General features: G+C 43.8%; 5 protein-coding genes across 10 annotated transcripts; 3 read left to right on the forward strand and 2 right to left on the reverse strand.

Annotated features, from left to right (window-relative positions):
• Nucleotides 1-2,494: 2,494 nt before the first annotated feature.
• On the reverse strand, nucleotides 2,495-23,718 carry LOC307026595 (uncharacterized protein). Of its 5 annotated transcripts, XM_079662124.1 has the most exons (6): nucleotides 22,440-23,718; nucleotides 19,431-19,528; nucleotides 19,090-19,131; nucleotides 17,143-17,210; nucleotides 4,255-4,381; nucleotides 2,495-4,063 (listed from the first exon to the last, which is right to left on the reverse strand). In XM_079662124.1, the coding sequence occupies exons 2-6, from the start codon at nucleotides 19,515-19,517 to the stop codon at nucleotides 3,773-3,775; spliced, it is 615 nt and encodes a 204-aa protein (XP_079518250.1). In that variant the 5' UTR covers nucleotides 19,518-19,528; nucleotides 22,440-23,718; the 3' UTR covers nucleotides 2,495-3,772. The 5 variants fall into 5 exon arrangements, 2 of the variants coding, with proteins under 2 accessions (XP_079518250.1, XP_079518251.1); XR_013804409.1 differs by lacking the exon at nucleotides 22,440-23,718 and having other exon boundaries at nucleotides 17,114-17,210; nucleotides 19,431-19,700; XR_013804410.1 differs by lacking the exon at nucleotides 22,440-23,718 and having other exon boundaries at nucleotides 17,114-17,210; nucleotides 19,026-19,131; nucleotides 19,431-19,700.
• On the forward strand, nucleotides 7,019-18,538 carry tmeff1b (transmembrane protein with EGF-like and two follistatin-like domains 1b). The gene is given in 11 exon segments (XM_079662119.1): nucleotides 7,019-7,646; nucleotides 12,143-12,252; nucleotides 12,916-12,975; nucleotides 12,978-13,047; nucleotides 14,007-14,033; nucleotides 14,145-14,235; nucleotides 14,509-14,657; nucleotides 15,337-15,384; nucleotides 15,482-15,602; nucleotides 16,394-16,555; nucleotides 17,440-18,538. Coding segments are annotated over 11 exon segments (1,041 nt in total). The 5' UTR covers nucleotides 7,019-7,528; the 3' UTR covers nucleotides 17,525-18,538.
• On the forward strand, nucleotides 20,013-32,319 carry cavin4b (caveolae associated protein 4b). Its single transcript, XM_079662120.1, has 2 exons — nucleotides 20,013-20,524; nucleotides 29,551-32,319. Exons 1-2 carry the CDS (start codon nucleotides 20,168-20,170, stop codon nucleotides 30,094-30,096), a joined length of 903 nt encoding a protein of 300 aa, XP_079518246.1. The 5' UTR covers nucleotides 20,013-20,167; the 3' UTR covers nucleotides 30,097-32,319.
• hus1 (HUS1 checkpoint clamp component) lies at nucleotides 30,565-46,082 on the reverse strand. The gene is made up of 8 exons (XM_079662123.1): nucleotides 45,893-46,082; nucleotides 44,595-44,722; nucleotides 42,538-42,714; nucleotides 39,310-39,417; nucleotides 39,141-39,215; nucleotides 37,550-37,649; nucleotides 35,435-35,569; nucleotides 30,565-32,993 (listed from the first exon to the last, which is right to left on the reverse strand). Exons 1-8 carry the CDS (start codon nucleotides 45,942-45,944, stop codon nucleotides 32,911-32,913), a joined length of 858 nt encoding a protein of 285 aa, XP_079518249.1. The 5' UTR covers nucleotides 45,945-46,082; the 3' UTR covers nucleotides 30,565-32,910.
• Nucleotides 46,083-46,381: 299 nt separating this feature from the next.
• Nucleotides 46,382-56,058, forward strand: LOC307026588 (tubulin beta-5 chain). Of its 2 annotated transcripts, none has more exons than XM_079662108.1 (9): nucleotides 46,382-46,829; nucleotides 48,171-48,304; nucleotides 48,739-48,847; nucleotides 49,156-49,266; nucleotides 49,904-50,019; nucleotides 50,108-50,236; nucleotides 52,595-53,122; nucleotides 53,807-54,108; nucleotides 55,831-56,058. In XM_079662108.1, the coding sequence occupies exons 2-9, from the start codon at nucleotides 48,248-48,250 to the stop codon at nucleotides 55,901-55,903; spliced, it is 1,425 nt and encodes a 474-aa protein (XP_079518234.1). In that variant the 5' UTR covers nucleotides 46,382-46,829; nucleotides 48,171-48,247; the 3' UTR covers nucleotides 55,904-56,058. The 2 variants fall into 2 exon arrangements, with proteins under 2 accessions (XP_079518234.1, XP_079518235.1); XM_079662109.1 differs by having other exon boundaries at nucleotides 55,834-56,058.
• Nucleotides 56,059-67,500: the final 11,442 nt, after the last annotated feature.

The raw sequence follows: 67,500 nt of genomic DNA on the forward strand, positions 1-67,500 counted from the left end.
GCCCGGCCTCCGGAGCTGTCTGGTCTTCGCCCTCGAGCCCGGCCCCCTGAGAGCTGTGGTCTTCGCCCTCATGCTCAGCCCCCTGAGTTCACCCGCTGTGGCCCTCACCCCACCATGGACTCTGCCTTGCCCCCGGGCCGTCCGCCCGAGATCCCTTCCGGGTCCTCCGCTGTGCTCCTGGGCTGTCAGCCCAAAACCCTTCCTCCAGACCCCCTCCACCCACCCTGGTGGCCCTAGTGTTTTGCCTCTCTCTGTCTCTGTCAGTCTCTGCCTCTGTCTCTGTCTCTGTCTCTCTCTCTCTCTCTGTCTCTGCCTCTGTCTCTGTCTCTGTCTCTGTCTCTCTCTCTCTCTCCAGTGTGCGAAAAAGTACACGTCCCACCGTCCGGGACGTGTTATTTACAATATCGGACAAGTAGATCTTTCAATTGACTTGTCCGGCGGACAAGTGACGTTTTTCGCCCGGATTTATTGTTATATTATTGATAGATTCAGTTTACAAAAGGCAGAACTCATTCGCAAATTGGACGTGTCCGCCATTGTTCGTTTAGAAATGTTAGTTTCGGTTCTGTTTGTCGATTCCTAATGAAATGCATCTCGCCGCTTTCTGTACAGGGGCGGGGCGGGAAGTGTAGCACAGTGGCAGGGTTGGGAAGCAAAACTCGGTTCCGAGTAGGAACAAATAACAATTGTCCGTTCCCGGGATTGATAAGAGTTGTGAGGACAGGAGGCGAAGCCGAGCCCCGCGGACCGCAGCTCCCTCTCTCTGCTCCGGATCAGCTGATCGCTGCATGGTGCAGCTCAGCGTCTCTCTCTCTCTCTCTCTCTCTCTCTCTCTCTCTCTCTCTCTCTCTCTCTCTCTCTCTCTCTCTCTCTCTCTCTCTCTCTCTCTCTCTCTCTCTCTCTTTCTACACACAGCGGATTCACTGCCCGTTTAACAGCCTCATCTTTGTCAAACTTTCTTATGTTCTTTCTCTAACACGTAATGAAGGTTATTAGGACTTTTAGCTCCTGTGTTGTTAATATTGACCGCCATTTCCTTTATGAAGTGAAGCAGCCTCCCTGTGTCCTCGCGCTGTAATCATATCCCCGGACCCCCATACTCGGAGGAGCACAGGGATGTCAGTATTGTTTATAAGGCAGGGTATAGAAATTATTGAAATTAAAATACTATCTATTTACTTTTACAAACAGTGAACAGCTGGGCAGCTGCAGCATGTGTGTTGCAGGACATGTGTAAGCGTCTTTGAGTTTTAGAAAAGCGCTAGGCCTATAGGCTATAAATATAATGTATTATTATTATTATTATTATTAGGCCTATGTGTTGGACATGTGTGGTTGGACTCTGTCTCACAGGAAGGTTACAGCATGTGTGTTGCAGGACATGTGTTGGACACACAGACTGTGTGGTTGGACTCTGTCTCACAGGAAGGTTACAGCATGTGTGTTGCAGGACATGTGTTGGACACACAGACTGTGTGGTTGGACTCTGTCTCACAGGCAGGTTGCAGTGTAACATCAGAGGAGACTGGGCCAATTGTAAATTCTTAAACTGCACCACTTAGAACTAACAAAACAATGCAGAGATTATGTTTATATAATTGTATTTAATAACTGTAATAAATTTAACAGTATGAACTGATTTGTAAATAGGAATACAGATTTGACTTAATGTTTTCATAAATATATTTTTCTCCCAGTTTGTCATGGGACTTATTTTTACCCTCTCAAAGAACCGGAATCGAGAACCGAAAATAACTGGAATCGAAAAGCAGAACCGGAATCGTTAAAATCTAAACGATACCCAGCCCTATGTGTGATGCAGTAAAATCTTAGCGGTGTCGTAAAAACCGTGGGAAAATGTGAAATACGATGGCGAAGAAGAAGATTCCAGTGGCCCCAATTTGTGTCCATTCTGGACAAGTGAAAATGTATTCGGACAAGTAAATTGCCAAACTCACTTGTCCATGGACAAGTACTCTCTAAAAACTTTTTCTCACACTGCTCTCTCTCTGTCTCTGCCTCTGCCTCTGTCTCTGTCTCTGTCTCTGTCTCTCTCTCTCTCTCTCTCTCTGTCTCTGTCTCTGTCTCTGTCTCTCTCTCTCTCTCTCTCTCTGTCTCTGTCTGTCTCTCTCTGTCTCTGCCTCTGCCTCTGTCTCTCTCTCTCTCTGTGTCTGTCTCTGTCTGTCTGTCTCTGCGTGTTGTGTTTGCAGAGACCAGGTTAATGGACTGAGAGCTTTCAGAGGAGGTGGAGGATGATGATGAAGAGGAAGAGGAGGCTGATCATTAAACACTTGATTTGAAGGAAATAAATATAAAAAACGAGTTATTCAAAATGGCAGACGTCAAAATCCTGTTTTCTTTCAGGATTTTCTGTCAGAAAAACATATTTAATATTTGTATACTTTTCTATTTATTGATTGTTAATGAACGTCCTTACAAACTTTATAAATAAGAAATAAAGAGATAAATATTCCTCAGTGTCCTAACCCCTAAAGCGCCTCTCTAATAATATTAATACATACATACTAATAATAATAAACTAATATTCTACAGTTAGATTAAAGCTGACTGCAAGGCCAGAAATAGTAGAAATAAATCAAACAAAATGTTTCATTTGACTGCATTTATGTTATTATGCACCTGAATGACCTCAGTACAAAATACACGACGTACAAACTGGACGAACAAACACATTCAAAATCACAATATCTAAATGTACAAATATATAATAAATAGGTAACTAAAAGCAGGTTTGCTGAACGTGCAAAAATAACAATGCACAATTCATCACATGCGGAGAATTATGAATATTTAATTTAGACGGAGCTCGAAACCCCTTATTTACTGGGACTTGTTTAGTGTGTGTGTGTGTGTGTGTGTGTGTGTGTGTGTGTGTGTGTGTGTGTGTGTGTGTGTGTGTGTGTGTGTGTGTGTGTGAGCCTGCCCTCGGGCTACACACTGACCTCACACTCAGACTTTAAGCTGCACTTTCTCATGTAAATTATAAATAAATCAATATTTCCTCCTTTATTCTGCGGCTGTTAAATACAGGCAGGTTCTGGTCCAGGCTCTCGTCATCTCACGCCTAGACTACTGCAACTCCCTCCTGGCTGGTCTACCTGCATGTGCCATCCGACCTCTGCAGCTCATCCAGAATGCAGCGGCTCGTCTGGTCTTCAACCTTCCTAAATGTTCCCACACCACTCCGCTCCTCCGCTCCCTTCACTGGCTTCCAGTAACTGCTAGAATCCACTTCAAGACACTGGTACTTGCGTACCATGCTGTGAATGGATCTGGCCCTTCCTACATCCAGGACATGGTTAAACCGTACACCCCAGCACGTGCACTCCGCTCTGCATCAGCCAAACAGCTCGCTGCACCCGCACTGCGAGGGGGACCCAAGTTCCCATCAGCAGAAACACGTGGGTTTGCTATCCTGGCTCCAAAATGGTGGAATGAGCTCCCCATTGAAATCAGGACAGCAGAAAGCTTACACATCTTCTTCAGACTGAAAACTCATCTCTCTGGACTCCACTTCCAGAGATAGAATTACTAACAAAGCACTTATATAAGGCATGAATTATGAAAGCCTCAGTCAGGACCAAGTGTTATTATTGCTCCTGGGAAATGAAAAACAAGATTTGAACTTTGCATGCATTACAATGTTCAACGTGAAGGTCTCTGGAGCGCGGGATCAGTCCAGTATCCGTCTCAGTCAACACAGACTGAAATGCGTGAATTGGCTGTTATTGCTCACGCAGTAGTCGTGCTCTTAGTTCTTTGACTCGTGGCCTTCCCTTTGCATTACCAACATCGATGTTGTACACCTTTGTTTGGATGAAGGTGTAGAACCTGGAGAGAGCTTCATCATAAGAAAGGCTGAAGACATAGAGAGCTTTGAAAAGGGCCTCAGAAGCAGCCACTGATGTCTGAGCGTTGCACGGTTTGGGTTCGTGCTCCACAACGATGACCAACCTCTGGATCTTCTTCCTTCGCTCACCAATGCAGAGGAGGAAGGGCTGTCTTCAACTTTCTCCAGGAATGTGGTGAGGCTGGCCCCCTGCTGTAGTTTGAATGACAAATACATTTACATAAATATATATATATTTATATATAAAAAGTTACTACTTAGCGTGACTTACTTAACAAGGAGAAAGATTTATTCTTGCAGTCTTATATCAAACTGCAACACTTCTTACACACAACCACAGCACACACAAAGAAATGTTAGCACAACAATCTAATGGTAAATACCTTAACAAATCTTACAAGATGGTTTGCCGCCTGTGCTGAGCTTATCTTGGCAGTTTTGTATGGCCTCTGGGCGTTGGGGGCAGGAGATGCAATAGCAACAGGAGAGCTGAGATGTCGCCGTCCCAGCCTTGAAATTAAACAGAGGAGAAAGTATTAGAACAAATAAATTGAAGCTGCAGTCAATAATCAAGGGACCATGGAGGTGAATCATTTAAAAAAGGTATAATGTTTCTAGGGTTCCTACTTGAGTTGTAGCTGAGGCTACTGTTACATACTGAACTTATTAAACAGGCAACTTCTTTATCTTAAAAACACAACTGTTCTTATTGTCTGACCAACCAGAAAGACGAGAGAAGCAACCCGCGTTACAAGGCAGATGCACCAGTAACATTCACCTATGATGTAGTCTTGAAAGTCTCTATGATTCATTAGCAAATAAACGCAAGCCTTCAAAACAAGGATCTCATTAAATACTACCGAGATAACGCTCCCACTCGGTGCCTGCTTTCACATGAAGGTTAGGTTATCTGGTTATAAATACCTTTTTTTTGGCTTGGCTAGCTAGTGCTAGCGCTAACTGTTACAGATATGGGCATCTGTTAATGCCTGTTATAGCGACCCCTGTTGGCGCTTCAGTAAACTGCATGCTGACACAGGCTTACACTGGGATGTGCTATATCCGCAAGCGCGGGAATATACATGTGATGGAGCTGTGAGTTACGGAAATAAAGCTGCAGACTGAAACACTAACTCTAGCTTAATGCTAAAAGCCCAAGCCAAACACATCTTATCTTTTTATAGCACAGCTCAACAGGAAAATCACACGTTTGTCATGAAAATTGAAGTTTAGTGAACTAAATGTTGGAATAAGCCAATGTAACCAGAATGATCACTGGTTATTGACGGGTGGCAAGGAACAGAACCAGTGACGGCGCTAGGGGATGGCTACTTGGGCTCAAGCCCCGGAGATTTTCTGAAAAGCCCCGGATGTTTCACTTAAAAAAAAAAATATATATATTATTATTTTATTTTTTAAAAACGTCTCGGGAGTAATGTGCAGTACCGGAGTCCACCAGAGAGACAGCCGCTGCGGGACAGTAGCCTGCGTACTGCGTAGCCTTCCCTGCCCTGGAGAAGATCCATATTGCCCAGCGCCATAGAGTGGCGAAGTCCCTCCCCTTCCGGTGGACCTCCATGGGACCTTATATCGGGAAAATAATGTATTGAAGTCAACGGAGAGAGAAAGATTATCTTTCGATCCCGTTTGAATTGTGCCACGAATTACACATATGATGTTTGTCAATTTAAAAAGATAATTTTGCAACTCAACATTTTTTTAAATGTGTCGTAAAACTGTGAAGTTACACATTTCTTTGTGTGAAACGCTCAATGAACTACAACTCTGGTCTTGCACACGTCACCAACACCAAGACGGCGTCACGTTGGTACATTTCACCTCTTTCTTTCAGAATGAGGCGAAAAGTATTAAAAGAGGTGAAAATCACTACAAGTCTGGGCATGTTGAGAGCTGTACATACGAAAAAGGGGAGTTAGTTGGTTCCCTAAGAGCCAGCATGCGGGACCAGCTTTACAAGGTTTCGGTGAGTAACACGAGTGTAATGTGTAACGTTAATGTCAGCTAGCTAACATTAGCTAACAAGGTACACTCTCGTGTTTTGTTTTAGTTGCTCTTCGAGAACGAGCAAGAGGTACTATTACTGGTATGATAACAACCTGGTACAAAGCACACAGGCATCTTGTTAAAGTAAGTAAATGTATTTTTATCTATCTGGAGGGAATACATCAGTTATGACAGCACTTACGCGAATCTGGGATTTGTAGTCTTTCTAGTTGCGTATTTTTCATAGTCTTATATTTCAACAGTTTTAAGACAAACTTTGAATTTTTTGACATGGAAATGATTTTTTAAGATTGACAAACATCATATGTGTAATTCATGGCACAATTCAAACGGGATCAAAAGATAAGTTTTCTCTCTCCATTGACTTCAATGTATTATTTTTTCGGAATAAGGTCCCATGATGCGGAAGTAAGTGGGCGTGACTTCGCCTCTCTATATGGCTCTGCTAGTGCCTGAGGAGTTTTAAGCTAATAGCCTATAAAGTTATGGATATGAGAAAGTTATTTTCATTGAAGCAGGTGCCACAAGCTGCAGCAGCAGCAGTATCAGCAGCTGACGGAAGAAATGGCAGTATATGCTATATATACAATTAAAATAATAAGATATTTTTTTACGAAAATCACAAAAACATGTAGACATTTTCTTTTTTAAATGTCCATAAAATGAGAGAACTAATTTCAAGAAAATCAGTGAAAAACGTCCAAAAATAAAATCCATAAAATAATTACATTAGATTGTGTGTGCAGGCGGATGGCGCCCTCTGGTGGCTGCAGAGCGTCATTACAACCACTGAATATGCGATATCTTTCAACATTTGTCTATATTTACTCCTATCTTAAATCCTCTTACTGTGTTTAAGCATGCACTAACACACCAAATATATTTTCTTATATGTGAATAAACTCTGGAAAAATATAGATTCAAAATTAATTGAAATGTTTTTAATTTAATATGATATTCATATTTGTTTTGAGGTTTCTCTAAATTGCAGTATTATTGTTTTAATTGTCTAAATGAATTTCTTTATATCCCCCCCCCCCCCCCCACCCAGTGTGTGTGGGAGTGGTCTCGTGCAGGTCACGTGCTCTGAGCCTTTGTTGATTTGATTCAGTGAGAGAACAGGAGGACAAAAAAAAAAAAAGTCCCGGTCCGACCCACCGACAGACCGTGAATCCTCCCCGGAGAACAGTCGCTCCTCTCCGGCTTGAATACCGCAGAATCCCCGCTGTCTGGAACCTTTCCCTGGATATTTTTCCTTGGACCTTTTTTCCCTTTCCCGGCGGTTATAGCTCGGTTTTGCGGGGCTTTCAGGGTGATGCAGCCCGGCCTGTGAGAGCCTGTTTTGGGGGGTTTGATCCGGAGGTGTGGGGGTCGCTTTGCAGCCCCAGGCCCTGCTTCTGCTTTGTTATCCTGGGCTTCAGTTAGCATCTCCTCATCGTGTTTTCCAGGCTTTTCTTCCAGCATGAAGCCCCTCTCCTGGAGACCCCCTCACATGGGGACAATCAGGATTTAAAGCCCCCTTAATTGATATTTTTCTGAATCAACTCAATCCAGAGAACATCCTATTTTTTTGTGCATCTTATAGACCTCTATCTCCCCCTTTTTATTCCTGCCTCCCCCTCTTCCCCCATCATGGCCCTAGCCTGGTTCTCGGGATGCCTTTTGCTGCTTCTCCTCCCCGCCTCACGGAGCTCTTTTCCCCGCAGCGGAGGTGCAGAATGCGGCCCCGGGAAGGCCTCCGACTGCCCAGGTGAGACACAAAAACAACCACTTCCGATTTGCACCTGAACGCAGCACAGGTCACTTCAGGTGTGACAGATGTTCTTGGACTTAAATCTTCATTATTTACCTATTCTGTCATCTATTGTGGGATGTTAGGGTACATTAGTGTCATGAGATGTGATGGAGGCTCCTACCTGCTTTACCTGACGATGACACAATATTTAATATGCACCTTTATTTTGAAAATCCCATTGCAAATCATCTTTAGGTTCGAATTATTTGTTTGAAAAATGTATTCTGGGTTTCATTTAATCAATAACAAACAGGCCCTTGAACACATGTTGCCTAAAGATGACACCAGCAAACATTACATATTTACTATGCACCTTTTATTTTGAAAATCCAATTGCAAATCATCGTTAGGTTTGATTCTTGTATTTGTTTGTATGAAATAATATCTTCAGTTCTATTAAATCGATTACAGACACCTACCTGAAGATAACACTGGAAACAATCACTAGCATACAAAGGAACCAGCCTGTTTGGAAAATGAGAGAAGTAGAAAGTACAGGTATTTGAGTTCAACATGTAAGAAGTAGAAAGTACAGGTATTTGAGTTCAACATGTGAGAAGTAGAAAGTACAGGTATTTGAGTTCAACATGTAAGAAGTAGAAAGTACAGGTATTTGAGTTCAACATGTAAGAAGTAGAAAGTACAGGTATTTGAGTTCAACATGTAAGAAGTAGAAAGTACAGGTATTTGAGTTCAACATGTAAGAAGTAGAAAGTACAGGTATTTGAGTTCAACATGTAAGAAGTAGAAAGTACAGGTATTTGTGTTCAACATGTAAGAAGTAGAAAGTACAGGTATTTGAGTTCAACATGTAAGAAGTAGAAAGTACAGGTATTTGTGTTCAACATGTGAGAAGTAGAAAGTACAGGTATTTGAGTTCAACATGTAAGAAGTAGAAAGTACAGGTATTTGAGTTCAACATGTAAGAAGTAGAAAGTACAGGTATTTGAGTTCAACATGTAAGAAGTAGAAAGTACAGGTATTTGTGTTCAACATGTAAGAAGTAGAAAGTACAGGTATTTGAGTTCAACATGTAAGAAGTAGAAAGTACAGGTATTTGAGTTCAACATGTAAGAAGTAGAAAGTACAGGTATTTGTGTTCAACATGTAAGAAGTAGAAAGTACAGGTATTTGAGTTCAACATGTAAGAAGTAGAAAGTACAGGTATTTGTGTTCAACATGAGAGAAGTAGAAAGTACAGGTATTTGTGTTCAACATGTAAGAAGTAGAAAGTACAGGTATTTGAGTTCAACATGTAAGAAGTAGAAAGTACAGGTATTTGTGTTCAACATGTAAGAAGTAGAAAGTACAGGTATTTGAGTTCAACATGTAAGAAGTAGAAAGTACAGGTATTTGTGTTCAACATGTAAGAAGTAGAAAGTACAGGTATTTGAGTTCAACATGTAAGAAGTAGAAAGTACAGGTATTTGTGTTCAACATGTGAGAAGTAGAAAGTACAGGTATTTGGGTTCAACATGTAAGAAGTAGAAAGTACAGGTATTTGGGTTCAACATGTGAGAAGTAGAAAGTACAGGTATTTGGGTTCAACATGTAAGAAGTAGAAAGTACAGGTATTTGAGTTCAACATGTGAGAAGTAGAAAGTACAGGTATTTGAGTTCAACATGTGAGAAGTAGAAAGTACAGGTATTTGAGTTCAACATGTAAGAAGTAGAAAGTACAGGTATTTGAGTTCAACATGTAAGAAGTAGAAAGTCAAAAGTCGTCAGGAAAATAAGTAGTGGAGTAAAGTACTGAGACCAGAAACATGTACTTCAAGGTGGGGTAGGTCATTTTGGAGTGCGCTAGAATTTGAAAATACGCAGCTGAAAAAAATCTGCCTCTTCCTCACAGAGCCCCTCCTCCAACACACACTAACGCGCACATGACCAATGAGAGCAGAGATATGTTTGTGCACAGATGGAAGGCTGACAGGCAGGTAGGCCATCCAGTTATGGCGCATTTCCACTACACGGCCTCGCTCGGCCTCGCTCGGTTTGGTTAGGCCTCGTTAGGCCTGGCTCACTTTATGCTGCGTCTCCATTACAGTTTAGGAACTGGGGCAGTAACTATAGTAACGCAGTGTAGGCGGAGCCGTGACGTCATCTTCAATGAGAACCACAGAAAAACAACATCAGCTGTTAGCTGTTAGCCCTCAGAGCTCACAGCTCCTCATATCTGTTCAGAAACCAGACACAAGTGAAACAAGTCCAAACCACAGACTGTCTGTGTCATGGAGAATACAGTCTCTGCTTTGTTTCTGTCTGTAGGCCGTTGTTGTGAGTGTGGACGGTCGGAGCATATACTGCGTTAGCTTAGCCGATCTCCATTCAGAGAACACGCATTTTAAAAGGTTGTATCAGTATGTTGTTACTTCGGCATCATTTAGAAACGTGTCTTATAATTACATCACGGTCAAATATGTTCATGTTGTTGTAGTTGTAGCCCACGAGCCAGAGATTCTCTCTCTAGTTTAGCAGACTCAGCCCGACTCAGCCCGGTTGCTCCTGGCCCGAGAACAACGATTTTATGGGGCCAGAAAAACTGTGAATTAGGACCCGCTAGCCGGAACTAGGCCGAGTGGAAACGCAACCAAAGACGGCCCTGCACGGCTCGGCACGCTTACAGCGAGCTCTGTGCTGCAGTGGAAACGCACCATTACTTTAGCCGGGCCGGCTCAGATGATTGGTCGTGCTTTCTGCAGCACCACGCCTTCCACTGATGATATTCTTTATGGATTTTTTGTCAAAGCTCTTCAGATATTCATTGCTATCTGGATGTTGAGAGCATTCCATGGAATATAACACAAAGTGTAACTCGAGCCGGTTTCTGAAACTCACCTACCCCACCTTTCACTACAGTTACAAAGTATTTGTACTCCTCTACTTCCCCCCCTCTCTCAGGACCACCGTCTTCACACACTGGCCCCAGCTGAGAAAACACGAAAGACTCCTTTATGTCAGTTTAAACTTTCTGAAATAAGCCTGAATATAAGAGTCAACTTTGTGCAGATTACAGAAACAATGCAATGCATGTAGCATCCAATCAGAAGTGCATGATACATTACAGTGAGTACTACGCCACAGATCATGCTATATTATTTAAACATCTCTCACATAGAGAATCAGTCTGAGTTCACTGACTCATGAGAAACCCTCTCCTGTAATCTATTCACCTCACTGTCTTCATTCGAGACGTCACCATGACAGACATATAATGCCTTCAACAATCCCACATTCAAAACGACCCAATGAACCGCATGTGAGTTACTTCTTCATTCTTTAGCTCCACATTTAGCTTCTAACTCTAGCTCGTACTCTTCTATTTGTGATATCAGCCCCTAAATGAGCTGCTAACTCTAGTTTGTGCCTTTTCTTTCTATAATTAGCTCCTATTAGCTCTTACCCTTATGTTGAGACTGGAGCACCCTATTTAGCTGCTAACGTTAGCACATGTTGCCTTTCCACCCCAGTCCCTGGTGTAGTGTTTATCAGCTCCACATGAGGCTCAGTTTCACACAGGGCTGTTTGCATGTTGTGTTCAGTGTGTGTAGACGGAGCTTTCCCACTATGACTCCCCAGAGAGTTCAAACGCTGCTGACGCAACAGCAGGCTGTCCGATGGGAGGTTAGCCATAGCAACACGGAGACGCTCTCTGTCAGCCTCAGGCGTTCAAATCTACTTTATGAGCGGCTACCAATCATCACAATGTGTTCAATGTGTTCAATGTGTTCAATGTGTTCAATGTGTTTAATGTGTTTAAATCAAAACACTTTAGTGCTCAAATGTGGCAGGAAGTGTGACTTTAACCAAACTAAAACACTACATGCTGACTATTAGGTTAGACTGGCCCTGGGAACAGTGTGTGTGTGTGTGTGTGTGTGTGTGTGTGTGTGTGTGTGTGTGTGTGTGTGTGTGTGTGTGTGTGTGTGTGTGTGTGTGTGTGTGTGTGTGTGTGTGTGTGTGTGTGTGTGTGTGTGTGTGTGTGTGTGTGTGTGTGTGTGTGTGTGTGTGTGTGTGTGTGTGTGTGTGTGTGTGTGCTGCCTCAGCACACCGACGTATTGGTATTCTCTAATGACAGGGGAAACGGGGGTCACGACCCCTGTAATTACCCGCTCTAATTGGCTAGCCTGAGGCAACGGCGACCAATCAGCTGCCAGCAGATCAGGGAATTACTACCCTGGATATTAGTGTGTGTGTGTGTGTGTGTGTGTGTGTGTGTGTGTGTGTGTGTGTGTGTGTGTTTCCCACACTGCGTCTGTGTGTGTGTGTGTTATCTGTGTGTGTTATCTGGTATGGTGTTCCCATACACTGCATTTTGAAATAAAAAACAGAACAACGACCCATTTTTAAGTCTTTTCTGCTTCTTTTAAAACAACAAAACAAAACAACAATATTTCCCTCCTCTGACGATGTGTGTGTGTTTTTAATATATATGTTTTATTTATTTCCAGATCTGTCGGAGAAGAAGAGCGACCTGAGAGTGTGTGACGCCGGGACTTGTCGCTTCGGAGGAAGCTGCCGCGAGAACGGAGCCGACATCAAGTGTGTGTGCCAGTTCCACGTGAGTCTCTCACACACACACACACACACACACACACACACACACACACACACACACACACACACACACACACACACACACACACACACACACACACACTAGGTAGATATGTAGGTATTATAGCAGTGATAAATGTGCAATAAAAAAGAAAGATACGGAAAGAACTGATGAAATCTACGAGAACATACGTTGAAATTCTCCCAACATGGAGGTGTGAAATAGGAGAAACAACTTTAAAATGTATGAGAAATAAATGTATATAATATAATAATATAATAATATAATAATTTATATTTCTGTTAGAATATTATATTAAATAATACAAAGAAAATGTGGGTATTTTCTGGATTGAGATTTGTAAATTAATAAGAAAGAAAATCAGGTAATCTCTGAATGCATTTAAAAGTTACCTATTATATATATATATATATATATATATATATATATATATATATATATATATATATATATATATATATATATATATATATATATATATATATATATATAATATAGATATATATATTTTAGCAATAGCTCACTTCAGGCCGTGGTATATGCTCATTATACCACAGCTAAGGGGCGGGACATCTCTAAGCAGTTGACCAATCACAACTCTTTAAACCTGGCGTGTTAATGAATGTATTTGGTGGTGTGTTTCAGTGTAATAAGAAGTACATCCCTGTGTGCGGCTCTAACGGAGACACGTATCAGAACGAGTGCTCTTCCTCCGGAGAGCGTCCTGTAAGAAGCAGAGGAGCATCAGCATCCTGTCGGAGGGGCAATGCTACCACGGTATGCATCCCATAATAAGGAACACCCTACCTTCATATCGTGTAATCCAGATAGTTCACAGATCCCTCTCTCTAGTTAGTCCTGTTTCATCTTCTACTTTGAGAGGTTTCATTGACAAACAACATCAACAACATGTCCCACTTTAGGGTTGATAGATATATCTTATCTCGTTTGACTCGACATGAGTCAGTATATTTATGTTGATTCAAGGCTTTTAAAATGAGTCGTTACAAAAATGAAATCAAGTTTTTCTCCTGGAGATTTTATCCGTCATGTTTGAAATATAATTCTATTTATTACATATTTTTAAGGGTTTTTTTAAAAGTTGGGAGTGTTGGTGTTTTTAATTGACACACACTCTCTAAAACTAAAGCACGCACAAAGACGGTTCTTTACGTATGTTCAACTCTTTGGAGCGGCACAAATACGGGATCTGAAATGTTCTGTTCATAAATGATAAAATGTGTAGCTTGAGTTGTTTCATAAAAATAACTTGAATGATTTAGCCTCTTTCATTAACTCAAGGTCGCTTCACAAGAAACATAGAAGGACAAGACATTAGACAGGGGGCAGAAGTGGAAGTGCCACATTGCAGGGGGGGGGGGGGGGGTCATGTTGAACAGAAGAGTTTTCAGGGTTGAAGATGTTCAGAGAAGGGGCGGCAGCAGGGAGGGAGGTCCAGGGGGGGGGGGGGCAGCGACGCAGCGACACTGCCTCCGGGGCCTGCTCTCCATTCCCCATTCACGCCCCCGCACCTTCGGGGACCGTGAAGGATGGAAGGGTGCGGGACGGGGGGTGGAGGAGATCTGTGAGGGACTGAGGGGAGAGGGCATGGGGGTCACGAGGGGGAGGGGTTTGGAGGCGAGGCGGGACTCGAGCCAGTGTTGTTGTTTATACTGACCTCAATGTGGGCCGCGTACAAACACCTTTGATTCATTGTGTTTAAATCTCTCTGCCAGACGGAGCGTCAGGATCTGGAGATGGAGGTAAAGCACCCCCTCACTCGACCCATTCTCTCATAACTCAAGATGTTAAAGGTTTAGATCGTTATCATCAAATGTACGGTCGGTGTTAAAGTCAGGTTTTGGTTTCTGCAGATGACGAGGGATCCGGTCACGGGAAAAAAGTCTCAAAATGTGGAAACTGCAAATTTGGAGCCGAGTGCGACGAAGACTCTGAGGATATGCTGTGAGTGAAGATAATATCTAAATATGGAAGAAGGGAAATAAGGTGTCCGTGAGGGGCGGAGAAAGGGACACATCCAAACATGTGGAATACAAAAACAACTTCAAAATACAAATGAATTCCATATTAAAGTATTCCCCTAAAATTGTACAACGATAGCATTTAGTGATTACACAAATGAAACTGTGTGTGTGTGTGTGTGTGTGTGTGTGTGTGTGTGTGTGTGTGTGTGTGTGTGTGTGTGTGTGTGTGTGTGTGTGTGTGTGTGTGTTCCAGGTGCATGTGTAACATCGTGTGTAACGGACACAATGATAACCCGGTGTGCGGCGGCGATGGCGTGACGTACGAAACGCCGTGTCACGTCCGAGAAGCTTCCTGTCTGAAGCAGCTGAAGATAGACATCAAACACGTGGGGAGGTGCCAAGGTAACACACACACACACACACACACACACACACACACACACACACACACACACACACACACACACACACACACACACACACACACACACACACACACACACACACACACACACACACACACACACACACACACACACACGTGACCTGGATGATGATATCAGGTCAGATAACGTCAAGTCAATCAGAAACCCCCCGAGGACAGAGAGGATAAATGAGGAAGAGTAGGAAGGGAATAGAGGAAGGAAAAGACTAAAGGAAACAAGGAAATGAAGGAAGGAAGGACAAGGACGAGAAAGAAGGAATAAAGGAAACGAAAGAGGCAAAGAAGAGAGGAGAAGGAATAAGAAATTGAAGGAAAGAAGAGATAAGAGAAAGGAGAGGAAGATAAAAAGGAGACAGTGAAGGAAAGGGAGTGAAGATGAGGACACAAGGGGTGAAGGAGAGGAGGTCAGAGAAGATCAGAAAAAAAGAGACTGATGAGTTCACCTCATTTATATTGGATGATGACCTGACCCCAATACACACACACACACACACACACACACACACACACACACACACACACACACACACACACACACACACACACACACACACACACACACACACACACACACACACACACACACACAGAGAGAGATGAGATGTTGTTGTTGACACACCTCCCCTCTTCTTCCAGATAAAAACAGGAAGGACGACAGCATGAAGACCAAACCAGACATCTACAGTAAGCCCCGCCCTTTCCTCTGATTATACAGTGTATTTCTATATCAGCCAATCAGAATCCAGAGCTTTTTCTCATGTCCTCCTCTCTTTCTCCCCAGGTGTGTCCAAGCCAGGTGAGGACGAGGGTTTTGAGGATCCCCCCAGCCCCTGCCCCGAAGACTACAGCCAGTTCTGTGAGAACGGGGAGTGTGAGATGAGACACAACCTGCCCACCTGCAGGTACACACACACACACAAGAGTGTACAGGCCCTTTGAGAGTGTACCGGCCCTTTAAGAGTGTACCGGCCCTTTGAGAGTGTACCGGCCCTTTAAGAGTGTACCGGCCCTTTGAGAGTGTACCGGCCCTTTAAGAGTGTACCGGCCCTTTAAGAGTCTTTGAGAGTGTACCGGCCCTTTAAGAGTGTACTGGCCCTTTAAGAGTCTTTGAGAGTGTACCGGCCCTTTGAGAGTGTACCGGCCCTTTGAGAGTGTACCGGCCCTTTAAGAGTCTTTGAGAGTGTACCGGCCCTTTAAGAGTGTACCGGCCCTTTGAGAGTGTACCGGCCCTTTAAGAGTGTACCGGCCCTTTAAGAGTCTTTGAGAGTGTACCGGCCCTTTAAGAGTGTACTGGCCCTTTAAGAGTCTTTGAGAGTGTACCGGCCCTTTGAGAGTGTACCGGCCCTTTGAGAGTGTACCGGCCCTTTAAGAGTCTTTGAGAGTGTACCGGCCCTTTGAGAGTGTACCGGCCCTTTGAGAGTGTACCGGCCCTTTAAGAGTCTTTGAGAGTGTACCGGCCCTTTAAGAGTGTACCGGCCCTTTGAGAGTGTACCGGCCCTTTAAGAGTCTACCAGCTCTTTAAGAGTGTACTGGCCCTTCAAGTGTTATTCTTTTTAAATAATACAGTGTTATAAATTTAGATTATAACTGTTTTATGCATTATCTATTACAACCTCTCCAAAAAACAACCTTTGATCATGAAATACCTGTGTTGAGAGACATATAACATCTGAATAATGTGCGTGTGTGTCAGGTGTGAGGCAGCGTATGGTGGTCCTCAGTGTGATCAGCTGTTAGACTTCAACATCCTGTACGTGGTCCCCAGTGGTCAGAAGCTGCATTACGTCCTGATCGCTGCCATCATCGGAGCCGTGCAGATCGCCGTCATCGTGGCCATCGTCATGTGCTTCACCAGGTAACAAATACTACTACAAGTGCTACAGATACTGCAAATACTACATATACTACAAATACTACAGATACTACAAATACTACAGATACTACAAGTACTAACCCCAATACAGGAGCAGTGTGAGGTTCAGAAGCTTGATTGTACCGGCCCTTTAAGAGTCTTTAAGATTGTACTGGCCCTTTAAGAGTGTACTGGCCCTTTAAGAGTGTACCGGCACAAGTACTACATATACTACAAGTACTACATATACTACAAGTACTACAGATACTACAACTACTACAAATAATACAAGTACTGCAAATACTAAAAGTACTACATACAGTATTCTACAGATACTACAACAAATACAAATAATACAAGTACTAACCCCAACACAGGAGCAGTATGAGGTTCAGAAGCTTGATTACCGTACCCTTTAAGAGTGTACCGGCACAAATACTACAAGTAGTACAGATACAAGTACTACAAGGTGTTGTGAAGAGAGGAAACTGTGTTTGGAGTCAACAACTAACGTGTATTGCCACGTAAACAACAACATGTTAAAAATATGTAAAAACGTACCTAGAAATCTTTTCAAATGTAGAAATCACTTTTTTATTCCAGTGCTTCCAGTCCGTACTGCCGTGACACCCCTCTGCCAGCGGGGGGCGCTCAAACTCTATCAGAAAAAACACAAACTAGTGTTATTTAAAAAAAATAATACGGTGTTATATATTTAAACTATAACTGTTTAAGGCATGATCTATTACAACCTCTCAATAAAACAACCAGTAATCATGAAATACATCGCAATGTTTTAGCAGTTTATTCCATGTTTTTGGTGTAAAAAGTGTTATTTGTGAAGCGTGTTCTTGACGTGTTCTTGACGTGTTGTTCCCGTGTTTCAGGCGGTGTAATAAATCGAAGCGTGGCCGAAGACAGAAGCAACATCTCAGCCATTTTCAGTCGGGAACGTCCTCCCGGATGATGTAGCCCCTCCTCCAATATCATGTTTTTACAAAATACCAGGATTTTTCGTACCACAGACTGACTGCTTTTTTGATACCTCGACTTTTTGGTGCCTCTTATTTTTTCCCTTTTTTTAAAGTATTTTTTGAATTCCTTAAGGGGCCTTATTTTGAAATGTTTCTCCATGTGTTTTTATTTGTTGTTCTCGCTGCCTGCAGAGGTTTTTATTTTGGGAAACACTGTGGATCCTCCGGCAGGAACTTTATTTATCTGATTGTATCTCTGGACCGTCCAGTTGTGACCCTGTGCGACGCAGGATGTCCTCATGCTTTCATTTGGAAGGAAAGCAGAAAAAAGTCTTCATATAGGTTTAAATAACGACTGAATTCAAATCTAGCTGATACAATACTTTAAAAATACAGTTTTAAGTCAGAAATATAGAATGTGGACATCTGAAAATGATCAACCAAGTAATATATGTTGTATATTATAAACACATAAGGTACTAACTAGTGGTTTATTTAAAAAAAGGGATTTTAATTAATAACATCATTATCTTCTATAGTTAGAAATGACCTTTAAAATGCTGAATAAACCCACAGATAAGCTACATTGCTCTAAATAACGACCTATTTCTCCTGTTTACGTTGTGTAATACGGCCTTCCACCACTAGGGGGCGATGTTGTGTGTCTCTGCGTCTCACAGGGTGGAAAATCATCCCGTTATTTGACGTTGTGTTTTTGTTACGATGAGACTCACCTGAAAACCAAAATGCTGTTTTTTCTACCGCTCCATTCCGGAAATGGATCCCAATGCTGTTGTTGTTGTTGTTGTTGTGATAATTTAACAGTTTTATTTGGTCAGTTTCTGCTTTTTTTGATATATAATTTGTAACGATGGTACGAAGTGTCCGTGTGTTCGTGGTAGTGAACTGGACTGGGGTCAGATCTAAGGTCCATATGTTTAGATGTATTGCATGAGCCGTGATGTTAGCAATGTTCTGTAGAGGAAGTAGAATTAAATTATGTTTCAAACACCGTGTCTGTTTTCTCACTCAATAAGTCTACATTAAAATATGAAATGACATATAATGCAGTTTGACGTGAAAGACGAACGCCCCGTGATCAGGATCAGCATCACAGATTCTCATCGAAGGTTATTCTGGTTCATTTACATATCAATCAACAGCTCATTAGATCATTCAACCTTTTTTACAATAGGGATGCTCCGATCGCCTATGTTGTGCACAGAGTCTTTAACAGCGTGTGTCCATGGGAGGAATAACAGCGAGTCACGGGGGTCAAACGGGTGTGACATTTAAGGGTTAAGAAGTTAGGAGTTAAAACCAAGATTTTCTATTAGCTTTCTATTGGTGACACCCCCATTTAAATGTTCTTTTAATCTTTAGAATTCATTCATGTGATATTGTTATTGATATGTTTATTTATTAGGTTTTATGTGATTTATTTGTATTAATTTATTTTAAGTTAGTCCTAAATATAGTTGTGATGGGAGCATCATTACAGGCAGCAGCTGCAGGAGGGTTTTAGACGGGTGGAAAACCCCTTCATTCTTCATCCTTCCTCACCTCCTCATCATCAGCTGTTCGACAGTGACATCTCAAGGTCACCTGAAAATAAAAAAGGACGAGTGGGTAAATGAATAAAAAGGGATATCTTTAGAAAAAAACTTTTATTGGTGACACCCCCCCCCCCCTTTAAATGGTCTTTTATTCTTTATTCTTTATTTATTTTTATATTGTTTTATTTATTTATTTAGTAGGTTTTAATTTATATTATCCATTTTATAAGTGAATACCTACATCTATTTATTTTAATTTTATTATTTTATACATTTTGTAAACTTTAATCCATCTTGTCTGATGGAATTCATGTTTCAGACTTATGCTTTGACTGACAGATGTCTCACCCAATGACAGTGCTTACTGCTCCTCCCAGGCTCCTCCCACTTTGTCCCTCCATCTCCAGGACTTCCTGTTGAACCCGACCCTCTCATTGGGTCTAGACCTGAAGGGGAGGGATTAACGCAGAACAAGTGAAAAGGTGATGGAGGAGGAGGAGGAGGGGGGTTTCCATTTCTTTTTATAAACACACACACACACACACACACACACACACACACACACACACACACACACACACACACACACACACACACACACACACACACACACACACACACACACACACACACACACACACACACACACACACACACACACACACACACACACACACACACACACACACACACTTCTGTGATTGACAGGTAGAAGGCGGAACTTTGTCAGGACTTCTTTTTTTGAAATCCTCTGATTGACAGGAAGTCAGTGAAGTTCTCAGGACCGTTTTAAGTTGGAATAAGACCCCGACTTCAGAATTAACGCCTGCATTGTTGAAATTAAACATAGTGTTTCTGTTTTTAGCCTCCCCCTCCCCCTCCCCAGAGTCAGGGTGGAGTCTTTGGGCTCCAGTGGAGAGAGGGAGGGTCTCCTTTCACCAACTTTCTTCTCTTTCTGATCCTCCTTCTCTTTCTCCGGACCCCTCGATGCCTCGAAGCCTCTTTCCTGCTCACAGCCTCCTCATCTAGGTGGTCTTTCCAGGGTTTCCTTCCTTCCCCTTCCTCCCTGATAAAAACACCAAACCATGACCGATAAGAGTGTCCCGTCCGGAGGGGATGACGCCTCCAACATCATGGCGCTTCTGGAGCGAGTCGCCGGGCTCATGGACAGCGTTCAAACCACGCAGAAACGCATGGAGGAGCGTCAGCTGGACCTGGAGAGCACGGTGAAGAACATCCAGACGGACGTGGTGAAGCTGACCAGCGACCACGCAAACACCAGCTCCACCGTGGACCGACTGCTGGAGAAAACACGGAAGGTCAGCCGTCACGTGAAGGACGTCCGTGTGAGGGTGGAGAACCAGAACGTGAGGGTGAAGAAGGTGGAGGCGACGCAGGGAGATCTGCTCGCCAAGAACAAGTTCAAGGTGGTCATCTACCAGGTAGGAACCGTCTGAGTCACACCTGCTGTGTTTCACCTGTAGCTTCAGGACTGGGAAAGATGCTTCTAATGGAGAGCTGTTGGCCAAGAACAAGTTCAGGTGGTCCTCCACCAGGTAGGAGATCTAAAAACTAGAGATGGTTTAAAGAACCAGGGTTACCTGTAGCTTCAGGACTGGTATTTGGATTTTAAACATGGAGAGGAGAACTTTATTTATTAAGCTCCAGATATCTGGAACAAACTACCAGATCCAGACTAGCAACCAAGACCACCTTCATGAGGAATAAAGAATCCACAGAAAACGACTTCTCACGGTCTAAGGATAGGTTTTAAAGAACCTGTACAACATGTAGCTTCAGGACTGGTGAAACTACTTCTAATGGAGACCTGTTGGCCAAGAACAAGTTCAGGGTGGTCTTCTACCAGGTAGGAGACCCACCTGGGGTCATTCTGTGCTCGAGAGGGTTTACAAAGGGGAGATTAAAAGGGAAGAAGCAGCCAATATCCATAGAAACTAAGATTAGCGATCAAGATCTACGTAATGAGGAATAAAGTGGCTTTTCCAGTCGTAAAAACCCTCAAATCAACTGAAAACTACTTCTTACGGTCTAAGGATAGGTTTTAAACCTCTAACATTTGATCCATAGCCTCAAGAAAGAAGCTAAGATCCAGACCAGCAACTAAAGCAACTAAAGATACTTCTAATGGTCTAAGGGTGTCTAGGATTTAAAGAACCAGGATTACCCCTAGCTTCAGGACAGGGAAAGATACCTCTAATGCTCTAGATAGGTTTCAAGGAACCAGGTCTTGTGATGATTCAAAGTTTATCTATCAATCAATCAAAGAGTATTTAAACCTCCCAATCTCACACCTTTCCCACAGTCCCAGGGGGCTTTACAGGTAAAGAACCCCTCAAAGAAACCCCCAGTTAACGAGGGAGGAATGTTAGAAGCCTCGAGTGCAGATATGAGATTCAGTTGAACCTAAACCTCACTGAACACGATCTAAAAAAGGACCCAAGGAACACACATGGATTCTACCTCAAACTGAATATAGTTAATACCAGGCTTTAGGACACGCCTTAAATGAGACCTGCTGTATAACTGCACTATACGCTCCTGTATGGCAGTCAAACCGTTGGACTGAACAGCACCAGTGGACAGATGAACGGGATCAGCTGGTTAATAGTTAGACTGTTTTCTGCAGAGTCGACGAACCTCTGACCTCCATGCTCAAACCTAAGAAGTGAAACCCCAGGTGCACATCAGAGGGTCTCTGCAGAGGGTCTGTTTCCTGGTTATCCAGGCAGTGAGATATAATCGCATTTCTGAACTCTGCTGTAACTGCAGGTCTCCCTTGAAAAAGAGATCGTTGATCTCAATGGGATTTTCACCTGGTTCAATAAAGACTACAAACAATCTCTCCATTTTCCCCATAAAGCCTACAAAAGCCAATATTTGTGAATTACATTTATATTTTATTCATAGAAACCTTCAGAAGGACAAGCTAAGATCCAGACTAGTGATCAAGATCAACTTTAGGAGGAATAAAGTGGGTTTTCGAGTCATAAAAACCCTCAAAATCCACTTTAAAAAACACCCTAAACGGGTCAAAATGAAAAGGGACATGGGCCAATCCACAACCCAACACACAAAGACTCAGCCTTAACATTTGGAGAGGCTGATATTAAGTTATTAAGCTCCATGTATCTGGAACAAACTACCAGAAACCTGCAATCATGATCATTTTAAAGAGGAAGAAAGTGGCAGAAAACGCTAGAACTCCTCAAAATCAATCAAACATCTTGTTCTCGGGGTTAGGTGTTCCTCTAACTCTTCATGAGGAAGAAAGTGGGTCTTCCAGTCATAAAAACCCCAAAATCCACTTTAATACCACACTTAGGGGTCAGGATGAACCTCAGCGCTGATGAAGGAGGGAAAGCCCCAGAGAGTTTCTCTTCCCATCAGCTCCAGTCAGAGACGTTTCCTTCAGAGCTCTTATTGAAATAGCTCTCCGGCCTCCAGCGAGCAGCTGCTGGTTATTTTAGCTCTGGGTGAACGTCAGAATGCAGAAACGTTACACCGCTGACCTCAAGAGGCTTTCATTCATTATCAGCCTGTTACAGTGTCAAATATGTAGGCGTGAGTTGAGGTGTTGCTCTTAAACGTGCTTTCATTTATGCATTTCGGAGGTTCTGCAGTGTCTTACTGGTTGGTGCAATCTGATTGGTTGTTACCGGATATTTTTATCAAAAACATTAAATATCAATGCTCTGCAAATACCCATTTCCTCCACCAAAAGGAGAAATGAACCTCTTCTAGGAAGTTGTTACGGTTTTTGCTATTCATGCAACCCTAACCCAAAAACCAACTTGGCGACAGGCTTGACGACACGCCTTAAATGAGACCTGCTGTATAACTGATGACAGGTTCCTGTATAGCGCTGAACAGCACCAGTGGACAGATGATGGGGATCAGCTGGTTCATAGAGTTAGTCTAAAATAACCTGCGACTGTTTTCCGCAGAGTCGACGAACCTCCCTGACCTCAATGCTCGAACTAAATAAGTGAAATCCCAGGTTTCGTGCACATTAGAGGGTCTCTGCAGGGGGTCTGTGAAATGGTCTGTCTCCTGGTTATCCTGACAGTGAGATGTAATCACATTTCTGAACGCCGCTGTACTCTCTCTGCAGACTCCAAATTACTTTGGATGATTTCATTGGATTTTTCTTCAACATACTTCCAAAAAGTCCAATGTTTGCAGATTAGATCCATGGAAACGTTCAGAAAGATGCTTCCCAACGCAGTTAGCAACCAGCGTAGCAACCAACATCAACTTCTTTGAAATAAAGTGGTCTTTCCACCCAAAGTCATTAAACCCCCAAAATCCACTTAAAGAACACACTAAGGGGTCAACATGAAAAGGGAGATTAAAGAGAATTGGGCTAATCCACAACCCAACACACAAAGACCCTAACCCTAACCCAACACACAAGGACCCTAACCCTAACCCAACACACAAGGACCCTAACCCTAACCCAACACACAAGGACCCTAACCCCAACCCAACACACAAAGACCTTAACCCTAACCCAACACACAAGGACCCTAACCCCAACCCAACACACAAAGACCCTAACCCTAACCCAACACACAAGGACCCTAACCCTAACCCAACACACAAGGACCCTAACCCTAACCCAACACACAAGGACCCTAACCCCAACCCAACACACAAAGACCTTAACCCTAACCCAACACACAAAGACCCTAACCCTAACCCAACACACAAAGACCCTAACCCTAACCCAACACACAAGGACCCTAATCCACAACCCAACACACAAAGACCCTAACCCTAACCCAACACACAAGGACCCTAACCCTAACCCAACACACAAGGACCCTAACCCCAACCCAACACACAAAGACCTTAACCCTAACCCAACACACAAAGACCCTAACCCTAACCCAACACACAAATACCCTAACCCTAACCCAACACACAAGGACCCTAATCCACAACCCAACACACAAAGACCCTAACCCTAACCCAACACACAAGGACCCTAACCCTAACCCAACACACAAAGACCCTAACCCTAACCCAACACACTAAGACCCTAACCCCAACCCAACACACAAAGACCCTAACCCTAACCCAACACACAAAGACCCTAACCCTAACCCAACACACAAAGACCCTAACCCTAACCCAACACACAAAGACCCTAACCCAACACACAAAGACCCTAACCCTAACCCAACACACAAAGACCCTAACCCAACACACAAAGACCCTAACCCTAACCCAACACACAAAGACCCTAACCCTACCACAACACACAAAGACCCTAACCCTAACCCAACACACAAAGACCCTAACCCTAACCCAACACACAAGGACCCTAACCCTAACCCAACACACAAAGACCCTAACCCTAACCCAACACACAAAGACCCTAACCCCAACCCAACACACAAAGACCCTAACCCTAACCCAACACACAAGGACCCTAACCCTAACCCAACACACAAAGACCCTAACCCTAACCCAACACACAAAGACCCTAACCCCAACCCAACACACAAAGACCCTAACCCAAACCCAACACACAAAGACCCTAACCCTAACCCAACACACAAAGACCCTAACCCTAACCCAACACACAAAGACCCTAACCCAAACCCAACACACAAAGACCCTAACCCTAACCCAACACACAAGGACCCTAACCCCAACCCAACACACAAGGACCCTAACCCTAACCCAACACACGAAGACCCTAACCCTAACCCAACACACGAAGACCCTAACCCTACTTTAACATGCAGAGGCTGAACTCACTTATAAAAACATTGTCTGTGCCTGAAGACCCTAACCCGTTACGTCCAGTCCATGTTTTATATTTGGAGGATGTAGAACAGCACGTCTGTCCGTCCTGGGGGAGCCAGGCTTTGACCAGGATAGCTTTAGGAAGCTAAGATGCTAACGCTGTGATATATGGAAATGAGCCCGTTAGCACTGGGACGAAGTGCAGGGGTATCTGTGGGTGTGGTTTAGTTTCTGTGATGTCATGTAGAGGGTCTCAGCTGGTGCTAATGCATGCCACGTTGGTTTAGTGTTGGATGCTAAGTAAGGGATAATGTGCCTTCATGCAGATCTAGATCCCTCCGCTCGGCGTCCGGCTCCTGATCTGCCGGTCGGTGTTCTTTTCCCCATAGTGACCGAGTCGCTGCACATTATCCCGCTCATCACACGGCCACATTCTCAACGAAGTAACGACATGACTCCCAATATTAATTGAAATGCTTTTATGGATTTAGAAAACGATTGTATTGATTTAAATTGACATGCATCCGCTAAGAAAAATAGTCCGTTGTTACTGTTTGAACTAACGTAGTCAGCAGGAACTGCTTCCATAGCGTTTTCGAGGAGCTTTTTGATTACGGATTTGAAAACATCGCTGCTTGCTTTAAAAGTTGCACAATTCATGATGTCAAAGCTTGGAAAGTATCTAGATATCCCTGCCCTGATGCCAAAGGAACTGCACTCTGTCGCCGTCTGATCTCTATGTCTGGACCGCTGCGTAAAAAGGAGGGTTTCTGCCCCGTTACTTCTCCGCTGATTTCTTGTCGCTCTTGTCTTGTCAGTTAGAAAAGCTTTTCGGCCAAACTGTATACAGTTAAATCGAACGGACTTCTTTCTGCAGATGTGAGCGTCCTTAACAACGGTCAATAAGTGCTTGACAGCGGTCTGTCTGTTCTGGATCAACAACGTGTCACGTGTTCTGAATTGACCAATCAGAATCGAGTATTCAACTAAGCCATGTAATAAAGCTTATTAAAAAGACTCAAAATAGGGTTAAAATGTTCCTTATTTGACAATATCTGCACATTGCAATCCCCACGTGGTTTCAAGTGGAGAAAGATGAGGTTACGCTGGGATTTAGATATCTTTATGGCTATAAATGCATCAGAAATCCAGATTGTCCCCGCTCTTCGAACCCCGTTTACAATGTGCAGGTTATGATGTGGACTGTAAGTGACGGAGCCAGCTGAGGGTTATTCTGAGTGAGAACCGTCGGTCCTAATATAGCTCTGACTCTCCGTCTGAAACTCACAGAGAATCAATCACAACGCTAACATGCTGCAGCCCTTCTGACCTGCTTCTGTGGTGAGGAAACCCTCTCAGGGGGTTAGGGTCACGGGGTCAAATGGGCCGATGACCCTGCTGGAGGGAGGGTAAAAGTACATCCTTTACTCAAGTAGAAGTACAGATACTCATGTTTGAAAATACTCTGGTGAAAGTAGAAGTATTGACTAAACTTCTTTACTCAAGTCAAAGTAAAGAGGCTTTGAAATGTACTTCAGTAAAAAGTACCCATAACTAGCAGCTGTTTTAAAGAGTACCTGACCTCCCTTTATATTAATAGAACAATAATGTCATTGTTAGCTAATGAATGTTTCCATGGTGACCAACGGCAACATGACAACGTTTCCATTGGTCCCTCTTCTTTAGAGAAGACCAGGAAATGATGGATACACGGATCGTGTTCAAATCAATAGGCACGCAATGACTCTAAATAATAATGATCACGCCACCAAACACACATTCAGACTAAAGGAACCAGCCTGTTTGGAAAATGAGAGAAGTAGAAAGTACAGGTATTTGAGTTCAACATGTAAGAAGTAGAAAGTACAGGTATTTGAGTTCAACATGTGAGAAGTAGAAAGTACAGGTATTTGAGTTCAACATGTAAGAAGTAGAAAGTACAGGTATTTGAGTTCAACATGTAAGAAGTAGAAAGTACAGGTATTTGTGTTCAACATGTGAGAAGTAGAAAGTACAGGTATTTGTGTTCAACATGTAAGAAGTAGAAAGTACAGGTATTTGAGTTCAACATGTAAGAAGTAGAAAGTACAGGTATTTGTGTTCAACATGTAAGAAGTAGAAAGTACAGGTATTTGAGTTCAACATGTAAGAAGTAGAAAGTACAGGTATTTGAGTTCAACATGTAAGAAGTAGAAAGTACAGGTATTTGTGTTCAACATGTAAGAAGTAGAAAGTACAGGTATTTGTGTTCAACATGTAAGAAGTAGAAAGTACAGGTATTTGTGTTCAACATGTAAGAAGTAGAAAGTACAGGTATTTGAGTTCAACATGTGAGAAGTAGAAAGTACAGGTATTTGAGTTCAACATGTGAGAAGTAGAAAGTACAGGTATTTGTGTTCAACATGTAAGAAGTAGAAAGTACAGGTATTTGTGTTCAACATGTGAGAAGTAGAAAGTACAGGTATTTGAGTTCAACATGTAAGAAGTAGAAAGTACAGGTATTTGAGTTCAACATGTAAGAAGTAGAAAGTACAGGTATTTGAGTTCAACATGTGAGAAGTAGAAAGTACAGGTATTTGTGTTCAACATGTGAGAAGTAGAAAGTACAGGTATTTGAGTTCAACATGTGAGAAGTAGAAAGTACAGGTATTTGTGTTCAACATGTGAGAAGTAGAAAGTACAGGTATTTGAGTTCAACATGTAAGAAGTAGAAAGTACAGGTATTTGAGTTCAACATGTGAGAAGTAGAAAGTACAGGTATTTGAGTTCAACATGTAAGAAGTAGAAAGTACAGGTATTTGAGTTCAACATGTAAGAAGTAGAAAGTACAGGTATTTGAGTTCAACATGTAAGAAGTAGAAAGTACAGGTATTTGGGTTCAACATGTTAGAAGTAGAAAGTACAGGTATTTGAGTTCAACATGTGAGAAGTAGAAAGTACAGGTATTTGAGTTCAACATGTAAGAAGTAGAAAGTACAGGTATTTGAGTTCAACATGTGAGAAGTAGAAAGTACAGGTATTTGGGTTCTATGCTGCTGACACACACACACACACACACACACACACACACACACACACACACACACACACACACACACACACACACACACACACACACACACACACACACACACACACACACACACACACACACACACACACACACACACACACACACACACACACACACACACACACACACACACACAGTCTGCTCTCACTGTAACGTGACTCTTCAGACTCGATGCATGACGTGTCCTGAAAACGATCCAGTTTTTTACGCCGCTGATAAGTTTAGCTCCCGTTGAGCTGCAGAGAAACAGGTGCAGAAGTATATTTATGGAGCGAGATCAGAAGTGCACAACACACTTTAAACCGCAGACAGAAATAAACCTGAACAATTCAACGTTCTGACGAGAAGAACAACGAGAAGTGTTTTAAATATCTAAAGCAAGGTGTAGAGATCTCATGTAGTTTCACATAAATGTATAAATAGCATTAATGGCAGATATCTCCTGGCAGCAGTTAGCTCCTCTAGCATTACTGTGAGCTTATACACGGTTGTATTACTCTGCTTTAAACTACAAATTAGGACAAAAAGGGCTTTGACTGGAGTGATCATTTCACTTGAAGGGGACCTATCATGCAAAATGCACTTTTTGATATCTTTTCTACATCAACGGAGCTGATCCAGATTTGCGTCCGATATGACGTAATATCTGAAATGTGGACCCACGGCCCAATCAGAAACGTTGATATCAGAAACAATGCCCGACTGTTTTGGACGGTGTTTACATTATCATGCTAACACTCAGAGCTAACCTGTACTGGAGAGCATGTGTGTGAAGAAGCAGGAAGTAAAAAGGAACTCACCTTGTGGTATAACCGGCAAGAGAGAAAGCCTTTGAGCTCCAGACTGTTTCAGAGAGAATCCTTGATAATCCATGATATGATGTTTCATCACCGCAGCATTTAGTTTAGACAGTAGCTGCCGGGTCCCTCATGAGCTCAGACCCCTCCTCTTTATTTAAAGCTTTATACACAAATCAGCACTTTAGAAACAGGAAGTGAAATAGAGGGATATGAGGCATGGCTAGAATGGGTGATCTGTTTGGTGTTTTGAGCAAAACACTTCATAGACATGTTTTGTATATATTTGTATAAATCTGAGACCTATGCTATTGCCTAAAAATAGCACGATAGGTGACCTTTAAAAAGTTATAATGTCTGGAGTAGATAATGGGAATGTTTGGGGAGGCGTGTGGTGCAGTGGGTTGTGTGTTGGTGTTGGGATCAGGGGAGCTCAGGTTCAAACCCCACTGCAGTCAGCATGTCGTTGTGTCCCTGAGACACTTCACCCCAAAGTGCTCCTGTGGGGATTGTTCACAGTATTGAGTATGTAAGAAAAAAATATATATATATTTGGAAATAAAATTCTAAATAAATTTGAAAAAGAATAATAAAAAATAAAAGTCATAATATTTGGAAATAAATATGTATAAAAAAGTTGTGAAAACTGTATAATAAATAAATGTTTTTAACAAATAAAATACAGATAAAGAAATTGTAATATAAATTCTAAATATTTATATAAAAAAAGTTGTAAAATCTAATGTGTTTAACGAATAAAACAAAAATCAAAAGATCTGTAATAAAAAAGCCTGCTCACACGTCTCTCTGTCTCCCCCTGCAGGGCGAACAGGAAGTGAAGACGGTGGCTCCGGGCATCGAACCGGCAGAACCTTCAGGCTCCGCCCCCAGAGCCGCAGACGTGGAACCGGATAAATTCGAATTCCCTCCAGAGTCTGACGAGGAGTACATGGTCGTAGAAGAAGAAATGGCCGAATCCTCCGCGGCCAAAATTAAGAAATCCGGTCTCACTCGCATCGAGAGCTTCAAAGCTAACATGAGCAAGACCCGGGAGAACCTCGGGAGCAAAGTCAACAAACTGGGAGAAAGAATCGTGACGGCCGAACGACGCCAGAAAATCCGACAATCTGGAGAACGCCTGAAGGAGACAATCAGCAAAAGTGTTCCTGCCAAGTTGAAGAAGGAAAGAACGGTGGCAGAAGGCCAAGAAGGAGCCATGGAAGGAGCCAATGAGGAGACTAATGAGGCGACCAATCAGAAGGCAGCTCCTGTGTTGCCGCCCAAAGGAAGGAAGGGAAAAGCAGTGAAGGAGAACGAGGAGGAGGCGGAGGAAGAGGTGCCGATGTACGATATGAAACAGCTGTCGTAGAAAACTGAGATCAGGAAGAGGGACTGCATTCAGAAATCAGCTGATTTATATATCGTTTATTCTTGTTTTGCATGATGGTGAATCTGTAACGTCTTGATGGAACGCTTTGGTTGTTTTGTTTGGGGAAATCTGGAAGTTTGAATTGACCCTTAATGAAGTGAAGTGCTCAAAGTGAGAGGCTGTTGGAACAAAAGGCTGATGCATTAAATAAGTACACACTACCTGGACCTTTGAACACTTCCATATATTAATAAAATGTCAGAAAACAGTGAAAAATGTCCATTTGAAATCCGGAGATGTCCCAAAATATTCACTAAAGACGTGGAGTCCAAGTTACTGAAGAATCAGGAGGAGGGACTTCATTCAGAAATCAGCAGATTTATATATCGTTCACTTTTCTTTTTCACGGTGTTTGCATGTTGGAGAGGTTTGTAAATCTGTAACGTCTCGACGGTGCCTTTTGGGGGAAATACTGAAGGTTTAATTAACCCTTAATGAAGTGGAGTGTTCAACATGAGAGGCTGTTGGTACAAAAGGCTGATGCATTCAATAAAGACTCTGAAGACTTCCACTAGAGCTGCAACTCACAGGATATGCATAACGTGTCCATTTAAAGTCATTCAATGTCCCAAAATATTCACTTTAAGATATTTAAAGAAAGAAAGCAGCAAATCTCCGTGTTCTGTTTTCAAATCTGTGTAGTGAGTTAGATAGATAGATAGATAGATAAAAAGGAGTATTTTCTGTGTTCTGGACTTGAAATAATCTGTTATATATCGTGTATTCTCATTTTTCATGTGAACTTGGCTCACTGGTATGTTTGGTTGTTTTTGGGGAAATATTAAAGGTTTAATGAACCCTTAATGAAGTGGAGTTAAGTGACAAAAGGCTGATGCATTAAATAAAGATTATACCTGGAGCTGTGAAGACTTCCATATATTAATAAAATGCCCAAAAACATTTAAAGTCCTTCAATGTTCAAAAATATTCACTTTAATACGATATTTAAAAAAAGAAAGTAGCAAATCTCCATGTTCTGTTTTAAATCTGTGTAGTGAGATATATATATAAAAAGGAGTATTTTATAAAGCTTTACCATTATTAAAACTTTAAAGAAAGTGTCATCAAAGTCCAGGTTTAAGTTATTGATTAATAAACATCCTATAATCGTAAGTTTTGTATAAAGTTTTAGAGTGATGTATTTACATAAAGACTAAAGATCAGTATTTTATTTTGAAGGACACTTTTTGGGTTAACACAGGAACTGAAATAAGTCTAGGTGCTTTTATTTTGAAGGACACGCACTGTTTTGGGTAAACACAAGAACTGGGTGCTTTTATTTTGAAGGACACGCACTGCTTTGGGTAAACACAAGAACTGGGTGCTTTTATTTTGAAGGACACGCACTGCTTTGGGTAAACACAAGAACTGGGTGCTTTTATTTTGAAGGACACGCACTGCTTTGGGTAAACACAAGAACTAGGTGCTTTTATTTTGAAGGACACGCACTGCTTTGGGTAAACACAAGAACTGGGTGCTTTTATTTTGAAGGGAATTCACTGTATGGGTAAACGTAAGAAAATAAATAAGTCTAGGTGCTTTTATTTTGAAGGACACTCAGTGTTTTGGGTAAACACAAGAACTGGGTGCTTTTATTTTGAAAGACACCCACTGAATGGGTAAGCACAATAACTGAAATAAGTCTAGGTGCTTTTATTTTGAAGGACACTCAGTGTTTTGGGTAAACACAAGAACTGGGTGCTTTTATTTTGAAAGACACCCACTGAATGGATAAGCACAATAACTGAAATAAGTCTAGGTGCTTTTATTTTGAAGAAAATTCACTTTTTGTGCGAACAGAAGAACTGACAGTGCTTTTATTTTGTTAAATACAGACATGTTTAGAATTTACTGTTAAAATGATTTTTGTGAATTGTTTTTTTCTGTCTTTATTTTGAAGGGATCGTTTAGTATTAGAGTTAATAATAGATCAAATCTACGAATGACGTCAGAAAGCTGGAAATAGGTCAGTTTCTTTCTGAGCGTTTTCCACCTCTCTTCTTCTGGTGGGAAACCGTGTATTTGATATTTAAAAAAATCACAATTTCTAGATTAGTTGGTGTTTTTAGGGTTTAGTTCGTGAGTGACTGCATGGCTGTCGAGAGATATTATGTAAGGTGTGTTTGACTGTCAAAATAAAGTTCACTTGAGTCATTTCTGTAACCAACGTCACGTCTGCTTTTTTAATTCATTAAATGAAAGCTGGTTTATTTACAATTAACAACAATAAGCTCCAGATGACTGTATTGATCAGTGACTCAGTGATCAGTGTTTATCCTCCTTTTAATACTTTCATTAAAGTGTTGAAACTGGTTTTTCAGATTTTTCTGACAGGCCCTGAATGCACCACAACGGCCCAATGTGGACAAAAGTGAAAAAATACATGTTTTTTTATTTAATGAACATTTCTGGAGGATTTAGCATCAAGATATCTGGTAGAAAAATAAATAAAACTGTACTAAATATCACATGGAGGTTTGTGGACGGGCGTTACTTTGCTGCGGAAGAAACAGATATATTTGTAACACATTTAACGCCAATCTGAACTCCTTTTCAAACTAAACCCTCCGTTATAAATCGTGTATTTACCGCCCTTCCTTCCTCTTCTCTGGAGTCCCGTCTTCCAGCTTCAGTGTCTTTAAAACGTCCCAAAGACCCTCAGAGTTCTTCCTCTTTTGAGGGGTCTTTGTTCCACGCTGGGGAACACGGGTTTATCCCCGGCTTCACAGAGCGACGAGGCTTCCTGCAGAGTTCCTACGCCACAGCCGGGATGAAGTACTGCAGCGACACGTCCTCGTGCAGCAGGATGAGGTGCACCACCCGCTCGTGCACGATATCTGAGGGGAAGGAGGAGGAACGCTTAACCCGAGGAGCAGAGACCTGTACATTACACAGTGTGTTAAAGGGCGAGCTGCTGAGTTCCCCTTGTGATACTTTCCAGGGACGTAAAGGAAGCAGAAATGATTGTTTTGGGATTTTAGTTCTTTTTCACTCAAATATTGTGTAGAGAACGGGCCGGGTTCATTCTGCACCTGAAGGGTCTTTTACACATCTTTGAATAGCTCAGAGAAACGGGACATCTCTAAATTAAAGAGTGTGTTAAAGGCCGTATTGCAAAGTTTCCCTTATCTAGGTCACAAAGGACTACATGTGAACCTGGTCTCTGCAGGGTCACAAAGGACTACATGTGAACCTGGTCTCTGCAGGGTCACAAAGGACTACATGTGAACCTGGTCTCTGCAGGGTCACAAAGGACTACATGTGAACTGAGTCTCTGCAGGGTCACAAAGGACTACATGTGAACCTGGTCTCTGCAGGGTCACAAAGGACTACATGTGAACCTGGTCTCTGCAGGGTCACAAAGGACTACATGTGAACCTGGTCTCTGCAGGGTCACAAAGGACTACATGTGAACAGAGTCTCTGCAGGGTCACAAAGGACTACATGTGAACCTGGTCTCTGCAGGGTCACAAAGGACTACATGTGAACGGAGTCTCTGCAGGGTCACAAAGGACTACATGTGAACCTGGTCTCTGCAGGGTCACAAAGGACTACATGTGAACAGAGTCTCTGCAGGGTCACAAAGGACTACATGTGAACCTGGTCTCTGCAGGGTCACAAAGGACTACATACAGTGGGGAAAAAAAGTATTGAGTCAGCCACCAATTGTTCAAGTTCTCCCACTTAAAAAGATGAGAGGTCTGTAATGTTCATCCTAGGTACACTTCAACTATGAGAGACAGAATGGGGGGGAAAGAATCCAGGAAATCACATTGTAGGATTTTTAATGAATTAATTGGTAAATTCCTCGGTAAAATAAGTATTTGGTCAATAACAAACAAACAAGATGTCTGTCTCTCACAGACCTGTAACTTCTTCTTTCAGAGCCTCCTCTGTCCTCCACTTGTTAACTGTATTAATGGCACCTGTTTGAACTCGTTATCAGAATAAAAGACACCTGTCCACAACCTCAAACAGTCACACTCCAAACTCCACTATGGCCAAGACCAGAGAGCTGTCAAAGGACACCAGAAACTAAATGGTAGACCTGCACCAGGCTGGGAAGACTGAATCTGCAATAGGTAAGCAGCTCGGTGTGAAGAAATCAACTGTGGGAGCAATTATTAGAAAATGGAAGACATACAAGACCACTGATAATCTCCCTCCATCTGGGGCTCCACGCAAGATCTCACCCCGTGGGGTCAAGATGAGAAACAAGAACGGTGAGCAAAGATCCCAGAACCACACGGGGGGACCTAGTCCATGACCTGCAGAGAGCTGGGACCAAAGTAACAAAGGCTACCATCAGTAACACACTACGCCGCCAGGGACTCAGATCCTGCAGTGCCAGACGTGTCCCCCTGCTTAAGCCAGGACATGTCCAGGCCCGTCTGAAGTTTGCTAGAGAGCATTTAGATGATCCAGAAGAGGATTGGGAGAATGTCATGTGGTCAGATGAAACCAAAATAGAACTTTTTGGTAAAAACTCAACTAGACGTGTTTGGAGGAGAAAGAATGCTGAGTTGCATCCAAAGAACACCTACTGTGAAACATGGGGGGGGGGGACATCATGCTTTGGGGCTGTTGTTCTGCAAAGGGACCAGGACCACTGATCCGTGTAAAGGAAAGAATGAATGGGGCCATGCATCGTGAGATTTTGAGTGACAACCTCCTTCCATCGGCAAGGGCATTGAAGATGAAACGTGGCTGGGTCTTTCAGCATGACAATGATCCCAAACACACCGCCCGGGCAACGAAGGAGGGGCTTCGTAAGAAGCATTTCAAGGTCCTGGAGTGGCCTAGCTAGTCTCCAGATCTCAACCCCATAGAAAATCTTTGGAGGGAGTTGAAAGTCCGTGTTGCCTAGCGACAGCCCCAAAGCATCACTGCTCTAGAGGAGATCTGCATGGAGGAATTGGCCTAAATACCAGCAACAGTGAAAACCTTGTGAAGACTTACAGAAAGCGTTTGACCTCTGTCATTGCCAACAAAGGGTTTATAACTAAGTATTGAGATGAACTTTTGTTTTTGACCAAATACTTATTTTCCATCATTTACAAATAAAGTCTTTAAAAATCAGACAATGTGATTTTCTGGATTTTCTTTTTCTCATTCTGTCTCTCATAGTTGAGGTATACCTAGGATGAACATTACAGACCTCTCATCTTTCTAAGTGGGAGAACTTGAACAATTGGTGGCTGACCAGATACTTTTTGCCCCACTGTGTTAGAGCACGAGTCTCAGTTGTTATTATCATAATACAGGGTGGTGGTCTTACTGCACATGGCCTTGCTGGGGTTGACCTGCTGACCCATGAGGAACTGCTGCAGCTTCCTGATGTCTACCCGAGTCTGAGACATGGTTTCTGGGTCTCTGCTCTGAGAGGGACCCCCCTGCTGAGAGGCTTCATCCCCTGGAGGAGAGAGAGGGGCACACAGACATTAGATAACACCTGAAACACTGAAACACTACTAATTCATCCCCTGGAGGAGAGGGGGGGGGGGGGGGGACACACAGACCTAACACCTGAAACACTGAGACATGTAGATGAAGCAGCAGCAGGAGAGGGGGGGGGGGGGGCACACAGACCTAACACCTGAAACACTGAGACATGTAGATGAAGCAGCAGCAGGAGAGGGGGGGGGGGGCACACAGACCTAACACCTGAAACACTGAGACATGTAGATGAAGCAGCAGCAGGAGAGGTGGGGGGGGGCACAGACCTAACACCTGAAACACTGAGACATGTAGATGAAGCAGCAGCAGGAGAGGGGGGGGGGGGGGCACAAAGACCTAACACCTGAAACACTGAGACATGTAGATGAAGCAGCAGCAGGAGAGGGGGGGGGGCCACACAGACCTAACACCTGAAACACTGAGACATGTAGATGAAGCAGCAGCAGGAGAGGGGGGGGGGGCCACACAGACCTAACACCTGAAACACTGAGACATGTAGATGAAGCAGCAGCAGGAGAGGGGGGGGGCACAGACCTAACACCTGAAACACTGAGACATGTAGATGAAGCAGCAGCAGGAGAGGGGGGGGGGGGGCACACAGACCTAACACCTGAAACACTGAGACATGTAGATGAAGCAGCAGCAGGAGAGGGGGGGGGGGGGGCACACAGACCTAACACCTGAAACACAGACATGTAGATGAAGCAGCAGCAGGAGAGGGGGGGGGGCACAGACCTAACACCTGAAACACTGAGACATGTAGATGAAGCAGCAGCAGGAGAGGGGGGGGGGGGGCACACAGACCTAACACCTGAAACACTGAGACATGTAGATGAAGCAGCAGCTGGAGAGGGGGGGGGGGGCACAGACCTAACACCTGAAACACTGAGACATGTAGATGAAGCAGCAGCAGGAGAGGGGGGGGGGGCACAGACCTAACACCTGAAACACTGAGACATGTAGATGAAGCAGCAGCAGGAGAGGGGGGGGGGGCACAGACCTAACACCTGAAACACTGAGACATGTAGATGAAGCAGCAGCAGGAGAGGGGGGGGGGGGGCACACAGACCTAACACCTGAAACACTGAGACATGTAGATGAAGCAGCAGCAGGAGAGGGGGGGGGGGGCACACAGACCTAACACCTGAAACACTGAGACATGTAGATGAAGCAGCAGCAGGAGAGGGGGGGGGGGGCACACAGACCTAACACCTGAAACACTGAGACATGTAGATGAAGCAGCAGCAGGAGAGGGGGGGGGGCACACAGACCTAACACCTGAAACACTGAGACATGTAGATGAAGCAGCAGCAGGAGAGGGGGGGGGGGGCACAGACCTAACACCTGAAACACTGAGACATGTAGATGAAGCAGCAGCAGGAGAGGGGGGGGGGGGGGGGCACAGACCTAACACCTGAAACACTGAGACATGTAGATGAAGCAGCAGCAGGAGAGGGGGGGGGGGGCACAGACCTAACACCTGAAACACTGAGACATGTAGATGAAGCAGCAGCAGGAGAGGGGGGGGGGGGGGCACAGACCTAACACCTGAAACACTGAGACATGTAGATGAAGCAGCAGCAGGAGAGGGGGGGGGGGCACACAGACCTAACACCTGAAACACTGAGACATGTAGATGAAGCAGCAGCAGGAGAGGGGGGGGGGGGGGGCACAGACCTAACACCTGAAACACTGAGACATGTAGATGAAGCAGCAGCAGGAGAGGGGGGGGGGGCACAGACCTAACACCTGAAACACTGAGACATGTAGATGAAGCAGCAGCAGGAGAGGGGGGGGGGGCACAGACCTAACACCTGAAACACTGAAACATGTAGATGAAGCAGCAGCAGGAGAGGGGGGGGGGGCACAGACCTAACACCTGAAACACTGAGACATGTAGATGAAGCAGCAGCAGGAGAGATTGAGATGTCCTTACCCCAGGGAGGATTCCCCAGACCTTTGAAGTGCGTGGTGACAGAAACTAGATCTGTGTCGATCTTCAGGTTCATCTCTCCGTTCAGGTTCGCCTCCATCACCTACACACACACACACACACACACACACACACACACACACACACACACACACACACACACACACACACACACACACACACACACACACACACACACACACACACACACACACACACACACACACACACACACACACACACACACACACACACACACACACACACACACACACACACACACACACACACACACACACACACACAGAGTTGTGAGTATGGAACACACCGCAAAGACTTCAGCCGACGGCCAAGCAGCACGTACGAACTGCGCATGCGTGAGTGGCAATACCTCTCCTCACCAGCAGGGGGCGGTAGTGTGTATTCATCATTCAAAAGAGGAAACAACCTGAAGACAGACTGCGTGATATAAACAAACAGAACCATGTTCCCTCTCCAGCAGGAGCTCACGGGGCTTTCCCCAACCTGAGTCCAGAGCTGGAGTTCAATGAAATCTCAGATTTGCCTTCTTGATAGTTTGTTTGGGTCCCTCACTTCCGTTTCTCTTCTCATGCACTGATTCGCTAGCTGAACAGCCAATCAGAGCGATTTATTTCCCTGACTGCCTTTGGCCGACTGCGCCGAAAAGGTGCGGACACACCGATCCGAGTAGGGCGTGTCGACGCCGATAATCAGCTTGGTGTGTCCGTACCTTTAAAGCTCCAGAGCAAAGTGCTGTTCAGTCAAATAAACACAAACAAACACACAAACAAACAAACAAACAAACATCCCACAGCTCAGCAAGTCAAACCATTTCAAAGCAAGATGTCAACACGCTAACTGGTCTCATTGTCTTGTGCTTCAGATTTGTTTCTTTTTGTCTGAATGTATTCATGCTGCTTTTTATACATGTGTTGATGGACAGCCCTTTGTCCCCTCTGCTGTTTGATGGACAGCCCTTTGTCCCCTCTGCTGTTTGATGGACAGCCCTTTGTCCCCTCTGCTGTTTGATGGACAGCACTTTGTCCCCTCTGCTGTTTGATGGACAGCCCTTTGTCCCCTCTGCTGTTTAATGGACAGCCCTTTGTCCCCTCTGCTGTTTGATGGACAGCCCTTTGTCCCCTCTGCCGTTTGATGGACAGCACTTTGTCCCCTCTGCTGTTTGATGGACAGCCCTTTGTCCCCTCTGCTGTTTGATGGACAGCCCTTTGTCCCCTCTGCTGTTTGATGGACAGCCCTTTGTCCCCTCTGCCGTTTGATGGACAGCACTTTGTCCCCTCTGCTGTTTGATGGACAGCCCTTTGTCCCCTCTGCTGTTTGATGGACAGCACTTTGTCCCCTCTGCTGTTTGATGGACAGCACTTTGTCCCCTCTGCTGTTTGATGGACAGCCCTTTGTCCCCTCTGCTGTTTGATGGACAGCCCTTTGTCCCCTCTGCTGTTTGATGGACAGCACTTTGTCCCCTCTGCTGTTTGATGGACAGCACTTTGTCCCCTCTGGATTCACATTGTTGAGAACTTTACCAAACTGTAACGAGGGAGAAGTTTGAAAGTACCAGAAAGTTAGAGAGGTTCTTCATCCTGTCGATCACGTTCTTCATCGTCTTCAGAGGAGGAAGGTAGATGCTTACCTGAGGACACAAGAGGACACGTAGCAACACGTCTTCCCTCATCTGAATAACTCTTTGCTCTGTCTCAGGAGAGCAGAGGACACGTCAGACTCACGTGGAAGTCGGGCATGCTGGGTTCTTTGAACTCGTGCCAGAGTCTCCGAGGAATCACCTCCACCGGGACGTCGTGGGTCACGACCCGACTCACGCTGGAGAGGGTCGGCTAGAACAACACAGGTTAGTGAGAGGGGACACACCAGGAGAGGGGACACACCAGGAGAGGGGACACACCAGGAGAGAGGACACACCAGGAGAGAGGACACACCAGGAGAGGGGACATACCAGGAGAGGGGACACACCAGGAGAGGGGACACACCAGGAGAGGGGACACCACAGGAGAGGGGACACACCAGGAGAGAGGACACACCAGGAGAGGGGACACACCAGGAGAGGGGACACCACAGGAGAGGGGACACCACAGGAGAGGGGACACACCAGGAGAGGGGACACACCAGGAGAGGGGACACCACAGGAGAGGGGACACACCAGGAGAGGGGACACACCAGGAGAGGGGACACCACAGGAGAGGGAACACACCAGGAGAGAGGACACACCAGGAGAGGGGACACACCAGGAGAGGGGACACTACAGGAGAGGGGACACACCAGGGGAGGGGACACACCAGGAGAGGGGACACCAAAGGAGAGGGGACACACCAGGAGAGGGGACACACCAGGAGAGAGGACACACCAGGAGAGGGGACACCACAGGAAAGGGGACAGTACAGGAGAGGGGACACACCAGGAGAGGGGACACCACAGGAGAGGGGACACCACAGGAGAGGGGACACCACAGGAGAGGGGACAGGGACTCTATACATGTATTATAACTCAACGTAATATTTAGACCTTTTCTCAGCAACAACTTCTCTTCAAACCCTTTCTAACATGTTAATCTCCAGTGAGTTCACGCTAATCTCCAGTGAGTTCACGTTAATCTCCAGTGAGTTCACGTTAATCTCCAGTGAGTTCACGTTAATCTCCAGTGAGTTCACGTTAATCTCTAGTGAGTTCACGTTAATCTCCAGTGAGTTCACGCTAATCTCCAGTGAGTTCACGCTAATCTCCAGTGAGTTCACGTTAATCTCCAGTGAGTTCACGCTAATCTCCAGTGAGTTCACGTTAATCTCCAGTGAGTTCACGTTAATCTCCAGTGAGTTCACGTTAATCTCCAGTGAGTTCACGTTAATCTCCAGTGAGTTCACGCTAATCTCCAGTGAGTTCACGTTAATCTCCAGTGAGTTCACGCTAATCTCCAGTGAGTTCACGTTAATCTCCAGTGAGTTCACGTTAATCTCCAGTGAGTTCACGTTAATCTCCAGTGAGTTCACGCTAATCTCCAGTGAGTTCACGTTAATCTCCAGTGAGTTCACGTTAATCTCCAGTGAGTTCACGTTAATCTCCAGTGAGTTCACGCTAATCTCCAGTGAGTTCACGCTAATCTCCAGTGAGTTCACGCTAATCTCCAGTGAGTTCACGTTAATCTCCAGTGAGTTCACCCTAATCTCCAGTGAGTTCACGTTAATCTCTAGTGAGTTCACGTTAATCTCCAGTGAGTTCACGCTAATCTCCAGAGAGTTCATGTTAATCTCTAATCTCCAGTGAGTTCACGTTAATCTCCAGTGAGTTCACCCTAATCTCCAGTGAGTTCACGTTAATCTCTAGTGAGTTCACGTTAATCTCCAGTGAGTTCACGCTAATCTCCAGTGAGTTCACGTTAATCTCCAGTGAGTTCACGTTAATCTCCAGTGAGTTCACGTTAATCTCCAGTGAGTTCACCCTAATCTCCAGTGAGTTCACGTTAATCTCTAGTGAGTTCACGTTAATCTCCAGTGAGTTCACGCTAATCTCCAGAGAGTTCATGTTAATCTCTAATCTCCAGTGAGTTCACGCTAATCTCCAGTGAGTTCACGCTAATCTCCAGTGAGTTCACGCTAATCTCCAGTGAGTTCACGTTAATCTCCAGTGAGTTCACGTTAATCTCCAGTGAGTTCACGTTAATCTCCAGTGAGTTCACGCTAATCTCCAGTGAGTTCACGCTAATCTCCAGTGAGTTCACGTTAATCTCCAGTGAGTTCACGTTAATCTCCAGTGAGTTCACGCTAATCTCCAGTGAGTTCACGTTAATCTCCAGTGAGTTCACGTTAATCTCCAGAGAGTTCACGTTAATCTCCAGTGAGTTCACGTTAATCTCCAGTGAGTTCACGTTAATCTCCAGTGAGTTCACGCTAATCTCCAGTGAGTTCACGTTAATCTCCAGTGAGTTCACGTTAATCTCCAGAGAGTTCACGTTAATCTCCAGTGAGTTCACGTTAATCTCCAGAGAGTTCACGCTAATCTCCAGAGAGTTCATGTTAATCTCTAATCTCCAGTGAGTTCACGTTAATCTCCAGTGAGTTCACGCTAATCTCCAGTGAGTTCACGTTAATCTCCAGTGAGTTCACGTTAATCTCCAGTGAGTTCACGTTAATCTCCAGTGAGTTCACGTTAATCTCCAGTGAGTTCACGCTAATCTCCAGTGAGTTCACGTTAATCTCCAGTGAGTTCACCCTAATCTCCAGTGAGTTCACGTTAATCTCCACTGAGTTCACGCTAATCTCCAGTGAGTTCACCCTAATCTCCAGTGAGTTCACGTTAATCTCCACTGAGTTCACGCTAATCTCCAGTGAGTTCACGCTAATCTCCAGTGAGTTCACGCTAATCTCCAGTGAGTTCACGCTAATCTCCAGAGAGTTCACGTTAATCTCCAGAGAGTTCATGTTAATCGCTAATCTCCAGTGAGTTCATGTTAATCTCCAGTGAGTTCATGTTAATCTCCAGTGAGTTCACGTTAATCTCCAGTGAGTTCACGTTAATCTCCAGTGAGTTCACGCTAATCTCCAGTGAGTTCACGTTAATCTCCAGTGAGTTCACGCTAATCTCCAGTGAGTTCACGTTAATCTCCAGTGAGTTCACGCTAATCTCCAGTGAGTTCACGCTAATCTCCAGTGAGTTCACGCTAATCTCCAGTGAGTTCACGTTAATCTCCAGTGAGTTCACGCTAATCTCCAGTGAGTTCACGCTAATCTCCAGTGAGTTCACGTTAATCTCTAGTGAGTTCACGCTAATCTCCAGTGAGTTCACGTTAATCTCTAGTGGGTTCACGCTAATCTCCAGTGAGTTCACGCTAATCTCCAGTGAGTTCACGCTAATCTCCAGTGAGTTCACGTTAATCTCTAGTGGGTTCACGCTAATCTCCAGTGAGTTCACGTTAATCTCCAGTGGGTTCATGTTAATCTCCTCACCAGCTCTGCAGCGATGGTTAAGCAGGGACAGTGCTTCTTGGTCAGCTTCACCTTCACAGCTTTAGCGTTCTGCACCGTCTTCAGAGCGCGGGACAGATTCTCCGGAGTCACCTCCAGACAGATCTCGTTATCCTCCGGGGAGACGCCCTCCATCTGGAACTCATCGAAGAAGTTCTCCTGCAGGAGGAGGAGGAGGAGGAGGAGGAGGAGGAGGAGGAGGAGGAGGAGGGAATAAAGGACCGGGCAAACAAATACATTCATCTCAGAAAAGAGAAAGGATGAAATACGCCAGATTAGAGCTAATAGCTCATTCCATCTGCAGCCCTGAGGGAGGTAACAATCAACAAACACTAACACATTGCATCGTCTCCATCACACAAACAAGCACAGCACATGATTTAACTTCAGATCAAAACAAGAATACATAGCACAGTTCAAATATAATATTACAATACAGTTAAGATTAAAAACTCAGATTACAGTTTCACCTAAAGGTCTCCTATTATGCTGTTTTCAGGCACACATTATAGGTGCAAAGGAGCCAGTTGAGGTGGTTCGGGCACCTAGTAAGGATGCCACCTAGTAAGGATGCTACCTAGTAAGGATGCCACCTAGTAAGGATGCTACCTAGTTAGGATGCCACCTGGGCGCCTCCCTAGGTGTTCCAGGCACGTCCAGCTGGGAGGAGACCGAGGGGTAGACCTAGGACCAGGTGGAGGGATTATATCTCTTCTCTGGCCTGGGAGCGCCTTGGGACCCCCCAGTCAGAGCTGGTTGCTGAGGGGAAAGGAACGTTTGGGGCTCTCTGCTGGAACTGATACCCCCGAGACCCGACCACGGAGAAGCGGAGAAGATGGATGGGTTCTAGGACTCAGGTATATATAAAAAAGATCAAGCATTCTCTCTGAAACAGGATGGAGCTCAAACTCTCTCTCTCTCTCAGGTTTACCTCAAGGTGACTTCCTTTTGATTTCCTGCTTCTTCACACACTCTCTCCAGTACAGGTTAGCTCTGAGTGTTAGCATGCTAATGTAAACACAGACCATATTACTTCAGAACAAGTCTCATTGTTTCTGACAGCAACGTTTCTGATTGGCCCGTGGGGGTAAAGCCCGCCCACATTTTAGTAATGTGGTCATGATGCAGCAAATCTGGATCAGCTCCGTTGTTCCACGTTTTTAGAGATGTGGGTACGGAGGAGAAGAGAGAGGGGTCTATTTCCTGACACTTTGAGTCTCCTGACACACCGGGGACACACCGGGGACACACCGGGGACACACCGGGGACACATGGTGATGTAGAAGAGACATTACTTAGTGAGTCTCCTGACACACCGGGGACACACCGGTGATACATGGTGATGTAGAGAAGGCATCACTTAGTGAGTCTCCTGACACACCGGGGACACACCGGGACACACCGGGGACACACCGGGTACACATGGGGACACATAGTGATGTAGAAGAGACATCACTTTGAGAGTCTCCTGACACACCGGGGACACATGGGGACACACTGGGGACACACCGGAAACACATGGTGATGTAGAAGAGAGATCCAGAGTGCACTTTTGTACGTCCTCTCTACATGAACATGTGTCCCCGGTGTTCCAGGGAACTCACCAAGTGTCAGAAAACACAACCCTCTCTATTTTCCTCCGTACCCAAATCTCTTAAAAAGGGGCTGCAACAGATCTGATACAGACTGATCCAGATTTGAACACTTCTATGACGTCACAGAAGTGGCTCTACGGCTATTGGGCCAACTCCACCAATCAGGAGGAGACAGCCACGGACATTGCCGTTGGAAAGCGCTGGAGACGCTGTAGTACATATGCCAGGCCTGTAGATGGTGCTGTTCTCACAGAATCAGCCCATGATGCAAAGACAGTGTTACATTGAGAGAAATGAGGAATGGCTAAAATGCATGATCTGTTTGGTATTTTGAAAAATAAAAAGTATAAATATGCCTCATATAGGTATGGTCCTACACTATATTATTAACATATAGCATGATAGGTTCACTTTAAGTCACAGAGGACACTGAGGACGTCTCACCTGAGAGAGTTCACACCACATGCTCACGCCGCCATTTGCAACTTTTCCAGAGAGGACGAAGAAAAGGTTTTGTGGAGTCAGACGAAGAACACACATCTTCGTCAGCTTGGAGATGGTGGTGATCACACCTAAGGAGGAGGAGGAGGAGAAGGAGGAGGAGGAGGAGGAGGAGGAGGAGGAGGAGGAGGAGGAGGAGATACTCATCAAAGCACTAATACTAACTCTGAATCAGGTGTTATATAATATCATATGAATATGAACGACAGAAGTCACTTTTTGAAACCCTTTTACAACGGAGCAGAGTGATGTCTGAGAGTGAGTGAGAGAGAGAGAGAGAGAGTCAGTCAGTCAGTCAGTCAGTCAGTCAGTCAGTCAGTCAGTCAGTGTGTTTGTGTGTGTGTGTGTGTGTGTGTGTGTGTGTGTGTGTGTGTGTGTGTGTGTGTGTGTGTGTGTGTGTGTGTGTGTGTGTGTGTGTGTGTGTGTGTGTGTGTGTGTGTGTGTGTGTGTGTGTGTGTGTGTGTTTGATTCATCTTTTGATTTTTTTTGGTCAAAGATTACATTATTTTAAAATGGAAAAAGTGAATAACATAATTTTCAATCTTCTGTGATTCTTGCAAAAATGTAGAAAAATGCTGTTTGCAGTCTCATTTATCTGCTTTATATCTGAATTAAAAGCTAAATAGTTTGTGTTTGTACAACAGGAAGAGGTTTACTGTCAAATCCAATTTAAAGAGACTATTATATTTATTATAAGTGATTATTTTCATCATTTTCTCACATTAAATATTCCCAATGTTCCCAGAAAGACATTTTAACATCTCTAGTATTTCAATTTGACTTAACAGTACGCTTAATATAACACACATGTAATATATAACACACATGTAATAGATAACACACATGTAATATATCACACACATGTAACATATAACACACATGTAATATATCACACACATGTAATATATAACACACATGTAATATATCACACGGGATAAAAGCAGCATGTTTATGTCATGCACTAAAACTGATTTTATTGGCATTCATTTGTAGTTTTATTAAAAATAAGGAGACAGACCAAATGATAAGATTATTGTGATATTTACACCAAATTCACTTTGTAAAACACAATTAAATTCCCCTTAGCGTTTATCTCGCAACTAATTCCTCAATAGTGTTTTATACCGATCTAAAAAAAGTCACAAAAACATTTCAAACTATCAGTTAGCATCAGTTAGCATCAGTTAGCATCAGTTAGCATGTTAGCTCCACAGACTCTTCCGGTAAGATCAACTACTTACGGGTGAAATGGTTCAGACACGCCACGTCTATAATCTTCCCTCTGAACTTCATCTCTAATTAAACCAGTCACTTTCAGTCTGAAGCCAGAAGAAAGGTTTTTAATCCGTTTTTAGTTTCAGGAGAAGATTTTATTTTTAAGCGAACCGCGTTTGTTTTTGTCCTTCCGCGTCTGAGGTCCGACCGGAAACAGCAGGCAGCCTCAAAGGTTCTGGGGGGATTTAAACCAATAAACAGCGTTTTGAAATGTTACAAACAAGAATAAAATGGAAATAAAAATTGATATTAAACTTAAACCAAACTCTAACCAAAGCTTAACATTTTTTTTGAAAAAATACACATATTTTACTTATTATTCCTAATATTTTGTCACACTATATTGTACGTAATTTTATTTTGGTATGTCTATATTTAATGTAAATATTTCTCAAAATGTTACTGTAATAATAGTTGTTTTTTTTAATAGTTTTAAATATTAGTTTTTACATTCTTTGGTCCTTTTCTTACCTTTCATTTTCTTTAACTGTGTTTGTGTACGCCTCAAAACTCCACACATGGAGAACCTACTTGGTAATAAACCTGGTTCTGATTCTGATAAAGGTACTGGTTTGTAGAAAAGAGACGGGGATCATTTCATATCCTTTGAATGACATGTTATATTGTATTAACTTGTTATGACTGATCAGAGTTCCCCTCAGACAGCCGGAGCAGCAGATGTTCTCTGAAGGATTCCTGTTTGATAACTCGGTGTAAAGTGACACTAACAGCTGACCTCAGATCAGCACATGGTCCCTGAACACACCGCACAGTTAAAGACTCGACTGGTAAAACGCTGCTTTAGTTTTACTGGGAAACTCAAACCAGCGGAGGATACATTAACGGATTACTCCATTACTTCCTTATTTCTGCGTCTGCTGCTTCTACTCCTTCAACTCAGAGGTAAATAATACACTTTCTACTCGACTACATGTGATTTAGTTGCTTTGGAGCTCATGTGTTGAGATTCAAACGTAATACATGTTGGAGAAATCAATGCAATAGTGAAAGTACTTCAGGAATAATTTAAATAATATGATCTCTAGTCCCAGAGGAGCTCGTGTCTGCCTATATTAATAAGACGTTACAGTGTTATTAGATCCATTTACTCTGTATTTGATTAATTTCTGAGGAGGATAATAGGAGGTTTCTAATGTACAGGAATACTTAAAGATGCAATCATCCTTTGTTTCAGACTAGTGGAAGGAACACATCCAGAATCCTAATGTAGGAGTTTTAAAAACAATTATTTGACTAATTTTGTCTCAATTTTACCCGAAAAAATCCCAAATACTTTACATTTTTTAAACAATTTTTTTAAATATTCCAATTATTATAATAATATTTTTTAATGTAATTTTATTTTGTTGTATGACATACTTTTTCTCAATATATTCCACCTTTATCTCCTCAATTTCTGCCCAAAACCCCCCAAATATTCATAACTTTTTTAACAATTTAATTTTTAATATTCAAATTATTTAATTTTTAATTTTGACTTCTATTGTATGTTTTTATATAACCTGCTTTTTCTCAATATAGTCCATCTTGTTCTATTATAATATATTCCCTCTTTTCCTCAAATGACCCCAAAACGTTCCTTTCACACACAGAGGAGAGGGGAGGGGCTTCAACACACTGGAACACTTTAAAGATGTGTAGCTGGTAATCTTCCTTTGTTTCAGACTAGTGGAAGGAACACATCCAGAATACAAATGTAGGAGTTTTATTTATTTTATTTTACTGATTTAATCTGAATTTTACCCCAAACAATCCCAAATATTTTACATTGTTTAAACTAGTTTTTTAAATATTCCAATTATTATTATAATATTTTTTAATGTAATTGTATTTTGTTGTATGACATTTTTACCCCAAATAATGCCAAATATCTTATTATTTTTTAACTCTTTTTTAAATATTACAATTATTATTATTATACATGTTTTTAATGTATTTTGTTTTTGCGTTGCTGCAGCATAAAGGCAATGTACATCAGAGAAATTAAGACAAGAAATAAACAATCTAAAATATTTCTGAAATTGAAATAAATTAGCATTACAAATTAAAAAAGTTAATATATGTGGAAATACAATAAAACCCCCCATGCACCAGTGACTTCTATCAACGGGAGGAATCTGAACAAAGAGAGGTTTTCTGCTGAGTCCAACAGACTTTATGTGAGGGGGGGGGTCTGCTGAAGGGGGACATGTTTAACTGTCGCACACTGGCTCCATGCTGCAGGAGGACTGACTGAGCTCCACAGAGAGAGAGAAGAAGAAGTATATATTAAATAATATTAAATAAAGAAGGAGAAGAAGATGAGGGAAATCGTTCACCTTCAGGCCGGGCAGTGCGGGAACCAGATCGGGACGAAGGTAAACAAATAATACATCATTATTTTAAACATGTTTTTGTATTTAACAGTTTGTGGTTAATCTGCTCTGGAACGACTTCGCCTTCAAACCCTGTGAAATGCTCACATGGACAAAAACAACATCATTTTATTTTAAATTCAAAAGTTTCCATATTTGTAAATCTGGATTTCCCATCTTAAAATAAAGGAAAACAAACGTTGGATCAAAATCAAATAAATATATGTATTGTGTCTGTATTCATTATAATGTGAGGACTAAGAGGATTTGACCTCACTTCAATTCTTATGTTTTTATTTATGCATCTTTTTACCAAATGGTCCCCCCCTCCTCCTCCTCCTCCTCCTCCTCCTCCTCCTCCTCCTCCTCCTCCTCTTCCTCCTCCTCCTCCTCCTCCTCCTCCTCCTCCTCCTCCTCCTCCTCCTCCTCTTCCTCAGTTTTGGGAGGTGATCAGTGATGAACACGGTATTGATCCGTCAGGATGTTTCGTTGGAGATTCGTCTCTTCAACTCGACCGAATTAACGTTTACTACAACGAGGCTTCCTGTGAGTAAAGTGTGTGTATGTGTGTGTGTGTGTGTGTGTGTGTGTGTGTGTGTGTGTGTGTGTGTGTGTGTGTGTGTGTGTGTGTGTGTGTGTGTGTGTGTGTGTGTGATATATATTGAGAAATAGTAGGTCATACAACAAAATAGAATAGTATACAAAATAAAATAATTAGAATATTTAAAAAACAGATATTTGTTTTTTTGGGGGAAATTGAGATAAAATGAACAAAATAAAAATCTCCTAAATTGGAATGTTCTAGATGAGTTCCTTCCATAGTCCGAAGTCCCTCTCCTCCTCTGTGTGTGCAGCACTTAAATACGTCCCCCGCGCTGTGCTGGTGGATCTGGAACCAGGAACCATGGACAGCGTTCGCTCCGGAGCCTTCGGACAACTCTTCAAACCGGACAACTTCATCTTCGGTAAACAAACAAACATCTGATTCACAAACAAACACCTGATTCACAAACAAACACCTGATTCACAAACAAACATCTGATTCACAAACAAACACCTGATTCACAAACAAACACCTGATTCACAAACAAACACCTGATTCACAAACAAACATCTGATTCACAAACAAACACCTGATTCACAAACAAACACCTGATTCACAAACAAACATCTGATTCACAAACAAACACCTGATTCACAAACAAACATCTGATTCACAAACAAACACCTGATTCACAAACAAACACCTGATTCACAAACAAACACCTGATTCACAAACAAACATCTGATTCACAAACAAACACCTGATTCACAAACAAACACCTGATTCACAAACAAACATCTGATTCACAAACAAACACCTGATTCACAAACAAACACCTGATTCACAAACAAACACCTGATTCACAAACAAACACCTGATTCACAAACAAACACCTGATTCACAAACAAAAACAAGAGGGTTAAAAACACAAGAATAGCTTCAGAGAGGAAACAAACAAAGAGCAGCAAAACACATAATAAACACAAACTAACGACTAAACATAACAGAATGATGAGAAATGTGGTTGTGATTTCCTGCGCTCTGATTGGCCGCTGCAGGTCAGACGGGGGCGGGGAATAATTGGGCCAAAGGTCACTACACGGAGGGGGCGGAGCTAGTGGACTCAGTGCTGGACATCGTGAGGAAAGAGAGCGAGAGCTGTGATTGTTTACAGGTGAGGAGAAAATAAACAACAACAATAAATAAATACAAATGTATGTTCGTGATGTTCCTGTGATGGGAATGAATGGTTCTCTGCGCAGGGCTTCCAGCTAACCCATTCCCTGGGGGGGGGCACGGGGTCGGGGATGGGAACGCTGCTGATCAGTAAAATCAGGGAGGAGTATCCGGACCGGATCATGAACACCTTCAGCGTCATGCCCTCTCCCAAGGTGCGTCATCTCATTATTACACGAGTCACGTCTTTCTGAGTCGTCTGCGTTTAGAAAAAATGTAATGTGTTGAAAAAAATCTGAATTTCGTGTTTTTATTTCTGACGTTTCCTTTATTTTTTATGATTCTTTCGGTCTTTATATGACATTTTCAGATTTTAAAAACTTAGGCTAAAATGCTGACTTATTTCTTGTCAGGGTTTTAGGACTCATGATGCTAACTCATGATGCTAAGTCATGATGCTAACTCATGATGCTAAGTCATGATGCTAACTCATGATGCTAACTCATGATGCTAACTCATGATGCTAAGTCATGATGCTAAGTCATGATGCTAACTCATGATGCTAACTCATGATGCTAAGTCATGATGCTAACTCATGATGCTAAGTCATGATGCTAACTCATGATGCTAAGTCATGATGCTAAGTCATGATGCTAACTCATGATGCTAACTCATGATGCTAACTCATGATGCTAAGTCATGATGCTAAGTCATGATGCTAACTCATGATGCTAAGTCATGATGCTAAGTCATGATGCTAACTCATGATGCTAACTCATGATGCTAAGTCATGATGCTAACTCATGATGCTAAGTCATGATGCTAACTCATGATGCTAACTCATGATGCTAACTCATAATGCTCACTCATGATGCTAAGTCATGATGCTCACTCATGATGCTAACTCATGATGCTAAGTCATGATGCTAACTCATGATGCTAACTCATGATGCTAAGTCATGATGCTAACTCATAATGCTAACTCATGATGCTAACTCATGATGCTAACTCATGATGCTCACTCATGATGCTAAGTCATGATGCTAAGTCATGATGCTAACTCATGATGCTAACTCATGATGCTAACTCATGATGCTAAGTCATGATGCTAAATCATGATGATAATTCATGATGCTAACTCATGATGCTAACTTATGATGCTAAGTCATGATGCTAACTCATGATGCTAACTCATGATGCTAACTCATGATGCTAACTCATGATGCTAAATCATGATGCTAACTCATGATGCTAAGTCATGATGCTAACTCATGATGCTAAGTCATGATGCTAACTCATGATGCTAACTCATGATGCTAACTCATGATGCTAACTCATGATGCTAAATCATGATGCTAACTCATGATGCTAAGTCATGATGCTAAGTCATGATGCTAACTCATGATGCTAAGTCATGATGCTAACTCATGATGCTAACTCATGATGCTAAGTCATGATGCTAACTCATGATGCTAACTCATGATGCTAACTCATGATGCTAAGTCATGATGCTAAGTCATGATGCTAAGTCATGATGCTAACTCATGATGCTAACTCATGATGCTCACTCATGATGCTCACTCATGATGCTCACTCATGATGCTAAGTCATGATGCTAAGTCATGATGCTAACTCATGATGCTAAGTCATGATGCTAAGTCATGATGCTAACTCATGATGCTAACTCATGATGCTAACTCATGATGCTAAGTCATGATGCTAACTCATAATGCTAACTCATGATGCTAACTCATGATGCTAACTCATAATGCTCACTCATGATGCTAAGTCATGATGCTAACTCATGATGCTAACTCATGATGCTAACTCATGATGCTAACTCATGATGCTAAGTCATGATGCTAAATCATGATGCTAACTCATGATGCTAACTCATGATGCTAACTCATGATGCTAAATCATGATGCTAACTCATGATGCTAACTCATGATGCTAACTCATGATGCTAAATCATGATGCTAACTCATGATGCTAACTCATGATGCTAAGTCATGATGCTAAGTCATGATGCTAACTCATGATGCTAACTCATGATGCTAACTCATGATGCTAACTCATGATGCTAAATCATGATGCTAACTCATGATGCTAACTCATGATGCTAAATCATGATGCTAACTCATGATGCTAAGTCATGATGCTAACTCATGATGCTAACTCATGATGCTAAGTCATGATGCTAAGTCATGATGCTAAGTCATGATGCTAACTCATGATGCTAACTCATGATGCTAAGTCATGATGCTAACTCATGATGCTAAGTCATGATGCTAACTCATGATGCTAAGTCATGATGCTAACTCATGATGCTAACTCATGATGCTAAGTCATGATGCTAAGTCATGATGCTAACTCATGATGCTAACTCATGATGCTAACTCATGATGCTAACTCATGATGCTAAGTCATGATGCTAAGTCATGATGCTAACTCATGATGCTAAGTCATGATGCTAACTCATGATGCTAACTCATGATGCTAAGTCATGATGCTAACTCATGATGCTAACTCATGTCCCAGTTTAAGACTCATAATGCTGACTCATTCCCCAGGTGTCTGACACGGTGGTGGAGCCCTACAACGCCACCCTCTCTGTGCACCAGCTGGTTGAAAACACAGACGAGACGTACTGCATCGACAACGAGGCGTTGTACGACATCTGCTTCCGGACGCTAAAGCTAACGACGCCGACTTACGGAGATTTAAACCACTTAGTTTCCGCGACAATGAGCGGAGTGACAACTTCGTTAAGATTTCCCGGCCAATTGAACGCAGACCTACGAAAACTAGCCGTCAACATGGTACCGTTTCCCAGAATGCACTTCTTCATGCCGGGTTTCGCGCCGCTAACGTCTCGTGGGAGCCAGCAGTACCGAGCGCTAACGGTCCCTGAACTCACCGCACAGATGTTTGACGCCAGAAACATGATGGCGGCGTGCGATCCTCGGCACGGGAGATATCTGACGGTGGCGGCCATCTTTAGAGGGAAGATGTCCATGAAGGAGGTCGACGAGCAGATGCTGAACATCCAGAACAAAAACAGCAGCCTCTTCGTGGAGTGGATCCCCAACAACGTCAAGGTGCTAATATTTTGTTATAATTATGATTATTGTTTGTTTTGTTTCTAACATTTTCAACAAATTGACTAATAATAATAAGACTGTTTTACACACGATTTAAGATGCTAACCTGCATACGTTGTGTTAATTGCGGTTAATAAGCATCAATTAGCGTTGATTAGCATCAATTAGCACCAATTCGCGTTAATGTGCATCAATTAGCGTTAATAAGCATAAATTAGCATTGATTAGCATCACTTAGCGTTCATTAGCATATGCTGACAACAGTTACAAAATGGCTTGGTCGATTTAGTAAATTTAGGAGTGGTTTTGGGGGTGATTGAGGAGGTTGAGTCCATTGTGTAGTTTTGAGCCCAAACCAGTTCCTGGAAGTACAAATATGACATTTTTTGTATTCAAACCATCTCTCATCCTGAAAATGTCATAAATGGACTCAACATCCTCAATAACCCCCGAAACCACTCCAAAACTGTCCTAATCAGCAATGCAATTTTTAAACTATTGTCCACATACTAACACACACACACTAACGTGCTAATTAATGCTAATTAACGCAAGATGTTATAGGATGCAAAATGTGTATACTTTTTGTCTCTCTGCAGCTGTTTTTCATCCAGGTGTGGAGAGCTCACTGTTTTAGCTGTGTATTATACAGCCCTTAAATGATCTCTTTCTAAATTAAAGGTGGCCGTGTGCGACATCGCGCCTCGAGGACTCAAAATGGCGTCCACGTTCATCGGGAACAGCACGGCGATCCAGGAGATTTTCAAGAGGATTTCTGAGCAGTTTTCGGCGATGTTTCGCAGGAAAGCGTTCCTCCACTGGTTCACCGGGGAGGGGATGGACGAGATGGAGTTCACGGAGGCCGAGAGCAACATGAACGACCTGGTGGCCGAATACCAACAATATCAAGAGGCCAACATCAGCGAGGAGGAGCACGACTTCCACAGCGAGGAGGAGGAGGAGGAGGAGGACCACGAGGAAGAGTAAGAGGAATATACTCGAAGTGGAGATCAATAAAATATTTCTAAATCCTAAATTGACACATTTGATCCGGTCAAGATTTATCATTTTACTCATTATGTGTTTAAAAAATATTTATTTGTATCAGTTCTTTCAGCTTTGAATGGATTTAGACCCTCCTAACAGGACGACCCCCTGGTGAGGCCTCAGTACTCAGAGGTGTTAGTCAGCTGATTGACCCCCTGGTGAGGCCTCAGAGTACTCAGAGGTGTTAGTCAGCTGATTGACCCCCTGGTGAGGCCTCAGAGTACTCAGAGGTGTTAGTCAGCTGATTGACCCCCTGGTGAGGCCTCAGAGTACTCAGAGGTGTTAGTCAGCTGATTGACCCCCTGGTGAGGCCTCAGAGTACTCAGAGGTGTTAGTCAGCTGAACGACCCCCTGGTGAGGCCTCAGAGTACTCAGAGGTGTTAGTCAGCTGGACGACCCCCTGGTGAGGCCTCAGAGTACTCAGAGGTGTTAGTCAGCTGAACGACCCCCTGGTGAGGCCTCAGAGTACTCAGAGGTGTTAGTCAGCTGATTGACCCCCTGGTGAGGCCTCAGTACTCAGAGGTGTTAGTCAGCTGATTGACCCCCTGGTGAGGCCTCAGTACTCAGAGGTGTTAGTCAGCTGATTGACCCCCTGGTGAGGCCTCAGAGTACTCAGAGGTGTTAGTCAGCTGATTGACCCCCTGGTGATGCCTCAGAGTACTCAGAGGTGTTAGTCAGCTGATTGACCCCCTGGTGAGGCCTCAGAGTACTCAGAGGTGTTAGTCAGCTGATTGACCCCCTGGTGAGGCCTCAGTACTCAGAGGTGTTAGTCAGCTGATTGACCCCCTGGTGATGCCTCGCTACTCAGAGGTGTTAGTCAGCTGATTGACCCCCTGGTGATGCCTCAGTACTCAGAGGTGTTAGTCAGCTGATTGACCCCCTGGTGATGCCTCAGTACTCAGAGGTGTTAGTCAGCTGATTGACCCCCTGGTGAGGCCTCAGAGTACTCAGAGGTGTTAGTCAGCTGATTGACCCCCTGGTGAGGCCTCAGAGTACTCAGAGGTGTTAGTCAGCTGATTGACCCCCTGGTGATGCCTCAGTACTCAGAGGTGTTAGTCAGCTGATTGACCCCCTGATGATGCCTCAGTACTCAGAGGTGTTAGTCAGCTGAATGCAAACTGAACGCCGGGATCAGAGCGTTAATCTGAGCGACTCTGGACAAAAGGAGACTCAGCACTTTGTTTGTGTGGAGGATTATCTGCAGTCAGAAAACGCTTCGCTCAGGTCGGTCAGGAATCCACTCTCATTTAACGAGACGACACAGAGGACGGTGTGTTACGCTTTTATACTCCAATGTGTGTCTACATCCCCCGAAGTCAATCAATTGTTCAACTTTCAGAGATGAAGACACAGTCAAATCTGCAAAGTTCTAAATGTTCTTTAATTGAAAGACAAATTCCAGGTTTATAAAATAATCCAAACACAAAATAGCAACAAAAAATCTATGTTTGTGCTTTTTTTCTCTTATTTAGAGCATCGATCAAAATGTTAGAAAACAAGCAATTGAAAAGTTGCAATCTGCCAAAGAGACCTGGTAACAGCAACAATGAACCCTTTATATCATTAGGTCATGATGGAGCTCACTCTGCATCCATTTCACGTATTCATTGAAATTAAATCATCTTTTTTAACAGTTCTCTCTGTTGTTGTTCCCAAAGCAGCTGGCACGCAGAGCGGGAGTTTGACGAGCCAATCAGAGAGCAGGAGGACGGTTTTAGTCCAATCAACTGACGGCAGAGGCGGGACATGTCAATCACTAAATGTTTCTCTGAGTTTTTGATGATTTTTTAATTAAAAGTAGGATTTATTTTCACCTTCCACTTCTAACGCTTTATATCTCGAACTGGATGTACTTTGTTTTGTCAATAAATCACAACGTCAATATATTTTCATTGAGTCAGTGTTAATTTTTGGGTGGCAAAGTCTAATATTTACACATAAATAACAATATTATAAACATGTATTTATCACATAACATGATCGTTTTAAGTTTCCAGACCTTTTTCACAGTTTAACTAAACACTCAAATACATTCAGCATTGTTTGAGAATTAAAACCCAAAAAACAGTTTAATTGTTACTTCAAGAGACTCGTGATGAACCCATGATGTATTGTGAGTCTAACACATGTTAATGTAGGAGCAGAGGAAATATAGGAAATATTATTAAGTGTCATAATTAATATTAAATGCATTTCCTCCTGTACCTGCGGGAGCGGCCACTAGGCGGCGCTGCAACACAACTAAAACACACTTGAGCAACATCACAGATATGATATTACTTTATAAATATAAACTAACGAGCCTTCAGAGATATTCAGACGGTCTTTACTCACTTCACTCTTTTTGCAGCATGTGGTGTTTGTGTGCTCTTCTGTCCTCTCTGCCGGGCGTCTCTGGGGACATGTGTCTCTGGGGACATGTTGTGTCTCTGGGGACATGTGTCTCTGGGGACATGTGTCTCTGGGGACATGTGTCTCTGCAGTTGCTTTGCTCTCTTCTCTTTTGGGCTTTTTATTGACATGTTGCAGCTGTTGCATCTCTAGGTAGATATTTTGCATCTCTTTGTAATTATCTTAGTCTTTGTTTCTGTGTGTGTGTGTGTGTGTGTGTGTGTGTGTGTGTGTGTGTGTGTGTGTGTGTGTGTGTGTGTGTGTGTGTGTGTGTGTGTGTGTGTGTGTGTGTGTGTGTGTGTATGTGTGAGTGTGTGTGTGTGTATGTGTGTGTGTGTGTGTGTATGTGTGAGTGTGTGTGTGTGTGTGTGTGTTCGTATGTGTGAGTGTGTGTGTGTGTGTGTGTGTGTGTGTGTGTGTATGTGTGAGTGTGTGTGTGTGTGTGTGTGTGTGTGTATGTGTGAGTGTGTGTGTGAGTGTGTGTGTGTTTGTGTGTGTATGTGTGTGTGTGTGTGTGTGTGTGTGTGTGTGTGTGTGTGTGTATGTGTGAGTGTGTGTGTGTGTGTGTGTGTGTGTTTGCGTGTGTGTGTGTGTGTGTGTGTGTGTGTGTGTGTGTGTGTGTGTGTGTGTGTGTGTGTGTGTGTGTGTGTGTGTGTGTGTGTGTGTATGTGTGAGTGTGTGTGTGTGTGTTGTGTGTGTGTGTGTGTGTGTGTGTGTGTGTGTGTGTGTGTGTGTTTGTGTGTGTGTGTGTGTTTGTGTGTGTGTGTATGCAAATACCTCCAATGCAAATGTCCGTGTCTCCTCTCCTGTGGAACAGAAGGTGAAAGTGTTACAGAGTTTTTCAGACGCAGCAGATTTGATAAAATATGCGTTTCAGTTAATTAAAGAGTCCTTAACGAGCGTCCGCTGCTGATTGGCTGCTGCTAGCGAGGAGGATGACAGGATACTTCAGTTTTCCCCTTTTCATCCTGTAATAAAAGCTATTATTCCCATTTTTCTCTCGTAAAGTTTTACAACTCTTTTTCTTGAAATATGACTCCACTTTTTATTCTAAATTAAGCGTTTTTACGAGAAATATTCAACTTTTTTCCTGAAATATATATATATTTATATAATTGAACTAATTATGATTTGTATTTTCTGAAATACTTAAAGGCAGAAAACGATGAATAATCAGAACATCTGGATTTATTTTTGTTAATGACTGTTTACCTCCTCTTCTCCTTATGTTGTTCATCCAGGGAAACACTGAGGCATTCTGGGAAATGGAGTTCTATAAACTGTAATAGACAAAAACATTCAATCTTAATTTTAGTTTTTTAAACTTTATATACTTGATCTTCTTGTAGTTTTTCTGCCCCCTCCTCCCCGACTCTCTTTAAGTTTAAACAACTTTATTGGCATTTTTACAAATAGACCAATTACCCAGAATTCCCGGTGCCTCGGGGTGAATTTATTAGAGAGAGAGGTGGGGGGAAGTAAGACAAATGGGGAGAGTGCTTTTAATTTGGCGGGGCTTTGAGAGAGAGAGAGCGAGAGAGAGAGGCATTTAGTTTAAGAAAAGGGGGAGAAGGGGGGAGTAAAGAGAGAGAGAACAGAGAGAGAGAGACAGGAGCATTTTAAAAAGAGGGGGTAAAACAGAGAGACGGAGATAGATGCATGTGAACTTAAGAGAGAGAGAAAAGAAGAAAGGGGGAGAAGCATTTACATTTAAGAGAGGGGGGAAACAGGGGGAGTAAAAAAAAGAGAGAGAGGGGTGAGGAGAAGGGTGAAGGGGAGGAGCTACACACACACACATACAGACACGCATACACACACACGCATACACACACGCATACACACACGCATACACACACACATGCGCGCATACACACACGCATACACACACACATGCATACACACACACACACACGCACACACACAGACACACACACACACACACACACACACACACACACACACACACACATACACACACACACACATACACACACACACACACACACACACACACATACATACATGCATACACACACACACACATACACACACACACATACATACAGAGTTAAACGGGGAGGAAGAGGAAGGAGCAAAAGAGAGAGAGAAATTGAGCTGTGGAGACAAGCCTGAACACACACACACACACACACACACACACACACACACACACACACACACACACACACACACACACACACACACACACACACACACACACACACACACACACACTTTCTCTCTCCAGCATCAGAGGAGAATCGGAGCTGCTTCATTCTTGCAGTGAAACTACAGCAGCAGCACCACAGAGGAAGAAGACATATTACATGTATGTAGTTCTGTAGTTTAAACATGTTACCACCACAGAAGAAGAGGAGGAGGAGGAGGACTCTGAACAGCTGATTCTGCTCTTCTTCTGCAGAAAAGCACTTAACAAAAGGACCTGAAACCGACCCTTAAATGTGGATGTATCTGATAAAAGATGGACAGGTGAGACGTTACCTAGAGTTTGACCAGGAACAGGAAGTCAGGTGGGTTTTAATCACCTGAAGAAGAAGTCTGGAGTTTAGGATTGAAAGCATCTCCTGTACGGTGAGTCTTTAACATGCTTTTATTTTGAAAATCTCTTCTGAAACTGACGCTCATGTCATAACTGCTTGTTACAACTTTAATTTGTCGTAATCGTCATAAACGGTTAGCTCAGGTGGATCATCCCGACCCTGCCTCCAACGTAAGCGTGACGTATGCGGTTCTTGCTTCTAGACCGAATTTTTGATGGTGCTTGGTAAGAACCGGTTTTCGGAGCTTAGAGGCGGCTCCGCTGCAGTGTGAACAGGACAAACCGGTGCTTAGAGCCGGCTCCGCTGCGGTGTGAACAGGACAAACCGGTGCTTAGAGCCGGCTCCGCTGCGGTGTGAACAGGACAAACCGGTGCTTGGAGCCGGCTCTGCTGCAGTGTGAACAGGACACACCGGTGCTTAGAGGCGGTCCGCTGCGGTGTGAACAGGATAAACCGGTGCTTAGAGGCGGCTCCGCTGCGTTGTGAACAGGAAAAACCGGTGCTTAGAGCCGGCTCCGCTGCGGAGTGAACAGGACATACCGGTGCTTAGAGCCGGCTCCGCTGCGGTGTGAACAGGACAAACCGGTGCTTAGAGCCGGTTCCGCTGCAGTGTGAACAGGACAAACCGGTGCTTATCATCAGGCTCTAGCTCCGAACCGGCCCTGGAACCGCGTTGGTGTGAATGAGACGGCATGAGAGACGTCTGAACACACCTGCTGCATCTCTGAGAGTACACACCACTTATTATATCACCATGTGTTATTCAATATGCTCCTTAGGGGGAGAAAGGGGGAGAGAAAACAGAGGGAGAGAGAAAGCTAGAGAGGGAGAGATAGAGGGGGAGATTGGGGAGAACATACAGGAAGAATACATGCAGTTAGTTTAAGAAAGGGGGAGTAAAGACAGAGAGGGAGACTTGGGAGAAAAGAGAGAGAGAAACATTTTTTATTTAAAAGAGGGGGACAAAAAGGGAGTTAAAGACAGAGAGAAAAGAGGGGAGAAAAGAGAGAGAGAGACGAAGGCATTTTAACTTGAGAGGGGGAAATGGGGGAGTAAAAGAAAGAGAGGTAGAGCAACATTTGAGGGGAGAGTAAAGAGAGAGAGAGAGAGAGAGAGGAGAGAGAGAGGGGAGAAAGAGAGAGAGGAGAGAGAGAGAGAGAGGAGAGACAGAGAAATGCATCTGAAATCAAGAGGGGGAGAATAAGGGGGAGTAAAGAGAGAGAGACAGAGAGAGACATAGAGAGAGAGAGAGAGAGAGAGAGAGAGAGAGATAGACAGAGAGAGAAAGATAGACAGAGAGAGAGAGAGAGAAATATAGACAGAGAGAGAGAGAAAGATAGACAGGGAGAGACATAGAGAGAGAGAGAGAGAGAGAGAGAGAGAGGAGAGAGAGATAAACAGAGAGAGAGAGAGAAAGATAGACAGAGAGAGAGAGAGAGAGAGAAATATAGACAGAGAGAGACAGAGAGAGAGAGAGAGAAAGATAGACAAGGAGAGACATAGAGAGAGAGAGAGAGAGAGAGGAGAGAGAGATAGACAGAGAGAGAGAGAGAAAGATAGACAGAGAGAGAGAGAGAGAGAGAGAAATATAGACAGAGAGAGAGAGAGAAATGCATCTGAAATCAAGAGGGGGAGAAAAAGGGGGAGTAAATAGAGAGAGACAAAATTATTATATGACCATGTTGAATTGTTCTCGTCCTCCATGTGAAGCTTGTTTTTAAAGTGCTATTTAAATGAAATGTATTGTTATTGTTGTTATTGTTGTTGTTGATATCCCTGACGCTTCGTCAGCAGGCACACAGACATCAGAGTGGGCTTGAGCCCCCGCCCTTTTTCTTTCTCCAGAGAAAGTGCCCTTTTTTATTTGTATAAATGAATATATATCCACGTAACTAAGGTAGGCTACTAGCTAATGGGTTAGTTAGCTCAAGGGTCAGCGAAGGCAATGCACCGCGGGCACACCGGCTGACGTACTGAGGGGAGACACTCCAGAGGCCTGTTCTACGAAGCTGGTTCAACCTAACCTGGATATGTTTGAGTTAGCCGGTTGGCCTAATCCAAAACATACGCGCTCTCACTTAGCGGTCCTACGACGCTGGTTATCAAGTGGATCGCTCAAGCCAGCCGTGTCCTATCTAGTTAGGTGCGTTCACATGAAGGGGTGGTATCTGGAGCATTCGACCAATCACAAACATGGAGAAGCGTACTGACAGCGCAGCGTCATACTTCCTGAATGAAAAGTCAACTATAATATTAGACTTATGAAGAAGTTAAACTTTAAACATCCATGACTTAAACACTTGATCCAGGATCAAAGCCACATAGCTGCACCTGCAAGGTGAATACAGCTGGTAACAGAACAAGTGTTTGAATGCGTACATGAACAGGTTTATGATATCACTGCCCCGTCTAAGACACCATCTGACTTTCATTACATTTGACTCGAGTGTTTCCTCAACTTAATGTGTTGCTTCAAATAATCCTTCTGCATCCAGTATGTGACACTGTGAGTGTTGCACGGCCAGATACGGCTCAGCTGACTCAGATAAGGAGATGATACATTATGATGTGATATGCCGCGGACTGTACTTAATGTTACTCTGATCCGGTTACTTATGTTGTGGCAGATATTTAAGTAAGCTTTCTTAACGCTAATGTTCTAATAGTCAGATTGCTCTGAAGATGGGAGGTGATATTCTATTCATGTTCACGTTCACACAGTCGCTGATTTCTGCCGGCCGTCTTTCTGCAACGGCAGCTTTTCTGTATTTCCTTTCTCCTGTAATATGACTTGATCGCTTTAAACTCCGCACACTGAGCTCTGATTGGTCAGCAGGCGGTGCTTTCACTGAGTTGAGCTCTTAGCCTGCAACCTAACCTGCTCCGGGGCAGGTTAGCCGCTCAGCATCAGTTACCATGGAGATCTAGCCCGCTAAAAAGAGAACCAGCTTCGTAGGACCGGAAACCCAGAGTTTACCTGAAGTTAGCCGCTAAGAGAACATCCTGCTTCGTAGTATACCCCCCAGGTGAATACAGCAAGATGTGAATCTAATGACGTCATCACCATCACACGTTGATATGCAAAGTAGGCGTTAACTAGGTCTAATTACAATGCGCTGACACAGACTGAGGTACAGCAGCTTCTCTCTCAGAGATTAGAACCATCTGAAGGAGAAACCACAGACTGTGTGTGTGTGTGTGTGTGTGTGTGTGTGTGTGTGTGTGTGTGTGTGTGTGTGTGTGTGTGTGTGTGTCTCTTCTTGAGGAAATAGACACATTCTTCCGGGATGCTTTGAATAAACTTCCGGATTGTTCTCTCCGGAGAAGCTTCCAAAAGTCTGGAACGCTGCGCTCTGATTGGACGATTCCCGACTGAGTTCTTCTTCTACTGTGTTTTATTTCCTGCAGATTTCCTCTGCACCTCTGGAGGTCTCAGAGAAGGAGTTAGGGGATAAGGATATTTTTATTTTTCACGATTCGCCGCAAATTCTTGGATCTTTGATTACAGCTGTTCCCTCTCCAGTGACTGCAAAGCATCATGGGAGATCTACCCTGGAGCTCCGACAGCTTCACGTCATCCTGCGTATTTAAACTGGATTATTTTACATTTCCTCCCACATTAAAACACTTTTTGGAGGCTTTTTTCTTCGTCCATCCACGTTCAGAGAACCAGGGTCCCTTCATCCCTTCACGGTGACGATCTGTGTCGGCTCGTCTCTACACTTTGAGTTATTTCAGCTTTTTGAAATGTAGAAATCAGTTTCTGTGCACATGCTCCTCTCCTGTGACGTCCCAGATATCTGCAGCCCGGGTCTCTCTGGTGTGTGTTGGACCTGGTTGAGCTCTGACATTTTAAAAGGGATTTCTGACCCTTTTTAAAAACGTAAAAAACTGTTTTTGAAGACCCGGATATTTAGCTGTTTGTATATCTTGTGGCCCCGGACCTCCTCAGCATGCTGGCTGGAGGCCTGCTGCCTGGAGCCCTGCTGCCTGGAGGCCTGCTGCCGGGCGGGTCTCCTCGTGGTTCTTTCTCCTCCTCCTCCCCCTCCTCCTCCCTGCTCCGCTGGCTGGGGGTCCGGCTCTGGGCTCGCCGGCGCCTCCTGCTGGTCGCCCTGCTCTGGTTCGGGTCCTGGCTGTTTCTGAACGGCTTGGTTCTGGTTCAGAGGAGCATCCTGTCCGACTTCTGCACCGAGAAGCACAGCCGACAGATCCTCAGCAGACTGGTGAGTACAAGAGATTATACTACCTTCTGATATACATATAATACTACATGCAGTACATATAATACTACATGCAGTACATATAATACTACATATAATACATATAATACTACATACAGTACATATAATACATATAATACTACATGCAGTACATATAATACTACATATAATGCTACATATAATACATATAATACTACGTGCACTGTGCAGGAAAACCACAGGAAGCCAGAGGAAGGACGTTGACTTCCTGTTGAGCAGATGCAGCTCCATCTTTGCAGCTGGAGAGTTTAGTGCTTCACCCGTAGAGGAGCTGCAGCTGGAGAGTTTAGTGCTTCACCCGTAGAGCTGCATCTGGAGAGTTTAGTGCTTCACCTGTAGAGCTGCATCTGGAGAGTTTAGTGCTTCACCTGTAGAGCTGCATCTGGAGAGTTTAGTGCTTCACCTGTAGAGCTGCATCTGGAGAGTTTAGTGCTTCACCTGTAGAGCTGCATCTGGAGAGTTTAGTGCTTCACCTGTAGAGCTGCATCTGGAGAGTTTAGTGCTTCACCTGTAGAGCTGCATCTGGAGAGTTTAGTGCTTCACCCGTAGAGCTGCATCTGGAGAGTTTAGTGCTTCACCTGTAGAGCTGCATCTGGAGAGTTTAGTGCTTCACCTGTAGAGCTGCATCTGGAGAGTTTAGTGCTTCACCTGTAGAGGAGCTGCATCTGGAGAGTTTAGTGCTTCACCTGTAGAGCTGCATCTGGAGAGTTTAGTGCTTCACCTGTAGAGGAGCTGCATCTGGAGAGTTTAGTGCTTCACCTGTAGAGGAGCTGCAGCTGGAGAGAGATCATTGATGAAGGTCGTTAAAGTACTTGAGCGAGCAGGAGGAACCTCAGCTGCAGATTCTGTGGTTTTATTTCCTGCCGTTAAAGAAAGCCTGTTTTCTCAGAGATCATACTTTGAAGAAGCTCTTTGTTCGCTTGTGTTTGTACAATTTGAACCTGCTCGCTGCCCACCCCCCCCTGATGTTGGTTCATTATGCAGAGAGAAGCTTCACTGCATCAAGCCCCTCTTTAAATACACAAGGAGCATCTCTGAGGCTGTTTCCACTGCGTTAGACGGGAGTTTCCATCACGGCATCACAATGGACATAAACGGTCACATATTCTCATAATCAAAGGAACTCTGTTTTTAGAGATTCATGAAATACAGCTTGTGTTAGAAGGGAAGCTCAGACTCAAGGTTAACTTCCTGTTCCCTGTTGTTGTTGTTATGATGTCTGTTTGGGTGCATCTTTATCAATATAAGTGCAATAAAGTGTCCTTGAATGCATCACCAGAGTGTCCTTGAATGCATCTCCAGCTAATCGTGCTTCTGTGTGCAGGATGGATTTCAGTCTGGAAATCACGTTTTTTTAGATAAACGTCTGCAGATTATTCCCGGTAATCAGTCTGTGGTGTTATCTCTCTGCTGATGCATTGTGGGTAAACACTTAGCTTCCCCCGTCTCTCTGATTGTAATCCTTTGGTTTCTCGCAATGATTAACGAGTGTTTGAAGAAAGTCTCTTGTTGCTTCTGGACTGTTTCCCTCCCGCAGCATTAAAGTGATTAATGACCGCTGTCTGAGTAACGTTCAAGAGACGGAGAAAACGTGGGAAAGTAGAGTTACATGACCTCCAAACTAACATTTATCTATACCCGACGATTAACTTTAAAGACAGCGACTAACGGTGTGTTTTTAGAGGACATTAATCCATCATGAGGAACACATCATCGATAAAAGATGTCTGTAGTTGTAATGGATGAATCTAAACTAACTTCCTGTCACAGTTTGAGAGGAAAACTGCAGAAGAGACTTTAAACTCTCTGCAGGTCTACAGAGGAGAAGCAAGATGAGCTGGTGATGCGTTCAAGGACTCTCTGATGCTCCTGTGTGGATAAAGAAATGATAACCAGGAAGTCAGAAACTCAGTTGTTTTGGAAAGCAACGACTTGGTTTTTTATGAATTGTTTCAATGCATCGATCTGCTGCTAACGAGAGAGAGAAGTGATGAGGACTCATACCTCATTCACACCAACGCAACTCCGGTTCAAGCTCCGTGCTAGAGCACTGCTGCTTGTTAAGTTTCTCCATCGTTGTGTACAGACTGGATAAAACGCGGGCTTTTTGTTGTTGTTCATGAGTTGATCCCGCCCCTGCCCCTGCCCCTGCCCCTGCCCCTGCCCCTGCCCCCACCCCTGCCCCCACCCCTGCCCCCGCCCCTGCCCCCGCCCCTGCCCCTGCCCCTGCCCCTGGACCCGCCCCTGCCCCTGCTCCTGCCCCTGCCCCTGCCCCTGCCCCTGGACCCGCCCCTGCCCCTGCCCCTGCCTCCGCCTCGACGTAAGCGTGACGTATGTGGTGCTTTTGCTCTGGCCGGAAAAAAATGTGGTGCTTGAAACGAACCGGATTCCGGAGCTAAGAGGCTGCTCCGCTGCGGTGTGAACAGAAAACCCGGTGCTTTTCAAGCTCCAGCTCCGAACCGGCCCTGAAGCACCGTTGGTGTGAATGAGGTATGAGAGACTGAGACTCAGAGAGACGCTCGGCCTTTTGTTGAACAGACGTGCAGTTTACATGCATTGCTGCTGCAGGAGAGGAAGAGGAGGAAGAGGAGGAAGAGGAGGAAGAGGAGGAGGAGGAGGAGGAGGAGGAGGAGGAGGAGGAGGAAGAGGAGGAAGAGGAGGAGGAGGAGGAGGAGCATTGAAATTATATTTTATATTTAAAATGCTCTCAGAGTTTTATTCATGCTTTCTCTCAGAAGAAGATTTAAAGAAATGAAGAAACATGGTCTGATATTGTTTTTGGATCAGGAGTCCACTTGGTTGATTTATCATAAAGGAGGAAAGAATAGAAGTAGCAGTCATTGTATATATCAGTACGGTGGCCCTGAAGGTCAAAACACAACATTTAAGAAGAAGCGAAACATTTTAGAAAGAAACAAAAAAAGCAAAATAAATCTAAGAAAATAAACAAAATCAGAAAAAAAAAAAAATATGTTAAATCACAAAAAACTAAATCCATCTAAATAAAATGAGGGTTGTTGAGAGACCCTCACAAAGAGTAATATGATCTGTGGTTAAATACGACGTACTGCCCCTTTAAACCCCTCCGACAGGTGACCTCTCGTTACCTGCTTGTCCCCGGTTGGAGGTTTCTGGAGGTCCTGACATCGAAAACAAACACAACGATATTTATCTCCGGCAAACGCCTGCAGGTAAACGAGCACGAGGAAACAAAGCATTTAGGGGAAGGGTCCAGGTGGGACCCGGAGTCAAGACCCTCAGAGATCAGAGGGGAAGGTCCAGGTGGGACCCGGAGTCAAGACCCTCAGAGATCAGAGGGGAAGGTCCGGATGGGACCCGGAGTCAAGACCCTCAGAGATCAGAGGGGAAGGTCCAGATGGGACCCAGAGTCAAGACCCTCAGAGATCAGAGGGGAAGGTCCAGATGGGACCCGGAGTCAAGACCCTCAGAGATCAGAGGGGAAGGTCCAGGTGGGACCCGGAGTCAAGACCCTCAGAGATCAGAGGGGAAGGTCCAGGTGGGACCCGGAGTCAAGACCCTCAGAGATCAGAGGGGAAGGTCCAGGTGGGACCCGGAGTCAAGACCCTCAGAGATCAGAGGGGAAGGTCCAGGTGGGACCCGGAGTCAAGACCCTCAGAGATCAGAGGGAAAGGTCCAGATGGGACCCGGAGTCAAGACCCTCAGAGATCAGAGGGGAAGGTCCAGGTGGGACCCGGAGTCAAGACCCTCAGAGATCAGAGGGAAAGGTCCAGATGGGACCCGGAGTCAAGATCCTCAGAGATCAGAGGGGAAGGTCCAGGTGGGACCCGGAGTCAAGACCCTCAGAGATCAGAGGGGAAGGTCCAGGTGGGACCCGGAGTCAAGATCCTCAGAGATCAGAGGGGAAGGTCCAGATGGGACCCGGAGTCAAGACCCTCAGAGATCAGAGGGGAAGGTCCAGGTGGGACCCGGAGTCAAGACCCTCAGAGATCAGAGGGGAAGGTCCAGGTGGGACCCGGAGTCAAGACCCTCAGAGATCAGAGGGGAAGGTCCAGGTGGGACCCGGAGTCAAGATCCTCAGAGATCAGAGGGGAAGGTCCAGATGGGACCCGGAGTCAAGACCCTCAGAGATCAGAGGG

Source organism: Notothenia rossii (assembly GCF_949606895.1).
Source record: "Notothenia rossii genome assembly, chromosome: 12".
In the NCBI taxonomy this organism is placed as follows: domain Eukaryota; kingdom Metazoa; phylum Chordata; class Actinopteri; order Perciformes; family Nototheniidae; genus Notothenia; species Notothenia rossii.

Coding starts and splice junctions, on each gene's coding strand:
- LOC307026595 (XM_079662124.1), bottom strand. CDS start 19,517: ATGAGAGGGTCGGGTTCAACAGGAAGTCCTGGAGATGGAGGGACAAAG. Junction 17,211..19,089: donor GAACAGCTGATGATGAGGAG/GTGAGGAAGGAT, acceptor TTTTTCTGATAG/AGTTTGAGCGCCCCCCGCTG. Junction 4,064..4,254: donor ATCTTGTAAGATTTGTTAAG/GTATTTACCATT, acceptor TTCAAACTACAG/CAGGGGGCCAGCCTCACCAC.
- cavin4b (XM_079662120.1), top strand. CDS start 20,168: ATGACCGATAAGAGTGTCCCGTCCGGAGGGGATGACGCCTCCAACATC. Junction 20,525..29,550: donor TCAAGGTGGTCATCTACCAG/GTAGGAACCGTC, acceptor CTCCCCCTGCAG/GGCGAACAGGAAGTGAAGAC.
- LOC307026588 (XM_079662108.1), top strand. CDS start 48,248: ATGAGGGAAATCGTTCACCTTCAGGCCGGGCAGTGCGGGAACCAGATC. Junction 49,267..49,903: donor ACCGGACAACTTCATCTTCG/GTAAACAAACAA, acceptor TGGCCGCTGCAG/GTCAGACGGGGGCGGGGAAT. Junction 50,237..52,594: donor GCGTCATGCCCTCTCCCAAG/GTGCGTCATCTC, acceptor CTCATTCCCCAG/GTGTCTGACACGGTGGTGGA.
- hus1 (XM_079662123.1), bottom strand. CDS start 45,944: ATGAAGTTCAGAGGGAAGATTATAGACGTGGCGTGTCTGAACCATTTC. Junction 44,723..45,892: donor GTGTCTGAACCATTTCACCC/GTAAGTAGTTGA, acceptor CCTCCTCCTTAG/GTGTGATCACCACCATCTCC. Junction 37,650..39,140: donor AGAACCTCTCTAACTTTCTG/GTACTTTCAAAC, acceptor GTGTGTGTGTAG/GTGATGGAGGCGAACCTGAA.